The 72,089-nt window shown below is 37.7% G+C and overlaps 1 protein-coding gene across 2 annotated transcripts; it reads left to right on the top strand.

The window, feature by feature from the left end:
• The first annotated feature begins 2,867 nt into the window (after window positions 1-2,867).
• LOC123853257 (desmocollin-3) lies at window positions 2,868-35,955 on the top strand. 2 transcript variants are annotated; one of them, XM_045887953.3, is made up of 13 exons: window positions 2,868-2,948; window positions 5,920-6,075; window positions 7,365-7,509; window positions 11,792-11,958; window positions 15,252-15,386; window positions 15,783-15,968; window positions 22,267-22,526; window positions 22,636-22,778; window positions 23,725-23,949; window positions 26,436-26,660; window positions 29,136-29,257; window positions 33,516-33,770; window positions 35,727-35,955. In XM_045887953.3, exons 1-13 carry the CDS (start codon window positions 2,904-2,906, stop codon window positions 35,922-35,924), a joined length of 2,262 nt encoding a protein of 753 aa, XP_045743909.3. In that variant the 5' UTR covers window positions 2,868-2,903; the 3' UTR covers window positions 35,925-35,955. The 2 variants fall into 2 exon arrangements, with proteins under 2 accessions (XP_045743909.3, XP_054366209.2); XM_054510234.2 differs by lacking the exon at window positions 35,727-35,955 and adding an exon at window positions 35,601-35,627.
• The last annotated feature ends 36,134 nt before the right edge of the window (window positions 35,956-72,089 follow it).

The following is a 72,089-nucleotide window of genomic DNA, read 5'->3' on the forward strand; positions in this document are numbered from 1 at the left end:
GAAGAAAAAAGAGGATGTAAAAGAGGAGGGTGTTCCTTTGGGGGATAGACGAGAGGTTATCATTATGCTAAAAATGTGAAGATGAGAGAAATATGTCATCGTTCCTAAAGATGTTCACTTCTTTTTGATTCAGTGTTTCCATCGGTGACAGATTTGAATCAAAGTGACAAAGCTTTACATGGGTAACTAATCCCTTGAGAGGTTATTACTTAAGTGTGCATTAATATATCAGCATTAATCTATCAGTTCGGTTGTTGTTAAAACAGATAGTTGAAGAATGAGATGAATTCGATACTTTTGATAGAAGTTTCAAACCACTGCTATTGATCTTTATATTTTATTACTTTTTACTCCCAGGAGGAAAACTCCCAGGGAGAGGAGAAGACGCACATGCAGAGTTTCAGTGAGGAGCCCTGGAAAGCTAGGACTAGGAACGCAGAGAGAACTGTGGGCATAAGGGGAGCTGGTGGTTGGCAGGAGGTGGATAACAGGAGTGCCAGTGAAAGATTTCAAAGAGAGCCTTTCCTTACTTGACTGTTGGCGAAATTCATACCCTCTGTTGCTCTTTGGGCTCATGTGTATAACTTCTGGCTGAGTCTTAAAAGACTCAAACTATAGTGTTGGTGGGGGGGACCTTTCTGTTTGTTTTTTCAGCTGTGTGTGGGGGCGTGTAGCTCAGCTTGGTCATGATTGCAGCACATACACCTCTTTAATAGGAAGATCATTTTCATAAGCCTCTAGAAACATATAAAGGTTTAAAAACACCTTACTTAAGAAATGTATACAATCCAGAATTATTTTTTAACTGAAAGACAGTTGTCATTTTTTTATACATGTAAAGAATCTAAGGTATTTGGTAAATGTGAAGTGATTGGTTTATTTTATTCTACTTCATGATTTTGAAGAAGATGTATACATTGTTTTAACACTTCTTTTTGTCTCTTTGCATGTGTTTCTACTTTGCAACTTGGAAACTTTTGCTTGCAGTTAATTTGAAAGAGTGCCTCAGGTCTGCAGACCTCATCCAGTCCGGTGACCCTGACTTCAGAGTTCTCGATGACGGCTCAGTATACACAACCAGCAATGTGGTGTTGTCTGATGAGAACAGATCATTCACCATATGGCTTTCTGACACCAAAACCCAGACACAGAAAAAGATTAAGGTGCTCCTGGAACATCAGAAGAAGGTATTCAAAATATATTGATATTTTCAGGCATGCTTTTTTTTAAATTTAAATACTTTCATTAACAATTGCAAAGAGGGGGTTGCCTGGGTGGCTTAGTCAGTTAAGTGTCTGCCTTCAGCTCAGGTCATGATCCCAGGGTCCTGGGATCGAGCCCTGCATAGGGTTTCCTGCTCAGCAGGGAACCTGCTTCTCTCTCTTCCACTCCCCCTGCTTGTGCTCTCTTTCTTTCTCTATCAAATAAATAAAATCTTAAAAAAATTTTAAAAAGTTAAAAAATTGCAAAGAGGCCAAAAGGATAAATCGGTTTTTATCCTCTTCTTTTCCCTCCCCTTCAGTTTGCTTTCCCTCCCTCCCTCTCTCTCTTCCCCTTCTCACCCACCAACACTGGCTAACCATTGGCTTTGGGTTTTGCTTTGTTAATCCTAAATGGCACCTCCTCCGGGAAGGCTTCTTCCACCTCTAAAGTCCAACTAATTGCTTTTGTGTGTCCGTGTCAGTTTGGTTACCCCTCTTTTGTAAGCATTTGGAATTTTTTTTTTTATTTGTGCAAACAATTTTATCTGTAGTTGCTTGAGGGCACGAATTGATTCCTTTTGTGCTTATAGCCTCGGTAATACCTAACTTGTAGTCAATAGGTTCATGTTAAATTAATGGTAAGAACAGTGGTTTCCAGGGAATAAGAGATCGATTTCAAGTGTCACAGTGATTCTGACGTTAAAATGAGATGGGAATCCTGAAGTGTGTGTAAGTATTTGGATACACGGCATGGTATTGGCTGTCATTCGCTGCAGTTCTAGATTCTACATCGTGAGGAACGCCATTGTGTAGGTCATCACAAAAATGATGAAAGGTTTAGACTGGGTTACAACAAATCGATGTTTAGTGAATTAATGAGAAAGTTAATTTAAATGACTATTTAGAACCTTAATACATGTTCAATAAAATTATTAATTAATTGTTAGGAAATAAAATAGCTTCCTTGCAACACCATGCAATGAGATGGAAATCACTCAGAAGCCCAATGGAACTTTTTGGGATGATGGAAATGTTCTATAATCTGCACTGTCTGATATGGTAGCCGAATATTAATGCTTAGTGAGCACTTGGCATGTGGCTAGTGCAACCGAAGGATGGCACTTTATATTTTATTTAATTACAATCAATTTAAATTTAAATAGTCACATATAGTTAGAGCTACCATATTAGAGAGCGCAGATTGGAGTGTGAAGGCAATGAAGAACGTGCCTTTTCTTGCTCTGGTTCTCTTGAGAATGTGAGGTTTTAGCAGAAAGGACAGGCTGTCTTTAGAGTGTTATAAAGAGGACATGTTCACTATTTCTATGTGGGAAAGAAGAAGAAAAACCAAGAGTGCAGTGATGATTTTCCTAACCTGAAAGTTTGGTCAGTGTTAGAAAAGTATACAAAATGAAATTCTTCAGTTTATGAAACTTTTAAACTGTGGATGCATTCTTTCTTCCCCATCTAACACAAAAAGACCTTATTATCTGGCCTTTAGCTTCAGCTTGGAAACTCCTGAGACTGAGCCTCCAGGGAGGCATGAGGTTGATGGACTGTCCACTCCTTCACAACAAAGTCGGTTGTGATACTTTTATTTATTTAATTTTCTTTCTCTAAATTCAGGTACTGAGGAAAAGAGATACTAAAGAAACCGTTCTCAGGCGTTCCAAGAGGAGATGGGCCCCTATTCCCTGCTCAATGCAAGAGAATTTTCTGGGCCCGTTCCCTTTATTTCTTCAACAGGTAGGTTTTACATTCTTTCTGATTGGGAGTGTTTTAATTCCAGAGTCTGTTTTGTTCAGGTTTCATAACTCTTTAGATACTTAAAAAGAAACAGATTTGATTGAAGATATTCATGAAGTATAATCAAAGTAAGTAAAATGAGAAAATCACTAAAAAACTAATAATAATATGAAAAAGACTACAACCAGTAAATGATCTTTATGAGCTTATTCATTCATTTAGCAGCTGGCTATCGAGGACCTGCTATGTCCCACAGAAGGCACTGCTCTAAGTACGACCCTAGAAATAAATTTAGCCATACCTTGGCTCTCATGTAGGTTATAAGCCTAGTAAGGAAGACAGAGGTAGACACACGGTTACAATACTGAGTGATGGGTGCGTGGCAGAGATGGTTTGGGTGATCTGAGAATTCATGGGATCAGCACTAAGTCCTGGGATGAAATGGACAAATCAAGAAAAGACTTAGATGAGGAGACATCTGAGCTAGGACCTAAAGGATGGGAAAGTGTTGTGCAGGTTAGTAATTATGGAAGAAGAGGGAGGTACAGAGGTGAAGGTGAGCTCCTTAGTAGCTCCTGGGTAGCTCAGCCCTCCTGGTTATGATGGGGCCGGAGCAGGGAGATGAGGCCAAAGAGGCAGGTAGAGGCCAAGCCATAATGGACCATGTGTGTCCTGTTAGGGAATTTAACTTTTTTCTAAAAAAAAAGGAGTTTTTAACCAGGTCAGGTTTAGTTTTCATAAAGAGCTAGATGGAACATAAACAATGAAAGCAGTTGCTGAGGTAGGGCTCTGGCCCAGTGCTTGCCTTTTCCTATTACTGTGCTTGATGTTTCATTCCAACAGTGTGATCTGTCTCCTCCCTTCCAGTGTCTTCCATACTTCAATGCTAGACCTTGTTTCTTCTTTTCAAATTTTGTATTTGAGGCACTCAGGAGGCATATTAAGAATGATTTTGATTACCAGAGTTATACTGATCATAGCTAATTTTAGCCTCTGCTTTGCTAAGCCAGTCGCCACCTCTCAGTCCTCTTTTCCTTGACCTGTGTCCATTTGACATAGCTGACCCTTCCCTCCTCCTCCGGATACTTTCTTCACTTGGCTTCTAGGACACCACTCTCCTAGTTTTCCACTTACCTCACTGGCCACTCTTTCTTAGTATGTTTGGCTGGTTCCTCCTCATTCCCGTATGCCACCCCCTCCAAACTTTGGAGAGCTCTAAGCTCAGCCTGTGAACTTTGTCTCTTGTTTATTTATATTCACTCTCTCGGTAATCTCATCCAGTCTCGTAGCTTTAACTACTACTATCTATCAGAGGCTTAAGACCTCATATTTCTAGGACAGATTGCCAAATTGGTATTTCCACTTGGAAGCTTAATGGACATTTCAAACATAACATATGCAGAAAAAAGAAGTTTGGGTTTTCTCCTAAAATCATCCTCCATCTCAATCAATGGTACCTCCATTCTTTCAGTTGTTGGGGTATTAGAGTCTATTGGGTAAGGTTTTAGTTGTAGAGAACATACTTCTCTCTAAGTAGTTAACAGATAGGGATTTATTACAGCGTATAAGCAGTTAACAGAATTGGGGGACTGAAGACACAAAATTTAGATTGAACTTTCAGGAATGAATCCCCAAGTTACACTGCAGAATCCACAACCAGGGGACATGCTGTTTTCTCCATGATGGAGAAAACATTAGGGCAGCCACTAATTCAGGAACCAAAGTGCCACTGAGTGGCATAAGCATGACAGAAATGTATTTATTTTATGTGAAATTGTGATCTGGTAAAGAGATTCTAATTTGAAAAATCACCTAGACTTCTTTCTTTTTTAGCTTGGCCATCTCTGCAGGTTCAAGATAGCTCATCATTGTGTCCAAATGGGGGAACACATCCCTTCACTTTCCAGAGCACAGTCTAGGGCATGCATATGTTATTTTTGCTCATATCCCATTAACCCGATCTCTTCATGTGACCGTACCTAATTATAAGGGAGACTGAGAAATGTATTTCTTTTGGGCAGTCTTGCACTCAGCTATAAATTCCAACACAAAGGAATATGGGCAGAATAGATGTTAGGGGATATTAGCAGCCTCTGACATAGTGTCATCTTCACAACACACATCCAACCCATCGGCAAATCCTGTTGGCGGTACCTGCAAATTATATCCAGAATCTAAGCATTTCTCACCACCCCTACTACTCTCATGAATTCTTGCAGTAATTAAATGGTCTTCCTCCTTCTTTGCTTACCTACCCACCCACGTGTAGTCTTAACAAAACACCAAGTATTGTCTTTTGAGAATATAAATTACGTATGTTACTCTTGTCTAAATTTTCCAATGGCTTCTTACCTGACTACAAGGAAAAGTCAACACTCTTGGAATCATTTACATGACATGGCGATCATCTCCTACTTCTTGCCTGCTAGCTTTCTCTGCTCCAACCACAGTGGTCTCTTTACTGCTCCTTGAACACTCTGGGCACAACCCTAACCCGGTCCCTTTGTACTTTGTGTTTCCTCTGCCAGGAAGAGTCTTCCCTATTTATGCTCATATGTCATTCTTTTAATTTTTGCCAGTTCCCCTCCCTAAGAAACATTCAAATTAACTTTCCCTTCACCTGTATATGAGAGTCCCTGATGGCCGGGCTCCTGCTAACAATGGGTATTGAAGTTCTTTTCTATCTTTGCCATATCTCTAGATGGGAAATTATGCTTTATTGTTTTTAATTACATTTTCTTTGGTTACTCTTTATGTTGAACATTATTTTCATTAAATCTGAGAGTTTAAAAAAATCTTTTGCCAAATGCTCCTTACTCTTTTGTGTGCTGATGAAGTGATAAATGTGATTATCTTATGAACGTCTCTTTAAAATAAAAAAAAATAGAAATGCATAAGCTACATCTTAAAAAAATAGCAGTTCAACAGATTTTAATTTAAAGTTTTTAAAAATACGGTTTTTCCCTTTTAGGTTCAGTCTGATGCAGCACAGAACTATACCATCTTCTACTCAATAAGTGGGCGTGGAGTTGACCAAGAACCTTTGAATTTGTTTTTCATAGAAAAAGACACAGGAAATCTGTATTGTACCCGGCCTGTGGATCGTGAAGAATATGATATTTTTGATGTAGGCGTTTTATTGATATACATGATTTTAAATGATTAAACTATGTTTCTTCTGATATTCCATGTACTCTTTCCTGTCTTCTTGCATTCTCTTCTTAGAGTCAAAGGAAATAGGTTGTGCAATATTTTGGAATATTTGATCTGCTCTCTATTTTAACTTCTGTTAGGTAAGCTTGAAGTGAAGCAAAAAGGTTTAGTTGTATTTGGATGTAAATTCCGGTGCATTTCCTGGAGTTGGTTTTGTTTATGAGATACTTTCTGTCTCTTCTCATGCTACATTTTCCTGTCTCCAGGATGTGGCCACCATTGATTGGAAGGGACTTCTTCCCTATTCTGCTCTGTTCTCTTTATTTATTTATTTAGAAAATTTTTTTTGGTTCTTCCTTTCACTTATATGATTCTCTGATCATGTCTGAGAACTAGATAAGGAAGCAAAAGTGGGAGACCAAACCCAAACAAGGTCAATAAGTCAGCCTTCTGATATGAATGAGCTTACAGTCAATGAGGAATAACTCAGACAATTTTCAGTGCAATATGGTAAATTCTGTGGGGTCATGTGGTCATCCCTGTAGTGCAGGGGGGGATGTTTCTCCGTAAGAAAGAGGGATTCTCTTCCTAGAAGAAGGAAGAGATGCTGGTAAGCAAATGTAACTGATGTTCACCACATGACATTTCTTTGCTTTTGTTTAGAAAATTTTCAACTTGGTGTTGTAATCACACGCTGAATAGAAATACTATATGTTGGCTGATTGAATTTAAATAAAAAAAAGAAATACATTCTATTTGACATTACGTTACCCTTTGATTAATTGGCAATGCAGAAACTGGTAAATATGTTTTGTTAGAAAATCTCTTACAAATATGTGATCTATGAGGTAAAACAATAAAAGGGCTTGTTAGTTGCAAGATTGAGAATCATGGCTTTATTTAGATGATGTAGTAGGATCTTTCCCATTGCAGTAAATTTAATTGTTCTCCCCAATATAACTTTCTGATTATGGGGAGAATAAGGACTCTAACCTGAGTCTAATGGACAGAGTTGTCTCTGACTTGGCTACACTAGAGTTTTTTGAATTGCAGCCATTTTTACCAAATACTGGATGCCTCTTACTGCACTTAAAGTGTTTTTCCATTTGATGCTTTGATGATGAAAAAAGAATTGAATAGAATTTTTTAAGTGGTTAATTACCAAAAAGATTTGCAGAGAAGGTAGCAGATAAAGCATAGTGTTCTCTCTTGCTAGAATCTTATATTAATGGACTATTGGTCTTGCTTTTTCCTGTTTTCCAGTTAATTGCCTATGCCTCGACTGCAGATGGGTATTCAGCAGACTTACCTCTTCCACTGCCCATCAGAGTGGAGGATGACAATGACAACCGCCCTATTTTCACAGAAGCTATTTATAATTTTGAAATTCCAGAAAGTAGCAGAGTTGGTAAGATAATTTTTTTTAATTGAACTTTTTTGTATGTGCTTTCTTTTGCCATTTGTATTTTTTCTTCTAGGAAATGTATGTTCATTTCCTTTGCTCTTAATTTCCTTGTTTATCTTGCTCTTAACTGTTTTTTTAAATCTAGCTAAAAATGCTCTTTACATATTAAGGGTACTAACGTATTGTCACATTGCAAATATTTTCCCAGTGTATTGTTGCTTTTCAATTTTATTAAAGCTACTTTTTTGAGGTAAAGAAGTTCAGGACTTTCAATTAGTTAAATCTATTCTTACTAGACTCAGAAAGGCCTTTTCCTTTCATACTTTATGGTAAGGGAACTTTTATTTTTTTATTTGTTTTTTTAATCTAAATTCAATTAATGAACATATAATGTATTATTAGTTTCAGAGGTAGAGGTCAGTGATTCATCACGTGCCTTTCTTAATGTCCATCACCTAGTTACCCCATCCCCTCACCCTTAACCCCCTCCCCTCCAGCAACCCTTAGTTTGTTTTCTGTGATAAAGGGTCTCTTATGGTTTGTCTCCCTCTCTGATTTCCTCTTGTTGTATTCTTTCCTCTCTTGCTCTGTGATCCTCTGTTTTGTTTCTTAAATTCCACATGAGTGAGATCCTATGACAATTCTTTCTTGTATTTACTTATTTCGCTTAGGATAATACCCTCTAGTTCCATCCACATCATTGCAAATGGCAAGATTTCATTTTTTTGATGGCTGAGTATTATTCCATTGTGTATCTATCTATCTATCTATCTATCTATCTATCTATCTATACATACCACATCATCTTTATCCATTCATCTGTTGATAGACATCTGGGCTCTTTCCATAGTTTGGCTATTGTGGACATTGCTGCTATAAACATTGGGGTGCAGGTGCCCCTTTGGATCCCTACATTTGTATCTTCAGGGTAAATACCCAGTAGTGCAATTGCTGGGTCGTAGAGCAGCACTATTTTCAACTTTTTGAGGAACCTCCATACTGCACCAGCTTGCATTCCGACTAACAGTATAAGAGGGTTCTCCTTTCTCTGCATCCTCACCAACATCTGTCATTTCCTGACTTGTAAATGTTAGCCATTCGAACCAGTGTGAGGTGATATTTCGTTATGGTTGTGATTTGTATTTCCCTGATGCTGAGTGCTATTGAGCATTTTTTCATGTGTCTGTTGGCCATTTGGATGTCTTCTTTGCAGAAATGTCTGTTCATGTCTTCTGCCCATTTCTTGATTGGATTATTTGTTCTTTGGGTGTTGAATTTGATAGGTTCTTTATAGATTTTGGATACTAGCCCTTTATCTGAAAAGACATTTGCAAATATCTTTTCCCATTCTGTCTGTTGCCTTTTGGTTTTGTCGACTGTTTCCTTTGCTGTGCAAAAACTTATGTTGATGAAGTCCCAATAGTTCACTTTTGCGTTTGTTTCCCTTATGTAAGGAAACTTTTAAAAGTAAAATGTATTATGTTAAATATGTTTATCTACATTTTTTGAGACATTGGGTTTTTTATACCCAAGACCAGATTATCCTGAGATGATACTGAACCAGTATCTATTTACCAGAATGGGTAATCCTATTATATCCAAACAGAGTGTAACCTACAAGATATTATAGGAGTCTGGTGTTGTCAACACGATACCAATTAATTATAAAAGCAGATAACAGTTATTCAAGCTTTGAATTGTATTTAGTTTTTATACTTTATTTCACTTTATCGTTTTGTGGGTTTATCATTATTCTCACCTCCAAGAGAGGACATACAGAATAAGATTACAATAAAATTAAAATTAATATCTATATTTTTATTAGGTTTTACTTAGGGAGGTATTTAATGACATCTACTGAAAACACAATCTTTTAAAGCTCTTATTTATATTATCTCCTTTCTTAAAACTACTACTTTATTACTTCCAATTTAGAATGATACGGGGATAACTTTAGAGACACCTACATCACATGTTCTAAACATTTGTTCAGACACATGGAAAACCAAAGTGTTCAGGTTAGTTGGCCCTTAAAATGTGGCATTATGTGGCTTTCTGAGACTTACAATATGGAGAATAACCATTCACAATAAAGTTGAAAGAATGTGGACTCATTCATAAAGGGTGACTTTGCTAACTTGCCTATTAAAGTTTCAAGTAGTTACTTAGATCTTTACTAGATTTTTATATCTGCTATTCCCCTGTATATATTACTCTGATAATTTGGTGTCATAGATGTTAACCTCTTTATTACTCATATGGTACAATTAAGAAATAAAAAATGTTGGTTTGGAGTTTAAGAAACCTAATTTATGATTTGGGGTTTGTTATTAATTCACTGTGGGAAATGGTGGAAGTCCCTTAGAGTTCCCTGACCTGTAAAAGGAGTTAATTACATTAGATGACCTATAACATTTTTAGCTTCACAGTGACTATGACTCTGGTACTATTTTCTTTTTTTCAAAGAGAGATTATTGGTTGCAATAATCTCTCTTTGAAAGAGAAGTCTTTCTTGAGGATTCTGTTCTCTATGATAGTGACAGACAAGAATCAAGCACAAATACTTTGATGTCCAGATTAACCTAAGGCACTTGAAACATCTCACACAAGAAGGTTCGAACCAGTTTGTACTGTGATACTCTGAACTATTAGGTGTTCCTTGACTTTGCCTTAATTCACATACAGAGGTTTGGACGAAGGGTGCTCAACTAATATTTAAGTATAGCACTCATGAAAAGGACTTTTGAAGTCAATATTTTAGGAAGATTTTCTGTGATAAGTAAAGCAGTTCTTATCCAGAGAATTAAAATAGTGTTTGTGTCCTGTCAGTAAAATCGCAGGAAGAAAATATTCTGCCTTACAAAGATTAGAAACTCTTTTTCTATGCAAATGTAGATGAATAGCATTTGTTTTCTTACCGTAATATGATTACTTCATGTCTTCATATGGATCCACTACAAAAGTCTTGCCATTACTTATAAATATATAATTGGATATTCTCTACAATTTTTATATATATGTGCATATATGTATTTATTTACATACACACATATACAAATTTTAAAGACAGAGTGAAAAAATTATTTAAAACTGATATCTTCTTGCATTAACTGGTTTTTGTTTCTTTCAAATATAGTATTTCAGCAAATCTGTATATGTGTGGGAGTATGTATATATGTGTGACTGTATCTGTCTATGTATTGTTCCTCAGCTTTACATACAGGGCTGTAGGAAAAGTGGATCTATGTATTATATTTTCATGGGCACTGGAACACTGTCCTTAATACTAAACAATACCAACTCTTTGTAAGCTTTGATACCTATAATCCTTTACTAGAGCAATATTCTTAAATTCCATACAGATGACAAGTGTTAACAGCTCCAACTGAAGAAACAGTTGGCTTAAATTCCTCCTGAAGGGTGAATAGTATGAAATCCCTTCCTGAGGATTAAGTGGGGCTGAGGGCAGTGGGGTGTTGATGCAAAATGGATGAAAGAGAATGAGACCCGTCAGAGACTAGTAAAAAACATCAGAGAATGGAGATTAGACTGTTAAAGGTCAACTTGACCATTTATACAATTATACTCCAAGTCAGTGTTGATCTATCTATTAATCAGAAATTAAATTTAAAAATTTGATTTACTTAAGAAACATGGTTTCTGTCTCCAGGTAGGTTTGTTACTGAAGTGTGTGGAAATATGTGTTGAAATTCTTTTTCTTTTTTTTAAAGATTTTATTTATTTATTTGAGAAAGAGTATGAGTGGGGAGGGGGAACAGGAGCAGGGATCAGAGGCAGAGGGAGAAGCAGGCTCTCCGCTGAGCAGGGAGCCCACATGGGGCTCAATCCCAGCACCCTGGGATCATGACCTGAGCTGAAGGCAGACGCTTAACCGACTGAGCCACCCAGGCGCCCCATGTTGAAAATATTCTTGATTGCCATTTAAATAAGTTTTTAGTAATTTACTATCAAACATTTTTAACAGTGAACAGAGTAAAAGTAAAAGTTTAGTAATTTACTATCAAACATTTTTAACAGTGAACAGAGTAAAACAGTGAACAGAGGAATCAACGGAACCGTTGATTCCCGGCATCATAGTGTTTTACATTATAAATTTGAAGTCCTCTTCATTGGTGCTTCCTAAAGATGAAATAGCTCTGAGAAGACATATACTTAAAATTAGATTGCCACTATCCTTGTTAAAATTTGAAAAGTGTAAATACTCCTAAATATGTTTTGCAGTTCTGGAAATGACAGACTCTTTTTTTTTTTTTTTAACCTGTAGGTACTGCCGTGGGAGTGGTTTGTGCCACAGACAGAGATGAACCGGACACGATGCATACACGCCTGAAGTATAGCATTTTGGAGCAGACCCCGAGGTCCCCTGGGGTCTTCGCTGTGCATCCCAGCACAGGTGTTATTACCATCACCTCTCATTATTTGGACAGAGAGGTAGCTTTCCACTCCCGAGGAGCATCATTTTACTGGGGGCTGAGATCCCTACCCCATTTACTGTCGTTGGCTCTCCCGTGGTCTTAGGTGTTTCTATTTTATTTTATTTAGGTGTAAGACAATAAGAATTCCTGGTCTTGTTACCTGTTGTTTTGTTTTGTTTTGTTTTTAATATTACTTCTATTTCCTTCGGTAAGAGAAGCCATAGGATTAATGCAGATCACTTGGTGCTTAGAAGGAGTAGGAACAAAGTATGTCTCTTATGAAAGTTGCTATTGTTAACTGTTACTCTATTCTTGTGTGTGGCTAGTTGGTTCCAGCTCAGTGAAGCCTTCAGTTCTCTCATGTAGGACAATTAATTTTGCTTGTTGCACGAGTTTAGATCATAGACTGATCCCTCTCCAGTTATTGTTGATACTTGATATGTGCTTTTTTTTTTTAAGGTTTGATTTATTTATTTGACAGAAAGAGCGAGCGAGCACAAGTAGGGGGAGGAGCAGAGGAAGAGGGAAGAAGCAGGCTCTCTGCTGAGCAGGGAGTCCGATGCGGGGCTCGATTCCAGGACTCTGAGATCATGACCTGAGCTGAAGGCAGAGGCTTAACCGACTGAGCCACCCAGGCGCCCCTTGATATGTGCTTTTTATGAGGAATGAATTAGTTGATATAAGGTTGATGGATTATTATGAAACCTGTCACACTGTTTGGATGATAATACTCGCATATTGTCGGGCATATAGCACTTTATGTTCAAATTCTTATGCATAATTATTATTTGGTCTTTATAATTTCCTTGTTTAACTAGATGAGTGTTCCATCCAATTTATAGAGGACAAACGTGACAGAAAGAGTGATTCGCCTGAATCAAATTACTGCACTGAATCTTCTGATTTTTGTTATTGTTGCTCTGTCTGTATTGTCAGCCTGTGTTTAACTCAGAGCCCCGAATTATTGACTGAAGCAGATTAATCAATTTCATGTGCACTAAAGAGCTCGATTACAACACTTCAGTGGTTCCCACTGCAACCAGATTAACACAAATAGAGGGGTCAGTATGACATGGAGAGATAATGTACAGAAGAAATCAGTGGAATTTGATGCCAAAGAAAAAGGGAAGGGTTGATGAGAACCCGTGAAAAGGAATCAAAAATAGTACAAAGGTTCTATTTGTCATTATTTTTATTTTTGTGTGTGGTCAGGACAGTTTATGTGAGAAAGCACAGGATGGTAATAACTAATGGGCAGGTTTGAAGGGGCAATATGAATGTGTTTTTCGATAAGTGGGGATAGGTAGAGTCTATGTAGTAATCAAGCAAAAACAAGCATTTTCCCTCATTTCTTACACATGGGGAAATGAGGCTTTAGGAAAATTAAATAATTTGAGGGTACACAGCTTGTAAGGTACAGATCTGTGGTCAAACCCAGGTCTGTTTTCCTTTTTTTTTTTTTTTTTAAGATTTTATTTATTTATTTGAGAGAGAGAATGAGCTAGAGAGAGCATGAGAGGGGGGAGGGTCAGAGGGAGAAGTGAACTCCCCACTGAGCAGGGAGCCCAATGCGGGACTTGATCCCCAGACTCCAGGATCATGACCTGAGCTGAAGGCAGTCGCTTAACCAACTGAGCCACCCAGGCACCCCCCAGGTCTGTTTTCCTGATCAAAAAAAGTCAACAGGATTTTTTGGGGAGCAACCACAAAGTGTGTTGTGGGAACAACAGAGAAAAGAAAGAAATGAACAAGAGAGATAAACAAAAAACCCCAGTGCCTTTAGAGGAAGAAAAAGCAGGGTATCAGACAGTGGGGCCTAAAGGAGGAGCATTTCAGGGTGGGAATGTTGGTTTCCAATGTGGAAGGGGGTGGTTAGCAAAATGAACACTGGAGGAAGAGATGGCAGGAAATTGAAAACGGAGAAAAGTAAAAAAGTGAAAACAAAACGAAAGGAGTGGCTAATGGGTAATGAGAGAGAAGAGAAAGGCAACAGTGGTAATTGTGTCATAAAGTAATGAGTTCATTTCATCATCACCACACCATTTGCAAAAATTGTCTTCACTGAAGTCAATGGTGACCTCCTAATGGCCACATCCACCTGTTGCCTGAAGCCCCTGTCTATTGTTGGCACTTAATAAAACTCTTCTCTTTCCTGGTTCTTTTCCTGTTTCTCTGATCTTTCCTTTTTAGTGTGCGTAGCTTAGTCTTCCTACTTCCCCCATGCTTGAAATGCTACTGTTCCTTCTATCCTTAGCTCTTCTCATCCGTTAACCTCTCCTAGATAATCTGATTGCTGCTATAATTTCAACCAGCGTTTACATACTAATGACCCCCAGATTGGTATTTCTGGCTGTGAACTCTCCCGTAAGTATGGGGCCATACATCCAAGTGCCTTCGGAACCTTTCTCCTTAGATTTCCCATAGGCGCATAAAATCCAGCATATGCCAAACACAGCTCATTCCTTTTGGCCCTCCTTGCCAACCTTGCTAGTGTTCACTGCCGTGGAGAAGTGAACGTGGCTCTCCTTCGGCATTTGCCCCTCTGCCTGCCCGAGGATGATGGCTGAGCATCATTCTCAACTCTCTCTTTTCTCTTAGGTTTTTATTTTTTTCAATTTTTTAAAAAAATTTTATTTTAATTCCAGTAGAGCTAACATACATTCTTATTTTAGTTTCAGGTGTATAATTGAGTGATTCAGTAATTCTGTATATTCCTCAGTGCTCATCAGGAAAAGTGTACTCTTTTTATTTTTTATTCTTTTTTTTTATTATGTTATGTTAATCACCAGACATTACATCATTAGTTTTTTTTATTATGTTATGTTAATCACCTCTCTTAGGTTTTGTATAGAATCTACCATCACATTCTACTAAATGCTAACTCTCAAGGAACTTGCTTGTCACCCTGTCTGTTCTCATGGTCACTTCCTCAGATTTGGATCCCCTGTCTTAGACGATTTCTTTTACTTTCAGCTCAGTTTACCACAAATGATGCTAAATCTTCTTTAAGAAACTTCTTTCTAAAACTCAGATGTTCTTATTTTGTGCTCCCTCTAGGACTCCCACAAAACTTTTCCCAATTACCTGCTACTTAAAGTATAAATCTAAATTCTTAGTATGGCTTTTTGTAATTTAACCTCTATTTACCTTTTCAGCTTCTCCCTGTCTACCAAGTTCTTAAAGTGTATACAAATATGGAATCCAATAAAAGCATGGATATGCACAAATAGAAGAGTGTACAATTGAGGTTTCATTTGTAAGTCAAAGCATATGTTTTCAGAACTGATTAAATATTTGCTTTGTTTTCAGTCTGTAGAAAAGTACTCACTGATAATGAAAGTACAAGACATGGATGGTCAGGTTTTTGGATTGATGAGTACATCAACCTGTATGATCACAGTAAAAGATTCAAATGACAACGCACCTACTTTCAAACAAAATACTGTAAGTATATAGTTTCAGAATCTACCTCCACTTGTCAACTATTATTTGTTATTTAATATGAATTAACAAAGTATCTAGCATACTTTGATGTATGTTTATTTTTTATGAATAAAATTAGAATTTAAGTCGCTGACATATAAATCTCTCTTATTTATTCATTGTAGTATTTATATTATCTCCTAATAAAAGCAAGTAACATTCATCTTCATTTATAATGTAGTTCTTTCATTTCAAAGATAATCCTTAATGAAACAACAGTCTTTGTAATTCATAGCTTTAAAATAAACTAGATAAAAACTATAAGAACCAGTATTCTTGGAGTGGAAGAAATATTTTACTTTGTTTGTAGAAGTTCTCTTTATAAAGTGAGTTTTTAATGAGTTCTTTCTGTTTCAGTACGAAGCATCAGTAGAGGAAAATGTATACAATGTGGAGATCTTACGAATACCTGTAGAAGATAAGGATTTAATTAACACTGCCAATTGGAGAGCCAATTTTACCATTTTGAAGGGCAATGAAAACGGACATTTCAAAATCAGCACAGACAAAGACACTAATGAGGGTGTTTTGTGGGTTGTAAAGGTACAGTAATAATTAATAATTGACAACTTGGCAAGCTAACAAGTTCTATTCAACTAGTGGCTTAATCAACTAAATAGTTTCAGATCAAAGACTCCAGAAGTTAGAATAGAGCTAAGTCTGTTTAGTCCAACTGTTCCCATCTAATACTGTCTTTCTTCTATAATTTTATTGCCAGTCATTTGTCACCAAGCTTATGCTTGAACATTCTCAGTTCTAAGGATCTCCATATCTCTATTGGCAGCAGATTCCATATTTGGAGAGCTTTGATTCTCGGAAGTCCTTCTTCTACTGTGTCCAAATTATTCTCCTTATATCCCATGGTTCTGTCTCTAATGGTCTGGGTTCCATCCCTAATGGAAGAAATAGAATTCTTTTGAAAAGATTGCTATGTTCATTTGAAACTTACCTTCTCTATGGTAAGTGTTCCTGATTCCTTTATTCCTAGCATGATATAATTTAGAAGCCCATAGTCTTCTCATTCTCTTTCTCTCTGGAATATGCCTGGTTGTATCTGATCCTTTATAGGTGGAATTGAGGGTGAAATATAGTGTTATATCAGACAGCACTGCAGGAACTTACTCCTTATTCTATATATTGTATTTTTGGTTGCATTGTTTTATTCTAGGGTCCAGGTTATGAGGATAGAAAAGGCCCTATTTGGGAAGGATTCTTGGTTTTATATTTGTAACTCAGAACAAGGAAGAAAATTGTCCTATGGGCAGGTAAAGGAGTCATCCATTGACTAAAGGAAGCTTTCCTGCCAACGACAACATGGAGGAGACTTTGATACATAAATATTTATTTATAATTGTTTCCTCTGTAAAAATTTCCAGAGATTATGTAATAAGCATCTGCAAGTTCTACCCAGTGTGAATAGTCAAATATATTTGTTCCAAATTACTCTCAACATCAAACCTCTATTTTAGTTTTCTCTAATATGATCTGCTCGAGTTGAATATTGAAACCAACTACTTAAGAAAAATGAAACTTTATAACTGATAGTAGTAGGAAAAGAAATAAGCAGATGGTACTGATTGTTTTTCCTCTTTATTGGTCCAGCTCAATCCAGTCTTTATTTGCACTCTCCAGAAAGCAGAACCCAAGACAAGGAATTCAATGAAGGGAAATATTTAGAAAGTGGGTCCCAGGAAGCCAGAATAAAAATGGGAAAGTAGGACAGGAAAGAATGGAAAGCCAATCAAGTCTGCGTTATTGACTTAGTCACCTCGGGTGTTCAATCCTGCAATGAACCGTGTAGAATGTACTTCAGAATTATCTCCTCAAAAAATAGTACCTGGGGCATTTATCCATCGACTCCCGCTGTTGATACCCATGCCTCATTGATTGAAGGTTGCCTCCAGGGAACCTTAGTGTTCCTGCACTTCTGGGCTTGGCTGTGCTTTGTAGAGGGAGAGTACTCTGGCTTGGGAGCAAACTTTGAATCTGAAGAGCTAAATCTTTGTGTGCTTGAGATGTGAGTCTGTCAGCATAAGCCGGGGAGTGTCCACCACAGCTGCCCCTGAAGTCGGGCAGGCTGAGGGTCTGTGGTGTATAATTTCCAAAGGTAGACACACCTATTAGTACAGGCATTTGCCTCAAAAACTGATGTGATTGGCAACAAATGTTCCGTAAGAGACTTCTCCTGGACACCTCCTCTGCACACCCCTCACCCCCACCTTCACTTCTTTCTAGAAATAAGTCCAAGAAATAGCTTGAGATCTGAGGTGGATAGATTATGCCAACTGCAGTAGCTCAAGTCAGACCCAAACTCAGACCTTTTAGAGTTCTCCGTATCTGTTGCTTGATTAGAAGGCTCCTCCTTGGTTCTCTCTCATTCGAGTCCATTATTAAAGACCCGTTATTATTATTTTTTAAATCTCAGTGATTTTATCTTGCTTCAGAAGGCAAAATTTAAGTAACACTGGGAATTAAATTTTTATTGTGAATTTTTTAACCAGTAGAAAATGAATTTTAGTAAACTTTGTCAGAAGAATATATTCTAAAAAAAATCATAGTATGTCAACACATTCCGTTTTTTTCATATTCAGAGTGGATTTTTTTCCCCTCGAGTGTTGATCACAGAGACATTAAGAAAAATATTTCCAAATATTTTCAGAAATTATAACCTGTATCCTAGAATATTTCTCACTCTGTGTGACTAATAAACATCTGTTTTATTTCTGGTGAACAGCTTCTGGGTACCATCTCAGGATTCCCCAGGAGGGAGAACAAGTAGATGGTGATACTTTAATTTTTTGTCTCTCGTTCAGTTTAAGTTAATTTCACATATGAAGAATAAAGAAAATCCCCCCAATAAAATTTATATGCATTTATTCCTATTATCTTTAAACATAAGATAGTTGCACTTGTATTTTATAGTTACATCCTAGTTCTTATACCTAGGAAATGCTTTTAGAATTTTAAAAGCACTTATCAAGTATTGATCACCTTTCATGTCTGTCACAGGGAATGATGCTAATCATCTTATGCAGGTTATATCTAGCTGTCACATCCCCTTTAGGATAAGATATTATTATTATCCCCATTTTACAATTAAAAAAAGATGCCCCACTTGCCCCAGTTCATGGGAGGTGATAGAGCTAGGATGCGAACTCAGACGTTCTTGATGCAGAACCTTCCTCAGAACCGCTGTGCTACTTCTCCAGCTGGGGACCTTTGGGTCATGTTCCCCTTGTCTCTCCTCTTTCCCATCCTTGGGTTACTTGGTTGGATAAAACCATGACTTTAGTTGCACAAGGGGTCTTTTTTTGGAACTTGAATTAATTTCTACTTCTCTGAGTTTACTTTTTAAATTATCTCCTTCCTCTGTAATTAATAGCTCCTTTGGTAATTTTACCTTCTCTCTTTCTTTGAGCCATTCATAATAGTCTCTAACATTTTGGTCAATAAAATTTGCATTTTCCATGGTATATTTTCCTTTCTGTATTTTACACAAACCCTTAGAAAACTTGAATTCATCACACAGTTCTTTTGGTAACCACACTGGTCTTTAAGGTGTCTTATCTTTTTCCTTGCTAAAGATTTGTGTTTGTGTACTTAAGTTATTTCTTTAAGTGCTTTCTAACCTTGGTGAGTCATCTTCTATTTTAAAATCAAACACTGGGGGCGCCTGGGTGGCGCAGTCGGTTAAGCGGCTGCCTTCGGCTCAGGTCATGATTCCAGGGTCCCGGAATAGGGATTGAGCCCCACATTGGGCTCTCTGCTGGGTGGGGAGTCTGCTTCTCCCTCTCCCTCTGTTCCTGCCCACCTGCTCGTGCTCACTCGGTCTCTCTCAAATAAATAAATGAAGTCTTAAAAAAAAGTTTAAAATCAGGGGCACGTGGGTGGCTCAGTTGTTGGGCGTCTGCCTTCGGCTCAGGTCATGATCCCAGGGTCCTGGGATCGAGCCCCACGTCGGGCCCTGCTCTGCGGGAGGCCTGCTTCTCCCTCTCCCACTCCCCCTGCTTGTGTTCCCTCTCTCGCTGTGTCTCTGTCAAATAAAAAAAAAAAAAGATTAAAAAAAAGATAAAAAGTTTAAAATCAAACACTGTATAATCAAGGCATTTTGAAATCCATCATTCTTTCACTACTTACATAATGATGGCTAGGAATGAACTTTATTCATTCCTTTATACCAAAATGAATTAAATAATCAGTAAGTTAAGTTAAGCCAAAGATTGCTCAAATATACTTCTTTAATCTAAACAAAGCTTCCAAACGTTGCCTTGTTAGTTGGTGTCTCCTCTTGGTGCATTATTTTGGCTATTAACCAAAAACACATCACTTTTTCTTTCAATTGCCTGGGTGACAGATCCTTATAATCTATAGTAGAAAGCACTCACGGTGGGCTTACAATGTTAAATGTTATTCTTACACAGTAGTGCAGAAGACAAAACTTAGTCTCAGAGAGGTTAAGGACCTTAGTCGAAGTGGCACAGCTAGGATGCAGTAGGACAGTATTTGAACCTAGGTCTCTCTAATTGCAAAGTACATGCTCTTAAGTGCCATGTTAAATTCCTTTGTATAGCTATGTGATCTTGGAAAGTTAGCCTCTCTATTATCTATAAAACATAAAAAAATACTTCTCTCTGCCTCCCTAATAGCTATTGCATTATAACAATGAAAGTGAAAACACTTGGTATACTATAGGATATTATTATTATATTTTTAGAAGCCTTACATGTTCGTGGGGCTAGTGTTACAATTTTCCATATTGGATAACTTTTCTGGAACCTTCGAGCATGAGCTGATGCAATCTTTAGCTCAGGCCTGGATGATCTTTCCATCCCAGCATTTCCTTTCTATTTGAGGAGCAGCCATAATGCACATGGGCTTGAGTGACAAAAATACTGTTCTAGGCTGTTCTCAACAGAGAGGGCCCACTACAAAACAGCACTTTATATTCTGGGAACCATTAATATCTCAGTGCAGATATAGGCTATTTTTTTTTTTTTTTTTTTTTTTAAGATTTTATTTATTTATTTGAGAGAGAGAGAATGAGAGACAGAGAGCACGAGAGGGAAGAGGGTCAGAGGGAGAAGCAGACCCCCGCTGAGCAGGGAGCCCGATGCAGGACTCGATCTCGGGACTCCAGGATCATGACCTGAGCCGAAGGCAGTCGCTTAACCAACTGAGCCACCCAGGCGCCCTAGGCTATTTTTTTTTTAAAGATTTTATTTATTTATTTGACAGAGAGAGACACAGCGAGAGAGGGAACACAAGCAGGGGGAGCGGGAGAGGGAGAAGCAGGCTTCCCGCTGAGCAGGGAGCCCAGTGTGGGGCTCGATGCTGGGACCCTGGGATCATGACCTGAGCCGAAGGCAGACGCTTAACGACCGAGCCACCCAGGCGCCCCTAGGATATTTTTGAGCCTTTTTTTTTTTTTTAATTGATTAAAACATAAAGCTACCTTGTGGTGGAAGAGAATTCCTGTTTTTTTTTCATTAATCACTGATTTCATCCCACCAGATTTCCAATCTGTAGAGTTTTAAGCTTCTAAAGCAATATCCAATGTAAGCCTTGAAAAATTACATAAAGAAATTCTAAGGCTTCAGCAAGGGGCCCTGGCTGGAATAACAGCACCTCCTCCAGAACAGCAGCTGTTCGTGAATTTCCATCCATGTGTCATTGCCAGGAGATGCTCTCATTCTCTTTGTGATCATACCGACACATGTAATTTGTGACATAGTGTTCATTAGCAACAGATAAACAGATATTAATTCTTTTCCTCTTTTGACTCTCCATTTTCTGGAGTGTTCATAAAAAATAAAAAAGCGTTTCACATACGTTTTGTGGAATCTAAGATTCAGAAATTTCCTTGACTTCTTAGTGGACTCATGATATTAGGTATCTCAGCTTGATAATAGCTAGGTATGGGGAAAGGTTTAAAATAAAAATTTGACTCCTCCATTTTGATTTTGTTCAATGGCCAGCCAATGATGGTTTTGATAAGCAGAAAGAGAAAGAAAAAAATGCTTCGAGTTTGCAATACAATGTAAAATAATGTTTTTATAGGTTTTGCTTGATTTGCTGTCTAAAAATCAGTTTGTTTTTTTTTAAGATTTTATTTATTTATTTATTTGACAGAGAGAGAGAGAGAGACAGATAGTGAGAGCAGGAACACAAGCGGGGGAGTGGGAGAGGGAGAAGCAAGCTTCCTGCTGAGCATGAAGCCCAATGCGGGGCTCGATCCCACCACCCTGGGATCATGACCTGAGCTGAAGGCAAACGCTTAACAACTGAGCCACCCAGGCGCCCCTAGAAATCAGTTTTAATCAAAGGACTCACTTAAATGTTTTTAGAGGCTGATGAACCCAATTAAGCAGCATCATATAGCAGAGGGATTATAGTGTGGTGGTTAAGGAAATGGACATAGTCCATAGGAAGTAGTAAGTCAAACAAAATTGCATTCTCCTGGAGTTAGATGCCCCTTACACTGGTCCTTTAGTGCTCTAAAGCAGGACTGTAAAAACACTGTTTGGTGTTTTTTTGTTTTTTGTTTTTTTGCATTATCTCCAGGTTCAGAATCATTTTCCTTAGTAAGAATGAACTATAAAAGTATTTCAGGAATTATTTTTCCACAGCTCCATAAGACCACCTGCAGAAACGTTCAGACCACTCTTGCTAAAGGCTTCGTGAAGAATCACCTCTCTCTTTAGCCAAGGGTAAAAGTCAATATTGATTGAATGGGAACATAGAATTCATGCAACACTATTCATATTTACAGTTGTTCACTTGTTATTTGAAATACCGTATGTATTTTACACTGATGCTGATTCCCATATGCTTTTTTAAAAAGCCGCTGAATTATGAAGAAAACCACCAAGTGATCCTGGAAATTGGAGCAAACAATGAAGTTCCGTTTGCTAGAGATGTTGCACTCAGAATGGCAACCATGAACCGAGCCTTGGTCACAGTTCATGTGAGGGATCAGGATGAAGGGCCTGAATGCAGCCCTGCAACTCAATATGTGCGGATTAAAGAAAATTTAGCAGTGGGGTCAAAGGTCAATGGCTATAAGGCATATGACCCTGAAACTAGAAGTAGCAATGGCTTAAGGTACAAAGAAGTCTGTAACCACATACGAATAATGTATTTGTAATAATTGAGATAGTAACTTATTTTAATACATTTTATATTGCTAAAGACTTTTATTTTACATTAATAGGTACAAAAAATTGCATGATCCTAAAGGATGGATCACCATTGATGAGATTTTGGGGTCAATCACAATCTCCAAAATCCTGGACCGGGAGACCATGACTCCCAGAAATGACTTATATAATATTACAGTCCTGGCAATAGACCAAGGTAAAAAAAAAAAGTTTTAATATGGTATTTTAGAAAGGAATTAGAGAATAAACTGCTATTATTATTGTGCAGAATTTTTGTGATAAGTATTTGGAATTGTTAGAAATTACTTTGAAGACTGTTCCTGTTTCTTTTAATCATCTAACAAGGTGAACCTTGTAAGGTAAGCCATGTCTTATTTATCTTTATATCCCCAGCATAGCGAGACCTCAAATGCTTATGGATCCATGTGTTGGAGGGCTAAGACAAAACTTAAGTCTCAGATCAGATGAAATGGCCTCACTAGACTCTTGTATATCTCTTTATGCCACTTTAAATAGAATCTTTGAGAAACTCAGTTGATTATTAGGTCAAAGTGATCCTTTCCTTGAATTCTGTTCCTTAAAACAATCCAGAGGTTCTCAACCTCAGCTTCATACTAGAATATTAGAATAATTCATAATTAGAATAATATTCTAATTCAATTAGAATAATAGTAATTCACTTGGGGCACTTAAAAAAATCATTTTGTAGACATGACTTTGACACGCTGAATCAGAATCCTGGGTTGGGGAACCTGAACATCGTATCTTAAAAATCTCCCTAAGTGGCTTAAATGTGTATCAGGATTAGAATAACTTTTTGTACCCTTTTTACTGTTCAGTAACATCTGTACTAAAGAAACCCGCCCTGAAACACAGAGTTTGCAATTCACACATTGATTTTTATTGTTTGGTAATAATCCTGACATAAGGTTTATTGGCAGTTCTGGCTGATATTATCAATGGTGGTACTGATTTTAGATGATCTGTAGGTTTCATGTATCCTTCTACATTCTTATGTCCCATTTTCTGTAATAATCAGCTTATTTAAGACAACATATATGTAGAATGTAGTTAATTTGTTTTATTAGGAAACTATAAAAGAAGGCAAGAAACTACACTAAACCTTTTCTCTTTCTTCCTAGATGGTAGATCGTGTACTGGAACACTCGCAGTTAACATTGAAGATACGAATGATAACCCACCAGAAATACTTCAAAGTAATATAATAGTTTGCAAACCAAAGATGAAGTATACTGACATCTCAGCTGTCGATCCTGATGAACCTGTCCATGGTGCTCCATTTTATTTCAGCTTGGCAAACACTTCTCCAGAAACGAACAGAATATGGATCCTCACCAAAGTTAATGGTATTTATTGATTTATTTTTAAAGAGTTGTTTATTTATTTGAGAGAGAGGGAGGAGAGTGTGAGAGAGCATGTGAGCAAGTGGGTGGAGGGGCAGAGGGAGAGAATCTTCAAGCAGACCCATGAGATCATGACCTGAGCCGAACCCAGGTGTCTTTTGGACACTTAACTGACTGAGCCACCCAGGCACCCCAAAAATATTTAATAAAAAATAATGATTTATATGTTCTAAAATAACTGAGAATGGATTTTCTTGTTTACTATAATATTCTCATTAATATATTTGAGAAGACTAACTCAGACTTTTACAAATATTATAGGAGGTCTGTGTTATATATTGCCTATAAAATGCAAGAAATCATAATTTTTATGAAGGCAAAATTTGTATTTCCAACAAAGACAAAAAAGCTTTATTAAAATATTGGGCAGCTTATCATTAAGAAAAATTGTTTTTGGTGTATTTTTTTTGAGAGAGAGGGAGGGTGGGGGAAGGATAGAGGGAGAGAGAATCTTAAAGCAGGCTCCACGCTGCGCATGGAGCCCAATGCAGGCCTCAATGTCATGACCCTGGGATCGTGACCTGAGCCAAAATCAAGAGTCGGACGCTCAACCGGCTGAGCCACCGAGGCACCTCTGGTGTATTTTTAAAGTGACTCCAGTGAGGTGAGGACAGAGCAGAGATGGGCAGTTTAAATTTTAGTGTAAGTAAACTCTGAAATGAGGAATCTGGGTGTGTGAGACAAGCACTCTATAGTATTCTGGAGAGCAACATGGTGGGATTGGACAGAGGCATGGCGCTGGAGCCCTCAAAACAGCTTCCTATGATAGTGGTTTCTGGGGGAGTGTAGTATTCTATATTTCAGGCACCCTTCCCATTTCATAGTTCGATATTAATTCATGATACCTGTGGAGCGCCTGCCGTCTACCGTGCACTGTTCTGACCCTGCAGATACGTGTAGAGTTAACAAGACAGACATGACTCCAGTTCAGATGCTCACATCTGTGAAATCTTTCTCGAAGTCGAAGGAGTAGCATCATGACCTTTTCTACCTGTATTACAGCTCCTTTCATGTTGTATTATTATCTGTTTACCTTTCTCCTCCAATACATGAGTTTCTCAGGATATTTGTGATTAATCTGTGTATTTCCAGCACGTAACCCAGTGCTTAGTAGATATTAACAGCTTAATAAGTGTTTGTTTAATCAATAATTGGTTAATAAATATGCACAAAGAAGGAAAATGCTGGGGGGAATAAGTAAACCAGTGTTGTTAGAGTTTAGGTTTTAGCAGGAATGCTGAGAGATTGGGTGGGAGGATGGATGGACTCTGGTCGTGAAGAGCCTATGTACCAGGCTGGGGAGACTGACTTTTTGTACAGCAGGTGTGCTCTGGGAGTGGGCTGGGAAGGAATGCTGTGCCCAGATTTATGTCTTAACAAGGTGACATTGGTGACAGGACAGTTTGAAGAGGGCAGAGTGGAATGGCAAGGACGTCACAAGCTGTTGCACTAGTATGAATAAACGAGATGTGACTACAGCTGAGCTTGTGGTCTTGAGGGAGGAGAGGAATTTGAAGGATTTTATCTTAGCCACAGTATGATCTGGGAGGGTTCCACCTAACCCTTCGTAGTAATTCACATTCCTCTGGGGAGCTTTACATTTGAGGTGCAGCCAAAAATCTTTGAAGTTCTCATCAGCTGTCACAGTGCATTTAAGAAAGGCTTACAAGTTACAGATGACCTCGAGGATGTGCATGGTGCTACTGTATCATTTCGCTTATTGCAAAACTCCGACTGTTGTAATTGGCTTTGAAAGTGTGTAGAGTTTTTGGTCACTTGATAATGAAGTCATTAAAGTAGGTATCGAGGCTATTGGGGAAATATAGTTGATAAAAATGTATTGTTATGTTACAGATACATCTGTTTTTATGTAAGCCTTATACCTAGCCTGGGTGACATTAATTAGCTTTCTGGTATTGAGATCACTTCTAGAGGGAAGGCATAATAACGAAGGGTCTGTTGTACTTTGGAGAATTACCTTATGTGTAAAGATAATGGACAGGTACCAGAAAGTAAATGGACAAGAGAATGTCAACTTAAGACGTACTTTGTGCATAGCAATAGTTGTTAATTCTTTATGAGTACCATAAACTGGTACTATAGAAAAATGCTTGAGGTGCATATCAGGGGCCCATCTACCATCATTGGTTTGTAGATAAGGGAAAGATAAGGGAATATTCAGTATTGCTGAATTGCTACTGGATCACTCCAGTGTCAAATTAGGTCTTTCAGCCATTCGTAAAAAGTTACAATGGGCACACATAGTAATATTAGTGCTGAGAAATGTGGAAGGTAGTTCTCCATTTTAACACATTTTCACGTGGCAGGTGGTTCCTTGAGAATAATATGTTTAGAAACAAAGGTGGCAAAACAAAGCTAAGGGAGAAATAAATGTCCATTAAAGATATAATTCTTTCATTTTCTTTCAGATACAGCTGCCCGTCTTTCATATCAGAAAAATGCTGAATTTCAGGAATATAGTGTTCCTATTACTGTAAAAGATAGAGAAGGTCAATCTTCAACAAAAACCCTGAGAGTTAATCTGTGTGATTGTACTCATCCAAGTCAATGTGTGGCAGCTCGAAGGAGTGCAGGAGTAATACTTGGAAAATGGGCGATCCTGGCCATCCTACTGGGTATAGCACTACTATTTTGTAAGTCCTTTTACTTACTTAAAGTTAAAATGTATCATAAATACCTGAGTGCAGGAAAAGGTCTTTTTTTTTTTTTTTTAAAGACTTATTTATTTGAGACAGCGAGAATGAGAGAGAGAGAGAGAGAGAGTACATGACGGGGGGAGGGTTAGAGGGAGAAGCAAACTCCCCGCTGAGCAGGGGGCCCGATGCGGGACTCGATCCCGGGACTCCAGGATCATGACCAGAGCCGAAGGCAGTCGCTTAACCAACTGAGCCACCCAGGCGCCCCAGGAAAAGGTCTTTAAAAAGTAATCTTGTCCAACTATCCATCAGGGGTGGGCAGTTTACAAATTGCTTTTGTGTTATATCTGAGTTCTGATGGACTATTTTCAGGGAGAGGGAGCAAGATCCTTTTTGAAATACGATTTCCTATTTGGACAGAGCTGTTTAAAATTCCTTAGACGGTACCAAATCTGTCAACATACAGTTTTCATTTCTTGGTCCTAGTACTACCCCGTGTCGGGCTAAATAAAACAATCTAAACTTTCTGCCATAGGAAGGTCCACGACAAGCCACTGTGGTCTCATCTCATCATTTTGCCACGGCCTTATGGGAATGACTCGGATCACAGCAGTATCTCTTCTTGGGTGTATCTTGCTAGTTTTGATTTTTTTAACCTCTTCCTTGCCAGTTGTATAGTTCCCAATGGCATCATATTTTTCCCTCTTTTTATTTCCATCCGCTCCTCCAGCCTGGATTAGCCCCTGTTTCTTTGTTCTGTGATAGGACTAGCTGTTAAGAGCAAGACTCTGGAACCAAACTCTCTGGGTTTGTAACCCAGCTCTATCATTTGCAAGCCATGTGACCAGCAGGGCTGGGGTGGGGGGGGGGGGGCGCGAGTTCCTTAACTGTGCTTCAGTTTCCTCATCTGTGAAAGGGGATAATTGGGGTGGCCTGCTTTATGGGGCAGCACTGAGCATTAATTGAACTAATGCACGTGAAGAGCTTAGAATAGTACAGTGTTCAATATTTTTCAGCAACTCCACAAAATAAAAAATCTATTAAAGACCTACGATATGCCAGAAACTGTCTAGGTGCTTGGGAGTCATCAGTGGACAAAAGAGACCAAACCAAACACAAACACTGTGCCTTGTGACAGTAAACTAATAAATAAATGAAATGCTGTGGAGGAAAAAATAGAGCAAAATAATTAGGAGCTGTAGTCCTGTGGAGCGTGTGTGGGTGATCGTGGGGGCTTGGGGTGAGTGACTACAGATTTGGTGGATGGTTTGGTCGGGGCTAACTTGACAAGGTTATCTTTTTTTTTTTGTCTGAAAATGTCCCTTTTCTACTTTTTTAAAAAAAGTTTTTATTTATTTTTTTATTATGTTCAGTTAGCCAACATACGAGGTTATCTTTGATGATTTTTGGGAAAGTTGAAAGAGTCAGCCAAGTATAGTACCTGGGGGAGAGGTTTTCAGTCTAGGGGAAAGTCAGCTCAAAGACCCTTAGGTGAGAGGGTGCCTGGAGAAGTCAAGGCATGGCAGGGACACTGGTGTGGCTGGAGTGGAGTGCATCAGGAGAGCGGGGTTGGACATGGAACCAGAAAGGTAACAAGGGGGCCACATAGAGTGGGCGGGCATTGGCACCCTTTTCCTATAAAGGGCTAGATAGAATATATTTTACATTTTGCAGGCCATGTGGTTTCACTTAGAACCAACGAAATCTACCCTTCTAATAGGAAAGCAGCCATAGAAAATATTTCAGTGATGGGCATGGCTAGGTTCCTATAGAACTTTATGGACGTTAACATTTGAATTTCATATAATTTTCACGTGTAGTGAACTTCTATTCTTTTAATCTCTAAAAACCATTTAAAGACCACAGCTCATAGGCCATACAAAAACATGTGGTGGGCTGGATTTGGGGCTGCAGTTGGGCCACCCTTTATTAGAGGGGTTTGTAGAGCATTGTAAGAACTGTCGTTTTTATTACAGCTGATTTTATTATCACATATTTCAACCTCCCACAGGTGTGACGTAGAATGAAAATTCTGAACAGACCAAATACAGAATAGTTTTAATTAAGATACTTGGAGATAAATCTGTTCTGGGGAGAAAAATCTGTCGTGTTTTCCTATAGGCAAACCATTCTTTTAGCAATCAGTAAATCTCTTTAAGGTCTCTGTCTTAAATAAATGTCACTGAAATTTTTGAAAATTTATTATTTAACTCACAATTGTAAATACTTGAACATTATGGATAGAATTCAAACTCTTAAACAGACTTATAATCAAAATATACATATAATTAATTCAGATTTTAAAGTCTAAGCTAAATTATGGCCTATTAATTTAGAAAAGCCAAGGTAATTCACAGGACCATGCCTTAGTGGCTTTGTTTTCCTCCTGTGTACCCGAGGTAATAAAAAATAAAAGAGGAGTATTTTATTCTATGTATGTTAAACCTTTTTTTTTTTTTTTTTTTAATGCAGCTGTATTGCTAGCTTTGGTATGTGGAGTTGTTGGTGCCAAAAAAAAAAAAGGTTTTCCTGAAGATTTAGCACAGCAAAACTTGATTATATCAAACACAGAAGCACCTGGAGATGATAAGGTGGTAAGTAATTTTTTAAAATGAGTATTTATCTCTGAGTATCTCCCATAATTTCTTTTACTGATTCTCATGAAGTTGTTTTGTAACTAAGAGTTAATATTTACATTTTTAGCTTGGTCAACTTTTGTAGGTGTAAGTATTTTATCTGTCAATATTCAAGTATTTATGTAGGTGGCATTTATTGAACTTCTTAAATCAGATGTGTTGTTTTAATTATCATTCTTCCACTCTCTAGTGTTATGATTTGAAATTTGCTCTTTGATGTTGTGAAATCATTATAATAACAATCTTTTAGCTGCTTTCTACAATGTAGAAATATTTCCAGATAGTATTTTTTTATCTAACTCTTTGACCATTTATAAGAGGAAAAAAAAACTTACTGAAAGTTTTCAAGATAAACTAAGAAGATATCAAAGAGATATATATATATTTTTTTTTAAAAAGTGTGTGGGGGAGGGTAGATTACTTGGAAGGCTATTGTCACTGTCTTTCCTTATGTATTTCTTGAGACCGCTGAGGTGCTTGCTTAGTACTAGGTGTCTTGTTTGGGCAGATGTCTATTTAAAAAGTTCTTACAGGGCATGTTCTTCCCTCAAAAAGATTTCAAAGTATTTATGGGAAATTGAATCTCCTTTTATGGGAAAAATAAGTAGGAACATGCAAGTAAACCATTAGCACCAATATGAGAGAGCACTGTTATCATTTAAAGATACTTGTGATACATAAGTCCGTTTGTGCTGTCTGGATCAACTGGCAAGGCTTAGTGAAAGAGGCGCGGATTCCTCTGTAACTTAAAGAATAGGAAGAGTTTGAAAGTTGAGAGATGGAATAGCAAAAGAGGTGGAAAACCGCCTCAAGAATAAAAATGGAGATGATAGGGGCGCCTGAGTGGCTCAGTCGGTTGAGCGTCTGCCTTTGCCTCAGGTCATGATCTCAGGGTCCTGGAATAGAGTCCCGCGTCGGGCTCCCTGCTCATTGGGGACCCTGCTTCTCCCTCTCCCTCTACCTGTGCTCTGCCTCTTTGTGCTCGCTCTCTTTCTCTCTGTCAAATGAATAAATAACATATTTTTTAAAAAAGGAGATGACAAAGTTTAGGGATTATTCAACAAATAGTAAAGAAATTGATTTGAAGTGGAAGAAATGATGTTTTACAATAGAAGCTTGACACTTAATTAGGCTCTTGGGGGGAGAGGATGTAAGAGAGGAGTAGGACATGGGGCTGTTGTATGCCACACTAAGGATTTGGGATTATTCTCTTGGTAAGGAAGAGCAGGTGAAGGTTTTTCTGCACAGAAGTGGCATATTGGGAGCAGCGTGATGCTGAGTCAGTAGGGTGATCGGTGAGAATAGGAAGACGTTAGGGATAGGGAAGATAAAGGATTAAAATCTTTCAAAAGTTGAAGCAGTGGATAACTCTGCTAGGATGAATAATGGTCATTGGAAATAGGGATAATAAATATTTTAAATGTGTAAATGATAAGATTGTTAGCTTTTGAGTAACAAAATAAAAATTGAAATCAAACGAAAGAGGCTGTAACCAAGGACAATGACTTTATATCAAGACTTTTCTGTATCTCAGTGTGAAGGCATCTTTCTTACTGACTTTCTCTCTTTACCTCCCATCATCATGGAAAATCATAGCCCACCTGTGCTTGACAGGCCTACACGTGGAACCCTGTAATTATTTCTCCATTCAGAAAATACATTTAATCCCTTAATCGTCCTTGACTCATAGTAAGTTCTTATTTTATATCTGAGAAGGGAATAGTTGAGATGTTCATAATACTTGTTCTTTGCCATTTGATGCTAGAGCTGGTAGCATTAATTGGCTGTTTCACCAAATGTACTCATCCCTATCTTTATCTGTTCTCTGTTAGGAGCACTTCTCAAAAGGACTCAGAATTATCAATTTATACCAAAACATAATTTTAGGTATATTTTTACAAAATATAACGAGATTTCTTAGTGAATGTGTAAGCTCATTTTAGTATAATGTACGGGTGATGACTTTAGTTCCGGAGCTAAGTTTAAGTCAAAGGCATTCAGGGTGGAGTTAGGAGCTGGTTGAAGAGTCAGGTTGAAGAGTAGGAGAAGTTAAATCTGGGAATCATTGACATGGAAAAGGAGTCGTTGATACCCCATGAGAATAAACTTTGGGCAACGCACGTAGAGATGGTCAGGAAGGAATAGAGAATAGAGAGAATGTGAAACGGCACTGTGGGCTTCGCCTTGGTTTTAGTTTAGCTTTAATTCTGGGATTAGCTTGCATGATCTCTGAACATGTATTTATAATGACAGAAATTATACCATCAAAGAGATTTGATAATGAGGGTTTTTTTTTTTTTTTTTTTTAAATGGAATTTCACTGTAGCAGCAACCTAAGCAAAAAATATAGGGTAGCAGTGCCACCAAATGGCTACTTCTCTCTTCTCTTTTCTGGTATAATTTTCTAAGGCGATGAGATACCGTGTATGACATTTACAGATACATTTCAGATTCTGAAATAGCCGAAACTCTAAATCATCTGAACCTGAAAATCTTCCAGTTTAGTTAGAGACTTTGCATATTAAATAGAAGAAAAACAAATGGGTAGGAAGATGGCACAATGGAGCCTGATTTTACTGGAGGTCTTGTCTGAGAGTCACAGTTCATAATTAGATCTGCCATGCTTGAGGTTACTGCTCGAACTGAACTTCTCCCGGGCGGCCCAGAGTTCCGTGTGAGGTGCCCACATTAAGTCGATGCTTAGGTCTTTTTTATCTTCAGACATTCCCTCGACTCTGCTTTCCTCTAGTTCCCTTCTGATCTCTTTTTCTTTGAAACTGAGCTTTTTGAGAGATTTATACTCGATTTCTCCATGATATTACTTCCTGTTCATTCAGCATTTCTTGGAAATTCTTTTGACAAAGACGACCAGTGGCCACTTTTTTTGCTTGAATCTAATAGGTGGATTACTTTATTTGAACCAGTTCTTAGACTACTTGGATGCTTTTCTCCTTACCATAATCCTCTCTGCGTGGCTTCAGATTTGTGTCTCTGGGATTCCTCTCTTCTCCAATAGCTATTTCAGATCAGTTCTGTCCTCTAATTCCCTTAGTCACCCCTTAAAACGTGTTTTTCTTGTGGTTCTATTCTTAGCCTTCTTTTCGTTTAGTCTACCATTTTCTCTGGGTGTTACAATTTATTCCCGTGGCTTCTACTACCTCCTATATGGTGGTGACCTCTGGAATCATAGCTCCAGCTCGGCTCCCCCACCTGAACTCCAGACCCACCTATTCATGTACTCACTTTGGACATCCATAGGTTTCTCAAATTTACCATGCCCAAAACTGAACTGTTCACTCCCCTCTCACCCACGAGTGTGTCCTTCATCCCTACTTCAGTGAATTATACCATTTATCTAGTTGCGCAAGCAGAGCACCTAGGAATAATTCCTGACTCTTCCCTTTGCTGTTTCATCCATCTGACTACCAGTAAAACTTTGTATGGAGTCCAACCACTTTGAATCATCCTTGCTTCTACTTTGGCTGAGGTCTTCATCATGTCTCACCTAGAATGATTCAGTGACCTCTCCGAGATCCACGACACTCAACTTGTCTCCTTATTTATCTTTTACATTATTGCCTTGAATGATTTTAAAAAATATGTCTCTTCCCTGTTATTAAAACCCTTCTTTGAGTCCCCATCATCTTCTTGATAGTCTAAATTTTTTAGCATGGCATATGGATCTTTATGTTCTCTGGTCTTTTATAACCTCTCCACTTCCTGTCTCACTTTGAACTCTAAGTGGTAGCCATTCTCAGCAAGTTGAAAGTTGAGGGCCCCCAAAGTACCCCGTTGCCTTTGTGTGTAGGCCTTCCTGCAGATACTGCTTTCTTCTTCCCATTTCTCAAGTAGGAGTCCTTCAGTGCAGTGTTTTCTACTCTATTCCACTTACTCTGTCTGTGCTTGGATTTTAATGCTCTTCCTCTGCGTTCCTATAGCATTCTGTGCTCACCTACATATACATTCTTAAAGTAATTCTTAAAGTAATTCTCTATTTTTCTGCCTCACTGGAATAAGAGCTTCTTAGAGCTTAGAGAGATCGTGTCCCTCTTTGTATCCCTACACTGGGCACAGAATCCGAAAATATAAATGTCTGCTAATGAATGGATGAATCAATAAAAGGTTAAATAAATGTTCTCTCTCCCTTGTCTTCTTATGACTTAACTTGGAATCTGTTTCCTCTCAGTACAGATGATCTTATTTTATTTTATTTCAGTGTTCTGGCAATGGGTTTATGACCCAGACAGTCAACTCTGGCCAAGGCTTTTGCGGTACCATGGGATCAGGAGTGAAAAATGGAGGGCAGGAGACCATTGAGATGGTGAAAGGCGGACACCAGACCCTGGAATCATGCCAGGGGACCATGCACCATCACACCCTGGATTCCTGCAGGGGAGGACCCATGGAAGTGGACAACTGCAGATACACCTGCTCCGAGTGGCATAATTTCACTCAGCCCCGTCTTGGTGAAGTGAGTTTCCATGAGTGTTTTGCCTCTGCAATTTAAATGTCCAAGTGTAGAACAATAGGAAATTGAAATTAATGTAGAGTTTCAGAAGCTGCTTTTCCATATTTTTCAATGTACCCTTTCTCTTTCACTCTCTAGTCATTCCCTGCACTCCCCCCAGCCCCCACCCCATGCCCTCTGATCTTGTTACATTATTTAACATAAGAGAGATTTTATTCCATCTGTCATATTTCTTTTAGTTTCTAAAATCTCGTGAGAATTGGAGGTTTTTAATGACCCTGTTAAAGTTACATGCCATTTTTAGATGTTGTTTACCTCATGAGCTATTTTAATAGAGAAGAATGTGGAAAAAAAATCTCATTCCCTTCAATCGCAAAACTGCCCCAGTCAAATCTGCATTTTTCTGAAACAAAGCATCTATACACAATTCTAGGGTGAACATTCAATAATATGAGCTATAAGAACTCTATTTAATGTAAGAAGCACCGTTCAAATACAAAGTGTTTTTATTCAGGGGAAAGCAAGGATATCAAAGAAAAGAGGGATTAAATCATGGATTTTCAGTCCTGGCGGCACATTAGAATGCCCTGGGGAGCTTTTAAATGATAGTAATCCCTGTGCTCCACCTTGAAGGATTTGGGCATAATTGGTTTGGTTTATTATTCTTATTACTACTTTTAAAGCTCCTCAGGGGATTCACATGTGCCACCTGGGTAGAGAGGCACTGGATTAAATATTCTACCTGGTACTAAGTTTTCTGTTTATCAGAGTATACGGTACTGTTGTAACCCCCACAGTGGACCAGAAGCCCTTCATCCTTTAATGGACTGCAAATAGGCACCATTCTGTGACACGGCTGTAGCTGATCACGTGTCCATAGCATATATTTTTTTTTTCCATCAGATTCAAGTGTTCATCTTTGTTCTGTTTTTAGACAGTGTGCATGTAAGATCAGGTTGGGAAGGCGTGGAGCTTAAGAGGCGTTCTTAGGGGTGTTCATTAACGTGTGCATCAGGGAATGGGATCTGAGGCTGACATGGTCATGAAGAAAGGCATTTGGTAACATAAGCCAAAGAAATAAGCTGTGGGTTAGAGAGGGAGGTGAGGTGAGGTGAGGAGGGAGGAGGCACAGGAGTTTGACAGGTCGGCAGCCAGGCTGGTAACAGCGAGGCTGGGTGTGGCTGAATGCTTGGCCGCTCCATTCCAAAGGTCCAGTTTCTGCAGTGTGGGTGATGTTGATTATTTTTAATCTCACTAAAATGCTTTGTGCATTTCTCTACTTTGTCACGTTTGAGCTATCTTGGGCACTTGCTTCTGAAGTCAGTGTGGTAATTCTTGCCTACTTTATAACTGCATGTAATAGTAGTTTTAGTTCACGTTTATTGAATATTTACTATGTGCTGGGCAAAATAAGAGAATTTTTGGTGCGTTATTTTTTCATCATTATCGTGAGATAGTCACTGTATATATTCCCATTTTAGACATAAGGAGAGTTGGAAGTGAGACTTAAAGATGTTTAGTAACCTGCCCAAAGTCATATACGTAGTTGGTAAAGCAAGAGCTTTGACTCAAAATCAGGACTCTTTGAATATCCAATATCAAATTCTTCACCGCCATGCATATTGTCACCATTTTGTGGACTAGCCTGACCTCTAGATATAAAATTAAGCTTTTAAAAATGATAATTTAAATGTACTTAAATATAACATTTGTGAGCATATATATATATATATATATAATTTTTTATTTGTATGGATTACTAGAAATGTAAGATATACTGACTTTGTGGTACGGTTATGATATCGACCAATCATGTGCATTTTTTGTATGTAGGACTCCATTAGAGGACACACTGGTTAAAAATTAAACATAAAAGGTAAATAAAAAATAAATTTTATGTTCATATGTTTAAGAGTGTTTAAAACAATAATAGAATCTTTTTTTTTTTTTATTTTACAGAAATTGCATCTGTGTAACCAGAATGAAGACCATGTGCCATCTCAAGATTATGTCCTTACATACAACTATGAAGGAAGAGGATCTCCAGCTGGTTCTGTAGGTTGCTGCAGTGAAAAACAGGAAGAAGATGGCCTTGACTTTTTAAATAATCTGGGAGCCAAATTTACTACATTAGCAGAGACATGCACAAAGAGATAATGTTAAAGTACTACAGTTAGACATGTATTTGCCAGACATTCTGGAAGTTTCCAAAAGGAAAGGGATATTGTAAAGTTCAATTTCAATTTCTAATACATATATGGATATATATTAGAATTTCAATTTCTAATATATTTAAAGATAGATATATAGATATATTTTTAATATATCTATACATTAGAAAAATATACAATTTTTCTAAATTTTGGGAATTGTACTATTCACCAATTTGTATTTTTATAGCAATTTGTTGTTTATGTTTTCCAAGGAGTTGGAAATGTTAAAATGTGTTTTGTCTTCTTTACTGCCAGGTAAATAGACAGCTAGAAAATCTCATGCTATATCATTGGAATTAAGGTCTGTAAAGGACCTGCTATTCTTTATAGATATTTTACCAGTAAATGTGTTGACTTAATATTAGTCCAGTGATAGCTAAGCTGTATTTGATTGAATATAGAATAGCTATCTGGGCTAGAAATTCTGTTCTTGTTCCAGATTCAGATTTAAGTGGATTAGGATTATATCAAACATTGTGTTAAATTATATTGCATTTTTTAGCTCTTTAAAAAATCAGTACCACTGAGTTAGTAGCTCCAAAGACTACTAGAATTTCATTTTCCTTCTGGTTAGCATTTAGATCATGAAGAGCAGTTCTGTCTACTTGATTGCCCTAATAAGGTTTTAAAAAATACATAGCTATGGTCTTAAACTACACGAGGAAAGTGTAGACCAAAAAATTGTGTTGTTTTTATGCTTTTGAATGTGTGCTTTATGGTTTGCAAAAGGATTATTATGAGGACTAAGTTTCCTTATTCTCAAGAAACGGAACTATATTCACTAAACAGAGAGTTATTGTTGGTATTTTAATGAAAAATACCAAAGATCTATTGAGATTGTAATCACAAGTCCTGACATCTTTTTCCCTGAGATTCAGGACTACTATTGCTAACTTGCAGTAATGAAAATTATGCTGAGAAGAAGTTGCTTTTCTTCTTTTTAATATTGTACTTGCATATTTTTATTTGCAGGCTTAGCACATAAGGCTTTTTATTTTCTCTCGATAGTAATTATTTGCAATTAGAGTATGTTATCGTTAGATGGATTGTGTCGTGCCACATATCCTGAAGAAACCAGACCCTGTCCTAGTTATGGGTAGCAATGAGGGATGAGTGCGCATTTCCATTCACTACCATTTTCATACAAATTACTCCTTATTAAGGCAGATAAATATTTTAATATGCTGTAAAGAATCAAAAGAACCCCTGGGTGCAATTTAATATCTTCCAAAACGTTGCTTAAAATTTAGTGCTTCTCACATTTGTTCATGTGATAGAGCCCCTGGAAGGACTTGCAAAATACCCCAAAGCAATGGTGTTTAAACTTAAAATAATTAACACCTAATCTTATGATAAATCTAATATCACATTATTGTATACTCACTTCAAGTGTTAGTTTAAAAAATAGACAAGAAATTTTAGGTATCACCAGTTGAAGAAAATTTTGGAAGAGGAGACGAAATTAACTTACAAATGTCTGCCAGCATCTGTGCTTTATCTCCATTTATCTTGTGCATCCCTTAGCAAGACGTGTCCTAAGGTACCAGAAAAGCCGAGGAGAGGTTAATTTTGGGGTCTGGAAACACTCAGAAATTTTCCATATAAATGAATGGTAATTGCTTCTTTGCTTTATGCCATTTCGACTTACGGAAGTTTTCATAGGAATGCTATAAGGATAAACACACACACACACACAACACACACATATATATATAAATATATGCTTATATACAACTATTAGCCAATGCCATGTTTAAAATAAAATGAAAATCAAAGGGGAAGATGATAATATAAGGCTGGGGCTGTCCTACAATAGGAATCCAGGGTTTTTAAAAAGAGAGAGCCTCTTATACTTAGGTCTTCTGTGCTGCAGAGCTGAGCATATCAGGAAATAGTTCATGTACATTTGTGTAATTTCTTTAAAATTGTATGCAGCTAATTAAACGTCTCTGGTTTCAGGGGAAAGGAGAGCGGAAACTAGGTGGAACAATAGCTTTGCTTTGCAGTTTCACTCTGCACGCCCAAATGAGGAGCAAAGTGGCAAAGGCTGTTACAGCTAGGGCTGCTTGACTCCCAGTGGTGAGGTTCCAGGGATGAAATGCTTTTCTTGGAGCTAATACTGAAAGCTTTTTTAAACTCAATTCTGGTAAAAGGATTCTATCACCGTTTTCTTTTTCTCTCCTATCTACCGACATTTTTAAAGTTTAGAGCCAATCTAAAACTAATGATGTAATGTATGGGGATTAACATAAGAATAAAAAAAATAAAAAATAAAAAAAATATTCACAAACAATGAATCATGGAACACTTCATCTAAAACTAATGATGTAATGTATGGGGATTAACATAAGAATAAAAAAAATAAAGTTTAGAGCCAAATAACCATATTCTGTTGGTCAGATTTCAGGGGCTAAAGGGAGCTGGGGTGGGAGCACAAATCTTACTGAAGGGACTGAGTGCTGCATGACTGTCTTAAGGCTCATCGCCATTTGCTGTGTTCTAATTTAAGCCTGGAAATGATAAAATACCACTTCCCTACTCACTGCCCTGGTTTCAACCGGCATTGGTGTGATTCAAAGAAATCCAGCCCTCCCATCGGTCCCCTTTCTTTAATCTCTCTCCCAATATTGTCAGTAACACTTAGGTGGCAAATGCTCCAGGCTGTCAATCACCTTTTAGTATGAATTAATTTTTATGCGATTGCATTCTTACAAGAATTTTTCAAGTAACAGAAGAAATAGGGATTTTGAATACAGGGAAGAAAAAGACCGAGTAGTCATTTGGAAACACGGGACTTAGGGAGAGTGCAGGCCCAAGTACGGTATTTGGACAGACAGCAACATGAAAATCCAGGCCTTCAAGGGCAAGGAGAGAAGCCAACAAAGGAACAGGAATGGTAGTAAAGACAATATTGTTTGCTACTTAAATTTTCCTAGGCCAGGCCCTCCTTTTCCTTCTTTTCTCGGGCCAATGGCAGCTCCCATTTGATTTTTGTGAAATATCACCAACCCTTTCTCCATGCCTCACCTTATTTGGAGAGTGGAATCAAGGGAAGAGCTGACTGCATCATGCGTCTGCAGGCACTTGCAGGATGGGCCCGAACTGGCTGTGCAGAACAAACAAGGCATTCATGGGGAATACTTTGTTCCTTATGTAGCCGTCTGGGCACTGAGATAGAAGGTCTTCAGTTAAGTGTGTGTCTACATTGTTTACTTGATTCCACATTTCCCGTTTTCTAATTTTCCCCTGAAATCTAGATTTTCAGACTTAGAGTTTTCAAAGGGTTCTTTTCCTTTTAAAGACTTCTTACGTTTAATGTAAACATTTATAACGTGGTATTCTTCTTTCCTTATATGTGTAAGGGGAAAATTATGCTATTTCAGTGTGAAAATAGCTTTCATTTTTTTTCTAGTGAATATTCTTGAATTTTTAATGTAAATGTAGAGATTGTTTTTTCATATTTTTATAAGGAAGCAGTGAACTGTCTAAAATGCAGTGAAGTTTGGTTTGCAGCATTTGTAACAGAACTTTAAATCTCCTATTAAAAGAAGTTACTTCACTTTTAAAGAAACATGGCAGGTTAAAATAAGCAAAAATTGTTTGTGTAAAGTATTAGTTGCAGATGTAGGATGTAATAAAACTCTTAACTCGATATCTTGTCTTTGCTATATTTAGGGATTAAATGATTCCAAGATGGTCATGTTGTAAAATTGTGCTTAAGACTGGCATGGAAATAGATCCTCAAAAATGTCTTCATTGTATTCCTGGGGAATATTTTAGAGAATGGATCATTACCAGATTGTCAACATCATTTATATATTAAATTATTTGGGGGGAGATCACTATTTGGGGCACAGCTTTACAAATGGTGTCTATGTATATCTCCATCTGATTGTTATTGGGTAAAGAAGTATTGGAAGGTACTTGTAATTGTAGAGTGTTCCAGAAATAAAATGCTGACATAGCATTCTTACCTGGAGCAGTGTAGTCAAGGGGAAACATTATGAGTTAAAAAAAAAAAAAGAGCAAGAGATAGTCCAATCTTTGTTCTGTCACTTACAGAATATATGACCTTCAAGCTTTGTTCACAACCAAATTATGGTGCTGTGTATTTCACAGCGAATCTTTTCCCTGGGGGGTGTTGGTGTGTGTGTGCTTTCCCACAAAGGTAAGGCTGACCATTTCAAAAATGTACTCATTGGGGGCGCCTGGGTGGCTCAGATGGTTAAGCGTCTGCCTTCGGCTCAGGTCATGATCTCAGGATCCTGGGATCGAGTCCCGCATTGGGCTCCCTGCTCCTTGGGAGCCTGCTCCTCCCTCTGCCTCTCTCTCTCTCTCATGAATAAATAAATAAAATCTTTAAAAAAAATAAAATAAAAAAATAAAAAAAAAACTTAAAAAATGTACTCATTGTCTCAAAAGCTTTCAATTGTAGTGGAACTTGAACAATAATTTCAATTTCAGGAACTTTTATTGTGATTATTATGTTTATGTCTAAATATTTGTCTTTAAAAATGTTCATTGAATTTTTTTTTTTTTTTAAGATTTTATTTATTTATTTGACAGAAAGAGACAGCGAGAGAGGGAACACAAGCAGGGGGAGTGGGAGAGGGAGAAGCAGGCTTCCCGCCGAGCAGGGAGCCCGATGTGGGACTCGATCCCAGGAACCTGGGATCATGACTTGAGCCGAAGGCAGACGCTTAACGACTGAGCCACCCAGGTGCCCCTGTTCATTGAATTTTTGTTTCTGATGTCAAAACATTCGGTAAATTCTAGGCATCCGGCAGAACTGACTTGGTAAAATATTGGCTCGTAGCGGTTGAGAAGGTACATGTCTAGTGTAGAGTCAGACTGTTTGCAGGTAAATCCTGGCACTTACACTCTGTGTGGCTTTAGAAAGGTTACTTACTCCCTCTCTTAGCCTGAGTTTTCTTGTCTTTCAAAGCAAAATAACAATACCAACCTCAAGGGGTTGTTGGCATGACTAAATGAGTTACTATATTCATAGCATGTAGAACGCTGCCTGTATTAGTGAAAGATATATATGGGTCACGTATATAGGCAATAAAACCAAGTAGTTGAATATACTACAATATCTAAGCTCTTTTTAGGGAAGAGTTTATGCTTATTTATATAAAAAAGATCTGAACAGATTCTTTCCAGACAGTGAAATTATGGTGGATTTGTATTTTGTGTCATTTTCTACAATGAGCATTGATAACATTTTTAACTTTATTTTTAAAGGGTTAATCCCAGCTCTAGACAGTTTCTTTATGGTGCCTGTATTAGTCAGGATTAGGATTAGCTGCGTGGACAGAAAACAAGATGGCAGTGATTTAAACAAATAGGATCCAGATTGAGTTTGCAGGTCTCGCTATTCTGATGGCTTGATTCCATCGATTTGAGCCTCAGAACTTTTGTTTTCCCCTTATTTTTTTTTTCCCTTTAATTATGGTAAAATTCACATTACATAAAGTTCACCTATTTAAGCCATTTTAACCATTTGATTTTTAAATGGTCTCTACACCCCATGTGGGGCTCAAATATACAACCCTGAGATCAAGAGTCAGGTGCCGCACCCAGCCAGCCAGCCAGGTGTCTCTCCTTGAGCCATTTTGAAGTGTACAGTTCAGTGACGTTCATTCAGAATGTTATGCAACCAGAACATTTTCATCCTTGAGTTTCCAAAAAGAAAACCCTTTAAGCTGCCATTCCCATTTCCCCATTCCCTCAGCTCCTGGCAACCACTAATCAGCAAGCAGAAGACTGGTGGTTGCCAGTGGCCGAGTGGGGGTGGGGAGGAACCAGGGGGTTGCTGTTCAGTGTGGATAGAGATTGTCGTGCAAGGTGAAACCACAACATTGTGCTTTCAGTTAACAATACTATACTGTGCACGTAAACCTTTGTTGAGGGTAGGCCTCAGGTTAAGTGTGTTTCCCCATATTGGGAAACAACCACAACGATAAAAGGAAAAATACTTGCCTTCAAGATGAACTGGTTTTGCAGTGTTCTTTGGGCGAGGTAAGTTCCATGAGTCCTCGAGGTAGGAGAGGCTTGGTGTTCTGCCCGTGCCTCCCAGCTCCCAGTGTCTGTGGTTCCTTTTCAACTATCCATAACAGAGTGGATGACACACTGTTCAGTCACACCTGCCTCCCCTGTGCTTGAGCACAGACAGGAAAAGACACCTGGGGCAGCACGAACACGTGGGCTATGCCTGAGCAGCCTGCTGTTCCATGAGACTTCAAGAGCAGAAGGATCTCTGGAAGCCAATTTGAAAAGAGCCAAACATCGGCAGAAATACCTGCAACCTAAACTTCTCTCTTCTGTGATTGTTCTCTGTCTCCTGTGTACCAAGCAACCACAGAGGGAGGTGAATCTGCACTGTGGGTATTATGAGCCCGTAGTTTACATCCGGGGAAGCTAATAGATAGAATACGATGCCACAAGAAACCTGAATATTTGTTACTAAGTTCCCACAAAATTTGTATTGATTTCATTATTTTCTTTCCAAAGTACATGAAGGGAAATACATGCTGTGTGACATTAGTGTATTTACATTTCGTTTATTAAGAGATTTACATTCTAACTTTAATAGATCTACTTCCTGATAGAAATAATCTGAGCCTGTGGAGTTAAGTTACATTACTGGTTACAGGGTTCTGCTGAGATGCATTCTGGCTCATCGACTGTTCAAGTTGCTCTGACATGATGTGACAGGTTCCAAGCGAAAGGGCAAGTTCACAGAAATCCCTAACTTCAATTTCTTCCTTTTTTTTTTTTTTTTTAAAGATTTTATTTATTTATTTGACAGAGGGAACACAAGCAGGGAGAGTGGGAGAGGGAGAAGCAGGCTTCCCGCGGAGCAGGGAGCCCGATGTGGGGCTCGATCCCAGGACCCTGGGATCATGACCTGAGCTGAAGCCAGACGCTTAACGACTAAGCCACCCAGGTGCCCCCCTAGTTTCAATTTCTAATTGAAAATTTTTTTTCTTAATATGGATCATCACAGACAAGTTCAAGCAAATATATAATTATATGAGGTTACTTGGGGAGAGGCAAGAAAATGGCTCAAGCATATGAGGCATAGGAAGAGAAAAAAAGAAGAAAAGTGATGTGATTTTATTGGAATCAAACCAGATTAGTCACATTTCTGTTCTGTGATTCTAACTTGGTGAAGCTGGACACATCTGATTCACAAGGGCAATGTGTCCTGAGTAAAACAAGAATACTCTTCCCAGTCCAATTCTCAAAATGCTGTGTTCTTTACAGGGGGCCCCTCACTCCCCCACACCCTCTTGATTCAGAAAGATCATATATCATTTCAAAGGAATTCTGTATATATGTGTTTACTTAGGCTACAAATAATACCCATGATCACAAATGCACAGAAAATGTCAGTTTTTTTCATAATTTGTCTTTATCTTGTCACCCCCATACACCCCCCATTCAGTGGGGTGGCAGAAATGAAATAAAAATGTAAATTTTACCAGTCAGATTAAAATTAGGGTTCTCCCTCACTCTTCTATTATGTCTGAGCTTCAGAGAGTTTATGCTACTTACAGCAATTAGGGATCAGAGTACAGGGTCTCTGTTCCTGAGATCTTGAGAACCAGCGGGCCCCCCGCCTTCTTTTCACTGTATTTACTAACTCTTGAAAAACTTGTATGCTCCTCTAGCCCATCTTTCTGACCAGATTTGCTAAGTAATCTAAGAATTTGAATCAGTTCAAATTAATTGAATCAAATTATCGCAGACAGCTAATTAGTCTAATTTCCTATTTCTAATCTACACACATACCAAATATGTAACAATAGAGTAAGATTATTATCTTGATAGATGAGGCTAAGACAACATAAGAAAATGCTCTAAAGAGAAGAACAACAAAGCAAGCCAAAACAAAAAAACACACGGGTATACACACAAGAGAACTTTCAAATTTGAATGGAATTTCTGTTGTCCTAAATAGGTCCAAAAATTGTTGGGCCTGGCATGGGAAAAATATTTAATCTGCCAAGTCACCTGGATAAGCTTCTTAATCTCCCTGTGCTTCAGTTTATTATCTAAAGCAAGGCTCTTCAGTGAGTGAGTCAGTCAGTCATTGACAATTATTTCTTGGTCATCTACCACATGCTAAGTGTAATTCTAGGTGCTAAAGATACAGCAGTGGGGGCACCTGAGTGGCTCATTCGGTTAAACATCTGAGTCTTGATTTCAGTTCAGGTCATGATCTCAGGGTTGTAAGATCAAGCCCCGCTTGGGCTCCGCACAGGGCATGGAGACTGCCTAAGATTCTCTCTCCCTCTGCCCCTCCCATCCCTCTCTCTTAAAACATAAATAAATAGATAAAAAATCAAGACACAGCAATGAATAAAATAGCCAAAGTCTGTGTTCTCGCAACAATTGCATTCCAAGAAGGGAGGGAAGACAGTCCTTTTTTTTCCCCGCCTCTTTTTGTCTTGTATTTACTGCCACCCAGAATTAGAACTGAATTTGGATCCTAGCTTTGCTACTTGGCAGATCCCTTTATTTGCGCATCAAAGGGGAGGTGCCCATGACTCTGGAATGTTGCAGAGAAGACATAAATAAGCATGAACTAGCAAGTCTTTCTGAGAACCTAAACTGCTAATATCATCATTTGGCCTCTTGTTCTTCTTCTAACAATGGGAATCTGACTTGTTTTCTGACATGTCTTCACAGCTATGAGACTGGTCTGGTTTCAGATCTGGTGTTTGCCGCCTGGCTAATTTACATTTCCCTTGAGGTTTTGTCTCCACCCCATGTCAGTCCATTCTGGCTATAGTGCTTGAAAAAAAATTCCCTTTTAAACAGAGCCTGCTTGTCCTTCCTAATCTTACATCATGACTTGGGCCCTCTATATTCCACTGTCTAGGTTTCTATTTATCTCTGCATAGCAGCTCTGTAATTTTATGTGCTGGTAAGAAAAGTAAAAGATGTAAATAGTCATGCTCCAAGGAGCCTACCAAATAAATATCCAGAATGATCTTGATTAAGCAGATTTTAACATGCAAAGATCCCAAGGAGATAAAATTTGGCAATATATCTAAATTTTATTATAAATTAAAAATCAACTCCATTGTGTGTACTGACATTCACTTTATATAAAAAGAGATGACACTTGTCAAATTGTTTCACTAGAGAGCTAATTTTCCTTTTGGGATTATTTATGTGTCCAAATAATATGTTTTAGATATTTTAGGAAGGCATCAATGTGACTAGTGTATGATAGAATGATTATTAATGCATTTTATCTATTATTAATTATGTCAGCTGTACCCAAACTCACAGTTAATTCGGTTTTCTTTTTTTTTTTTCTTTCCTTTTCCCTTCTCTATTTAAAACCAAATGCTTTATTTCACACACCATAAAAGCTCAGTGCAATTCATGTGTGGTGGATTTATAAGTGCTTTCTTCCTGCTTCTGCTGCTTATTCCAAACATGAAACAAATAAATGTACTTGAGATGGCTTCTATAAGAAAGTTAATTTATTTTTCATACCTTGCCAACATTAGGTGAAAATCCCAGTTTTGGGCTATGGGCTATTTTTTAAAATTATATTCTAAAATTAATGAGGTTAAGAATTGAGGATAGAGACCAATATAAGTGGCATTTTTTTCCTGTTCTTTTATTTTCCACCTAAAATAATACTAAACATGCAGATATTGTCCACACTCATACCTCTGTTGGTGAGATGACTTTTTTTTTTTTTTTTTTCCCTAAAATCAGGGCAGGTTCGGAATCCCTGTATTTTGAGGAGTCAATAGGAATTTTTTTTCTCAAGGGGAGTTGTATATTTTACTAATTTCACTATGACCCTTGAGACAGAGATAATGGGCAATGGTACCAAATATAGTACTTTATTCTTTATTCGAGGCAGTTTTAACTGGCAGGTTTCTTTCTGTTCTTTAATAACAACACGACACAGCAAGCTGGCATAATTTCTGGACTTTGAAATTTCTCAGAAGAATTTTGTAAAGTAGTTTTTTGGAAGTGACATACAATTCCACATTTCTTGTCAGAGCTGTCACTCTGGATAAAGTAAAAGTCCACCGGTGGCGGGGCGCCTGGGTGGCTCAGTCGTTAAGCGTCTGCCTTCGGCTCAGGTCATGATCCCAGGGTCCTGGGATCGAGCCCCGCATCGGGCTCGCTGCTCCGCAGCCCTGCATCGGGCTCCCTGCTCCGCGGGAAGCCTGCTTCTCCCTCTCCCATTCCCTCTGCTTGTGTTCCCTCTCTCGCTGTGTCTCTCTTTGTCAAATAAATAAATAAAATCTTTAAAAAAAAAAAAAAAAGTCCACCGGTGGCTTTCAATCAGAGAAGAGAAATGCGTTCTGATACCAGTACCCATCTCACTGGATTGCTCTGAAGATCAAGCCGGCCAGTACACGCACTAGATTTAGCACGGTGCCAGGCCTGGAGTGAGCGTTCAGTAAGTGTGAGCATGTGTTGGGTTATTCGGTATTAGCTGACCTAAAGTCAGAACTGGGTTTGGATTCCCAGCTTCATCACTTACTAGACCCCCTCATCTGTGATACTGTGGAGGCCCCTCACAGTGAGTTGAGTGATGTTAATATCTGGACTCTATGAAAATACATTGAGAGTCATAAACTAGCAAGTTACACTTAGAAGCTTGACCTACATTGCTATTTGGCATCTTTTCCCTAGGGGTCCAAGAACCTAAATAAACAAAAAACCTATTTGATGATTAATCACCTGAATGGCTTGGCACAAGGGTTATGATGCTATGTGTCAAATAATAATGTTATGCTCTACATCACATAGTTTATGCCCTACAGTGATCCTTGATCAAATTCCTTCTATTAACTTAAAATATCCCTGCCCCTTTCAATGCAATTCATGATGTTTTTCCTCTTGGGAAGAGTAAATTACATTAGCATTAAGTAAAACGTAACTTATTAAATCAGATAGTTGAGGAGGTTCCTGGGAGGGAGAGGGCACAATCGCATCCTCAACTGAAGATCCTCTGCCTCTCTCCAGCTTCTTGCAATTACAGCTCATCTGTGCCATGCCTTCTATAATCCTGCATTCTTTGCATCTATCTATAAACTAACCTAGGTCCTCGATGGTAACTACTTACCCCCAGATCCCATACAATATTTGAGAACAAGTTCTAAAGCTTTTGTAGGTTAGCATGAGTTCTCACTTTTCTTTTTCCTATTCTTTTTTTTTTTTTTTTAAGCTCTCACTTTCAAAGAATGTGTTTTTATTGGCACTTTCTGAGGTTTTCCCCCACTCACTTTTCAACTTCCTGCTTCTTTATTCCTCAGGTTTCTATTTGATTTTACTGGTCCCGATTCACTGATTTTACTAGTCCTTGTATGTATTTTGTTGTCTGAGAATTATTTTTGTATATTCATTTTCTATCGTCATGTAAGAAATTGCCACAAATTTAGTGGCTTACAACCACACATTCGTTATCTTGATCCCATGGTGCAGGAGCATGAGCCCAGCTTAGCCAGGTCCTGTGCTCAGGGTCTCATGAGGTTGTAATCAAGACGTTAGCTGGGCTATGGGCTCATCTGGAGGCTTGCTATGGAAGAATCGCTTCCAAGCTCTTTCAGGGTATTGGCAGAATTCATTTCCTTGCAGCTATAGAATTGCAAACCTCCACTTTTGGCAAACTGTGGTCTTTATAGGTCGCCCTCAGGTCTTTCAGGCACGCAAGTGCTCAAAGCCACTCCACGTCTTCGCCCTGCCCTTCCTCAACACAGCTGCTTGCTTGTCTCCCTCCGGCCTAAGCTAGAGACCTACATAAAGCAACCTAATCATGGCAGTGACATCCAATGGTCTTTGCCATATTCTGTTGGCTAGATGCAAATCACAAGTCTGATCTGCATGCGGGGGCGGAGGGGGAGTCACACAAAGCCATGGACACCAGCAAATCACAGGGGGTCACTTAGGTCTGTTACCACATCCCGTCTCCTGGTCTCACTGAAAATGGAGCTCCAAGATTTTATGTCTATGCCTTGTTTTTAATGTTTCTTACTGCTGTCTTATGAATTCCGAAAGGAAAGATCTCTATGTTTAGGGAGGTGGGTGGGGGATGGGCTAGATGGATGATGGGCATTAAGGAGGGCACTTGTTATGATGAGCGCTGGGTGTTATATGTAAGTAATGAATAACTGAATTCTGCTTCTGAAACCAATATTGCCCTGTATGTTAACTATATAGAATTTAAATAAAAATATGAAAAAAAGAAAATAAAAATAAAGTCAAAATAAAGATGCATTGACACAATTTAAAAAGAAAGATCTCTATGTTTATACTGAAAGCCTATTGGTAGAAATTTTAATGATTTAATGAGGGACACCATTTCTTTTTTTAAAACATTTTTTATTGTTATGTTAATCCCCATACATTACATCATTAGTTTTAGATGAAGTGTTCCATGATTCATTGTTTGTGCATAACACCCAGTGCTCCATGCAGAACGTGCCCTCTTTAATACCCATCACCAGGCTAATCCATCCTCCCACCCCCCTCCCCTCTAGAACCCTCAGTTTGTTTTTCAGAGTCCATCGTTTCTCATGGCTCGAGGGACACCATTTCTTTAGGCCATATTAGAGTTTTGGATACGTAACATCTTATATCTGTGTTGTAAACATGTGGCATTTTCTGTTGTAGCTGTTCTATCTATATGACTGATTATAATTTGCATCTGTAATGTTTAGGATGATTGGGAAGAGGAAAGGAAGTCAGAAAACTAACACTGAGTACATGTTGGATAGTTTAGAATTTAATTCTGACATGTTGCCATATTTATTTTATAGATCAAGAAACTGAGGTCAGAGATTAAGGAACTGGTCCCGAGCCATAGAAATAGTTGTGGGAGAGCATGGGGCTGAAGTAGCTCAAGTTCATATCTCAATCTGTCTCCCTAGGATGCTTCTTCAGTTTCTTTGTTTTTTTTGTTCCTAAGTGATTATGATGTTGAAAGTCCTACAGAAAACTTCTCAAATCAGTGCAGTCAACATTTTATTATTTGAAATTGTTCAAAAATGGGATATTCTACTGCTTCTCAGAATGAAAAGAATATACATTCTGAGGCTGCCACAGCTAGCGTTTTGTGTATGTCATTTAGGTCCATATGGCTAATCAGGTTGTTCAAATATCGTATTTTCTGATTTTGTCCACCCATTCTATCACACTTTTGTCCTGAGGGAGGTAGTTATGTTAAAACCTCCTACTGTCATTATGGATTTGTCTTTTTCATGTCTCTGACAATTTCATACAAATTTGGAATTTTTATATCTTCCTCTTGAATTGATCATTTGGTCATTATGAAATGTTTCTTTTTATCTCTTGTAATATTTTTTGCCTTAAATTCTAATTTGTTTAGCTGTAATGTAGCTATACCAGCTTCCTTTTGCTAAGTGTATGGCATTTCTCTTTCTCTTTCCTTTATTTTCATCACATCTGTGTCTTCATTTATTTATTTTAATTTTTTAAAATATTTTATTTATTTGTCAGAGAGAGAGAGAAAGAGAGAGAGCACAAGCAGGGGAAGCGGCAGGCAGAGAGAGAAGCAGGCTCCCTGCTAAGCAAGGAACCCCATGTGGGACTCAATTCCAGGACTCTGGGATCATGACCTGAGCGGAAGGCAGAAGCTTACCCGACTGAGACACCCAGGCTTCCCTATTTATTTATTTCTTAAAGTTTTTTTTTAATTTATTCATTTGAGAGAGAGAGAGCAAGAGAAAACACAAGCATGGGGAGGATCAGAGCAAGAGGCAGAAGCAGACTCCTTGCTGAGCAGGGAACCCGACATGGGGCTCGATCCCAGAACCCTGGTATCATGACCTGAGCCATAGGCAGATGCTTAACTGACTGAGTCATCCAAGCGCCCTAAGATTTTATTTTATTTTTAGAGAGAGAGAGAGAGAAAGAGATGGGAGGGGCAGGGGGAGAGGGAGAGAGACAGAATTCCAAGTAGGCTTCACACTGAGGATCCAACATGGGCTGGATCTCACAACCCTGAGATCATGACCTCAGCTGAAATCAAGAGTCAGACACTTAAACGATTGAGCCAATCAGGCACCCCTAATTCAGTTGTTAAAAAATTATTTCATTATATCTCTACTACTAGAGTTCTATATATATGTCTGTAAGTATGTATGTTTATTTATACAGCTCTTTGAGACGAAGTTCACTATCATACAGTTCATGCATTTGTAATGTGCAATTAATTGAATAGTTTTCACTATAGTCAAAGTTGTGCAACCACCATCACAATCAATTTAAATATATTTTCATCACCCCCAAAAGAAGCCCCATATCCATTAATCATAATTCTCCAGTGTCTCCGGCCTTATGCATTAGCCAACTAGCCTACAGATTTGCATATTCTGCACATTTTATTTCAATGGAACCATATAATATGTGATCCTTTGTGACTGTCTTCTTCAGCTTAGTATAATATTTTTAAGGTTTATCAAGATTGTAGCATGTATCATTACTTTAGTCTTTTTATGGCTGACAACACTCCACTGTCTGGATATACGCATTTTGTTCTTTTATTCATCAGCTGGTGGACATTATGATTGTTTCCATTTTTTTAGCTATTATGGATAATGCTTTCATGAATATGCATGTACAAATTTCTGTGTGGATATGTTTTCATTTCTCTTGGGTATATAGCTAGGAGTGAAATTACTGAATCACATGGTAATTCTATGTTTAAGTTTTCAAGAAACAGTTAAAATGTTTTCGAAAGCAGCTGTACCATTTTACATTCCCACAAACGGTGGGTGAGAGTTTTGATTTCTCCACATCCTTAGCAATGCCATTTTAGAGGATGTGAAGTCATATCTCACTGTGGTTTTTATTTCTCTAATAATGTTAAGCTTCTATTAATGTGTATATTGGCCATTTGTCTATCTTCTTCGGAGACCTACCTATTCACATCCTTTGTCCGTTTTTATTTTTATTTTTCTTAAGATTTTATTTATTTATTTGAGAGAGAGAATGAGAGAGAGAGAGAGAGCATGAGAGGGGGGAGGATCAGAGGGAGAAGCAGACTCCCTGCTGAGCAGGGAGTCCGATGCGGGACTCGATCCCAGGACTCCAGGATCATGACCCGAGCCGAAGGCAGTTGCTTAACCAATTGAGCCACCCAGGCGCCCCCCTTTGTCCGTTTTTAAAGTAGGTTATTTTTCTTTTTATTATTGAGTTCAAAGTGTTCTTCACATATTCTGGATATACAACTTTTATCAGAAATGTAGGGCCGTGGGTGGCTCAGTAGGTTAAGTGTCTGCCTTAGGCTTAGGTCATGATCCCAGCTTCTCCCTCTTCCTGCCACTCCCCCTGCTTGTGCTCTCTCTGTCTCTCTCTCTCTCTCTCTCTGTCAAATAAATGAATAAACTCTTTAAAAAATGTAATTTGGAAGTATTTTCTTTCATTTTGCAGATAGACTTTTAACTTTCTTGACACAGTTCTTTGCTTTTTTTAATAAAGATTTTTTTTTTTTTTAAGGTAATTTCTGCACCCAAGGTGGGGCTTGAACTCACAACCCCAAGATCAAGACTCAAATGCTCCACTGACTGAGCCAGCTGGGCGCCCCTGATAGTATTCTTTGAAGTACAAATATTTTTAGTTTTGAGAAGTCCAATTTATCTATTTTTTCTGTTGTAGCTTATAGTTTTGGTGTTATATCTAAGCAATCATTGCCACATCTGAAATCACAAAGATTTTTTTTCTATTTTTTTTTTCTAAATATTTTACAGTTTTAACTCTACATTTAGGTGTTTGATCCCTAAGAGTTGATTTTTGTATATGGCATAAGGTACAGATCCAACTTCTCTCTTTTAGATGTGTCTGTCCACTTGTCTCATCACCATTTGCTGGAAAGATCATTCTTTCCCCTATTGAATGGTCTTGGCATTTTTATCTTAAATTTCAGGTGACTCTAGATATGGGTTTATATCTGGGCTCTTCATCCTATTTCATTGATCTTTATATTGTTACACCACTACCACACTTCTTCATTATTGTTGCTTTGTAGTAAGTTTTGAAATCACAAAGTGTGATCCTTCAAGTTTGTTCTTTTTAAGATTGATTTTGCTAATCTGGGTCTCTTCAGTTTCCATATAAATTTCAGTATCAGTTTATGAAGTTCCACAAAAAAAATCCTGAGCTGGGATTCTGATAAGAATTGTATTGAATCTGCAGATCTAGGATTTATTATCATTTTAACAATATTATGTTTTCTGATCCACAAAGGTGAATTTTTACTTATTTATTATGATCTTTAATTGCTTTCAACAATATTTTTCAGTTTTCAGAGTACAAGTTTTGCACTTGTTTTGTTAAATTTATTCCTAGTATTCTTTTTCTTTTTATGTTACTGTGAATGTAATTTTCTTCTTAAAGTCATTTTGGAGTGAAGACATCATTACTATTTTTTCAGATCTTTTATTTGAAAGGCATCAAGTCAGAGAATATTTGAGGGCTCATTGAAAGGTAAGTGGAAGGTGGTAATCCCAACATTTTGGTATCACTTCTTCCCATGAGGTGCTTATCAATTTGCGAACAATGCATACTTAAGACGTCTTAAATTCTTTGTTTTTGCTAAATTTGATGTCTGGGCTTCCCCAGGGACAGTTCCTGTTGATTTATTTTGTTTCTCTGAATGAACAACATTTTCCTGTTTCTTTGTCTGCCTTATGATTTTTTGTTGAAAATTGGGCATTTGATTTTTATGATGTGGCAACTCTGGAAATCAGGTATTTCCCTTCTGCAGGGTTTGCTGGATTTTAAAAAAGCTGTAGTAATATTTGTTTTGAGACTTTGCCAAACTATGCAACAAGTATTCCTTGTCATGTATGCTCATGGAAGTCTCTGTTCCAATATCTGTTCGGAAAATGCTTTGACAGAGATTTCCTTGAATGCTGGGAACCGAAACTGATAAACAAAAATACACAATCAATTGAAAGGAAGAAAGAAAGAAAGAAAGAAGAAAGAAAGAAAGAAAGAAAGAAAGAAAGAAAGAAAGAAAGAAAGAAAGAAAGAAGAAAGAAAGAAAAATTATCTCTCCAGTCTTTGCAGAGTAGTGTGTGTGTGTGTGTGTGTTGGGGGGCGTCTTTCATGGATTAGCTAGGTTTGCTCCAAGCCTAGGGATCACCCAAAGTGAAGGTTTAACCTTTTCTCAGGACTTTTTTGAGCATGCATCTTTCCTAGACATGCATGTGACTTTCTAAAATCCTCTGTCTGGGGCGCCTGAGTGGCTCAAGTTGTTAAGCGTCTGCCTGCGGCTCAGGTCATGGTCCCAGGGTCCTGGGATCGAGCCCCGCATCGGGCTCCCTGCTCCGTGGGAAGCCTGCTTCTCCCACTCCCATTCCCCTGCGTGTGTTCCCTCTCTCACTGTGTCTCTCTCTGTCAAATAAATAAAATCTTAAAAAAAAAATCCTTTGTCTAAGCAGTTGTTTGCGTTTTTTTTTTTTTTTTAAGATTTTATTTATTTATTTTAGCGAGAGAGCGTAGCAGAGGAAGAGGGAGAAGCAGGCTCCCTGCTGAGCAGGGAGCCCAACATGTGGCTCGATCCCAGGACCCTGGGATCATGACCTGAGCTGAAGGCAGAGCTTAGCGACTGAGCCACCCAGGCACCCCTAAACAGTTGGTTTTGGATGTCCTGATTTCCCACTCTCACCCCTAAATTTGTTTCCTGACCTTAGATGGTCTATTATATGTCTCTATTCATAATCTTTTACTCCAAGTACTGTGGGTCGGTAGTCCCCTTGTGACTTTTATGAGGAGTGTTTGCCACTTCTTTCATGCCTACATTCCAACTTATGGGAGACAGAGGCTAACAAGTCAGTTGTCCAGATATCCTGCAGCCTTATTAGACAGACTACAGAATCATGTCCAAGGATTAGGACAACTGGGAACTGGGTTGTTGCTGCCCAAGACCAGGGAAGAGGTGGGGTGAGGGCAAATAAAAATACAAAACTTCCCTGCTATTTTGGAGTTGGTTTTCTCTTGACTGGGGCTTTGCTAGGTAGCAATCCTTTGTTTCCACAGCTCTTAGAAAGTTGGTTTAGATAGCTTCTGGTTGTTTTGTCAATGTTTTATGTGGGAAGGAGAGTTAGGACCATCCTAATCTGCCATTTTGCTGATGTTGGATTCCGTAAGGGTTTTTAGTTACCCAAATAATTCCAATTTTTTTCATGTTTCTCCCTACTTTCTGGCATTTCATATGTGGAAAGATGAGCTAGGGAATAAAAATAAAATCAAAGGATGCATTGTTTACTGTGCAAAAGAATAGCTTTATTCCCCATTGTGCCACAAGTAAGATACTAAGTCCTAATGATTCAGGTTCAATGTTAGCATTTGCCCATAGAAGTTATTTATAAAATGTTTTCTGTTTTGGGTTATATTTATGTAAAACATCTTATGATACTCATAGTTGATTTTCCTGAACAGTTGGTAAATATCTTTATATTTCAAATGCTTTAATATGAACCTCAAATATTGCTTATATTTTATTTCAAGTCATAAAATTATTTGCTTTCAGTTTAAAAGCAGGAATAAATATTGCTCACTCTTTTAAAAAAAGATTTATTTATTTATTTTAGAGAGAGAGAGAGCACGTGAGTGGGGAAGAGGGGCAGAAGGCAAGGGAGAGAGAATCCTCAAGCAGACTCCCTGCTGAGTGTGGAGCCCAACGTCAGGGCTCAATACCAGGACCCTGAAGATCAGGACCTGAGCTGAAATCAAGAGTCAGGTGTTTCATGAACTGAGCCACCCGGGTGCCCCTGTTTCTCTTTGTTAAAATACAATTTAAAATAGCTAGTGGTATTGACTTCATATTTAAAATCCCTTTTTTCTGTTTTTGAGATTTCTTATATTTCTCTTTTTAAAGAGCACTTTTTCTTTGAAAGTGAAACTATAATATGTGAACATAGGAATTATCTTTGTGAAGGTAATTTTCAGAACTGTGTTGATTTTATCAACCCAATTAATATTATAATTATAAGATGTCTTCACAAGTAAGCTTCAAAGTTGGTTTTGTTTTCAATTACCTCTTCAATTAACTAACAAATGCTTCATGGATAAAAACTTGTCCAAATAGGGCCTTTGAGAATAAAGGGGTCATTCTGAGAGAAGGATCAACCAAACACTTTTAAAGGATTAAATGACGAAACAAGGATAAACATTGAAGAGAGTTGAGTTTCAGCTTTATGATTTTGATGGCCTATAGGAGTGTGCCAAATGTTGATGCCCCAATGAGTCCATTACCACTTAATATCATGATAAACCTTCTTGTGCATATAGCTTGTAAATATCTTTGATGATCTCATTATACTTCTCTGTGTTTCTGTTTTTTTAAAAAAATAGTTATAATAAAATTAATATGTGTTCATTATTAAGATATAAACACAGAAAGAAATGTATCAATAATAGAATACATACTATCCCCAAATGTTTTGAGTCTAAACTATCCCAGTAGGGGTCTTTTCCATTGTCATGACAGCGAAGTTTCATCCTCCACTTGGCCTAGTGCCTGATAGATGAAAAGCTGTGTGTGACCTTCCTGCTCAAGCTAAGGTCTCAAGGTGAACACAAACGTCCACTCTGGCAGTTTTCTGCTTTCTATGGTTTTTCCTTTGTAATTTTTTTCTTTTATTTTTTAAGGTTTTATTTATTTATTTGAGAGTAAGAGAGAGAGAGCGAGAGAGAGACAGAGCACAAGCAGAGGGAGCAGCAGCGGGGGAGGGAGAAGCAGGCTCCCCACTGAGCAGGGAGCACGATGTGGGGCTCTACGTGGGGTTCAACGTCGGGCTGGATCCTAGGTCCTGGGATCATGACCTGAGCTGAAGGCAGATGCTTAACCGACTGAGCCACCCAGGTGCCCTAGAGACCATATTTTAAGCTATCCCATGTAATGTGGGAGTTTTCCTTTCCACGAAGGTATGGATTTTTAATTTCTGTGTGAGAGTAGTGAAAATGGTAAGAATGTTCAAACTGAGAAGAGTAGGCAAACTACCAGGACACAGATATTTTTCTGATGCTTGGTAGTAAGTAGAATGCCTGATATGGCACAGTTGAAGGGTGTTTGATGAAGACAATAAATATATACAAGGTGATAAAGACAGCATTTGAGTATGTGGCTAAGAGCTTCAGAAGAAACTAATAGGCTGATATAAAGAGAAATAGTAGACAAACTCCTAAATTGTTGCTCTGAACACCAAAACCAGAGTCAGAAATTTATTAAACAAGCTAGTATAGACCAAAGTAAAAACAAAATAGCCAAGATCCTTATCTAGAAGAATAGACTCAATGCCAGAGTTTAGAGAAAGTAAAGGAAAACTAGAACTCTGGAAGCAAAGGCATTCAAGGGGACAGCATTCACACTGAGGGTTTAGGTTATTTTATATCACAGTGGAATCTAGTAGAATTAAGGAGAGTTTTACTGAGGCCCAATGGAAAAGAAATTTTCATTAAGAGAGGCAAAAAGAAAAAATAGGGGAGGGAGATGGAAATTCCCAGCTATAATTAAAAAATGATATCAGGCGGGCCAACCAAATAACTTAAAACCATGAGTTTGGACTCATGTGTTGATGTGGTTACATACTCAAAATAACAATGCATGTAGAACCACAGTAAAAAAAAAAAAAAAAAAAAAAAGTGGGAAAAAGGTGCAGCTGTCATAAAATCAAAGTATGGAAAAAATCTAGAATCCAGTGACAAGATATTAGGTAATGCTGGTTAACAAAAGGAAACTGAAATTAATCTAGTCAACAAATCAGGTCAGGGTGTATATTCTGGACTCTTATTGTGTAATACTGATTGGTTGTGAATTCTTCTTCAATTTGTGTCTCAGCTGCTAAAGGATAAGATCTGTATCTTTCTATGTGACCGTGAACTCTTCTCCACATCATATGAGTTTTCTCTTGCTTCTTGTAAGTTTGCTAAAAGCAAATGTAACAATATCCAATGTATCATCCAAACGCTGAGACACTTCTTTACTCCTCCTTTGCAATGAGACTTAACTGCAACCACCTTTAACTTAAACAAAATGTGATGGTTTAAAAACTCTTAACCTAAAGCACTTTTGTTACAGCCAAAATATTGTGTACAGTAAGGGGACATGGATCTCAGTTCATCGCATATTATTCTCCTCTTTCTAACTATTTACTATGTAGACACTGATGATCTAGCATCTGTTCCTGGAACCCAAGCAGGAAAGGGAGGCCAGAAGCTGATACCATGATAGTGAAGAGACATGTGGCTATCGTCTTTCATCTGATGGTGCCAAGAATTCCTTTGAGTCAGATTCAAAGGCCTGACAAGCTGTCACTCAGATTGCCCCAGAACCACTCAAAACAGCCTTTCCCTCTGCCTTCTGTCCTACCATCCTGTAGTGTACAAGCTGGAAAAAGAAAAGCTACATTTCCCAGACTCAGTTGCATTTCGGGCTTTGGCTGCAATTTAGGTTCCTGTCCATCAGATGTTTTTGCACAGATGCTGGAAGGTAGAAGGCTGGCAGAGGCCTGGATTCTGTTTCTTCCATGAAAATAAGTCTTTTAGAGGCATCTTCTTCCTCTGACAACCTCCTGATAATTGACACTTCTGGACTGTGGTTTTGTCCCGATAGTGGTAATGTCATGAATGTGGCAGTGGTGACTAATGCCCAGAGCCAGCCACGGTAGAAGCAGCTCCCTTGGTACCTTTTTTCCTCAGTGTGGCTCTGTATTATTTCCTACACAGTTGACCTGTTTGGTTCAGTTCAATTCAACTCAGTCTGTTTCTTCAGGCTTCACAAATCCGTAAGCACCTCATTCCTTTCTATCTTTTGCTAAAGCTAGCTTAAATGTATTGTTTTCCCTAAACGCTGACCCATACAGCACCCTCTTCAATGATGAGTCCAAAAATCTAATATTATCTATGACTGAAGCAGTGTGATTAACTATTGTTAAAGTTAGATACTGGCCGGACATCAGGTGGCTCTGGAAATTCTGAGGCCGGCTGCTGACATGCGCACATTGGCAGATAACACTAGTGTGCTTGGATTGCATGTTATCCAATGTATTATCCAAACGCTGAGACACTTCCTTACTCTTCCTTTGCAATGAGACTTAAGACATTTTTTCAGGTCTCAAAACATGGTGGACATGCCATTCCAGTTAGAAGGGCAGATTCCAGCCTCTCGTGTGTACGAATGTGTGTAAGAAGAAGTAAAACAGGTCTTCAGGATCACCACAAACCTCATCAAGAACCTCCCTCCCATCTGTGGTAGGAAGAATTCTAGAATGAGTCCCCAATAACATCCATATCCTAGTCTTCACACCGTTGGATATGACCTGGACAGAGTGACTTGTTTCTAACCAACAGAGTACAACAAAGTTGACGAGATGTTACTTCTGTAATTTGGTTACAAAATTCTGTAGCTTCCATCTTGCTTGAAGATTCTATTGCCTTCTTGTACTTTTGTTACTTTTTGATGAAGCAAGCCTCCATTTTGGGGATGCCCATACCCAGAAAGGCACCAAAGCCCTCATTATAATAGCCCATGAGGAACTGAATCCTGCCTGCAACCATGTGAGCTTGGGGCATATCTTGCCCACCTGAGCCTGTGATGATTATTATAGCCAACCTGGCACCACGACTGCAACATGTGGGAGACTTGAAAGCGTAACAGCCAGCTGGGCTGGGCTGGATTTCCTAAACAAAGAAACTGAGATAATACAGATGGGTCCTTTTAAGCCACTGAGTTTTGGAATAATTTGTTACTCAGCAATAGATATTTTTTTACTTTCTTTTATTCAGTTGTACTGAGTTTTTAGTTTGCACATTGAAAAAGCACCTAACTTTTTGGCTGGCAGGCTGGGATTCTGATAGCTTCCGAACATCTTAGTTTAGAATTCCAGAGATCCACAGCAGGGGGAGAAAAATTAAGGAAATGAAAAGGTAACCTACAGAATGGGAGAAAATATTTGCAAACTATATATCTGGTAAGGGGTTAATCCCCTAAATAGAAAAGGAATTCCTGCAACCCAATAACAACAACAACAACAACAACAAAAAAAAACCCCCTAATAACCTGATATAAAAATGGGCAAAGGACTTGAATAGATACTTCTCTAAAAGAAGCCATACAAATAGCTAAGACGTATATGGAAAAAATGCTGTCATTAATCATCAGGGAAATGTGAACCAAAATCAAAGTGAATATTACTTCACACTTCCCAGGATGACTATTATCACATAAACAGATAACAATAAGCTGGGATGTGGAAGAATTAGAACCCCTTACACCATTACTAAGAATTCAAAATGGTGCAGCCACTATGGAAAACAGTGTGGAGGTTCCTCAGTAAATTAAAAATAGAACTGCCCTATGCTCTAGCAATCCCACTTATGGGTATTTATTAAAAAATGAAATTAGGATCTCAAAGAGATATTAACAGTCCCATGTTTATTGCAGCACTATTCACAATAGCTAAGGGTAGGAGATGGGTGGAAGAAGAAACGATTTTACTTTCTTTTACCTAAACAAAAGACCAGAGCATGCCTTGATCATGAACGTGATCTGGCATACAAAGGGGGAAAAAGCTCCCAATAAATTTAGTTTCAAAATGTCTTCTGTGTCTATATGTAGCTAAAAGATAGTCATCAAAGGGTATATGGTCCCATAAAGGACTCAATTTATTACTTGCTTGTCTTACACAATAGGAGGCCCTGGACATAGTTGAAGAAAGAAAGAAAGAAAGAAAGAAGAAAGAAAGAAGGAAAGAAAGAAAGAAAGAAAGAAAGAAAGAAAGAAAGAAAGAAAGGAAGGAAGGAAGGAAGGAAGGAAGGAAGGAAGGAAGGAAGGAAGGAAGAAAAAGAAAAACCAAAAGGGAACTGCCACTGTTCTTTGCCACACAGAAAATATTGCCTGAACTGAGAACAACGAGGGATTGCTTTAGGAAAATATGTCTTTTCCGTATTGTGAATTCAGGCTCTCCTGCTCCGAGAGTTAGTATGTGTGTATGCTTGTGTACTAGAAGTCTTTGTTGGGTTCATCACCAGCTGGCTGGATGCCCAGAAGAACAGAGTACCTCTGAACGCCTCATTGGTGGATCATCTCAAAAAGGAACAGGCTCTAGGGGCCGACGTCCACTCTGAACAGTTTGGGGAGTCTTGCTGGAGAGTGACAGTTTTTGGTTGTGTGTCTAAGGGGTCTTAGAGGTGACCGATCCCTGAAGGTAGAGTGTGGGATTTTCCTAAAGACAATATAGGCTTATACAAGGGTTTGCAAATTCAGGAGTTATCCGCGAAGAACATGAACCTGGAGAGAGAACGGCACTTCTAGGAATTTGGGTCCAACCCCAGAGACGTCTGTTCTGATACATCTACCTCTTGATACTTATCGTTTTTGACTATGGTAATGATTATGGTTAATGTACAGTTTTCCTTCTATGTTGGAATTCTTTCTATTTATCCCTAAACATTTAGTTCTGTCTTATGAATGCTTACAGTGTTTTGTCTTGGTATTTTGAGACACCAAGGAGGAAACCGTGAAGGACAGTGGGCTATCCCACACTGACTGAGTCCTGTGGTTGACTGCAACACTGTATTGGGTGGTGGTGGATGATACACGTTGTGACCAGCAGGGAAGAGAGGCAGAGAAGTAGCTACTGGTACACAAATGGGTGGATGTGTGAAAACCCTTTCTTCCCCAATACACCCAGGACGGGGGCTAGTGAATGGATGGAACGGATTCTTTTATTTTTTATTTTTTTATTATTTTTTTAAATTCTTATGTTAATCCCCATACATTACATCATTAGTGGGGCGGCCCCGCCCCCCCGCCCACGGGGCGGCCCCGGGGGGGCCCCGCTCCATGCAGAATGTGCCCTCCTCAATACCCACCACCAGGCTAACCCATCCTCCCACCCCCCTCCCCTCTAGAACCCTCAGTTTGTTTTTCAGAGTCCATCGTCTCTCACGGTTCTTCTCCCCCTCCGATTTCCCCCCCTTCATTCTTCCCCTCCCGCTACCTTCTTCTTCTTCTTTTTTTTTTCTTAACATATATTGCATTATTTGTTTCAGAGGTACAGATCTGAGATTCAACAGTCTTGCACAATTCACAGCGCTTACCAGAGCACACACCCTCCCCAGTGTCTATCACACCCAGTCACCCCATCCCTCCCACCCCACCCCCCACTCCAACAACCCTCAGTTTGATTCCTGCGATTAAGAATGATGGAACTGATTCTTAAATTAAATTCTAATTAAGTACTTTCTATGCCTTATCATCACCCAAAGCTTGTTTCCTCTTGTAGAGGCTCATGAGGCAGAGATTGGGTATATCCTGTTTATTATTTATTTCTGCTAACTAGCATATAACAAGGCACGAAGTAGGTATTTAAAAAGTATTTGTTAAGCGAATGAAATTGTAACTATTTTTAAGGCTTAAATTAGGCACATTCCATCACTTGGGGAACTGAACACAAGTTTAATTTTCATTATTTGCCATCAGCTGATGTATTATGTATCACTTCTTCTGAAAGGCAATGTGACAATCACTAACTTGACGTGATTGGTATATTTGTAAATTAAATGCATATAGGTAGAAATATGTATGAGCAGGCAGATCAAAATCAGCTTAACATCCAACCCCCTCGAAATATAAAACATCTTTACACTTAGAAGCACTCAATACATTTAGAAAATTAGCCAATGAGATAACTAAATAGAAGATTTCTGAAATAAAATTCTTATAGCAGTTAAATAGAATTATAAGTTAACCTGAGTTCAATGATGATCTACTCTAAAATTCTATTTCTGGATGTAATCACTGTGAGACACCTTTGAGCCAAATGTCCGGTTTAGTCCAAACTGTGATTTAAGAAATGGCCAATAGATGGCAACATATATTGCTAAATTATTTTTCAAGGTTAGGTCCAAGTTATTACATGGTGCACAATTTCACATAAAAATTTTATTTTTAAAATTTTATTTAGATAAACTGAATTATACTTTATTTAAGATATATGAGAAAATTTCAAAAAAGGGTTAAAATTGTTGTCTCAGGAATTTTGGAATTTGATGAGATTTTCAAGGTTAAATATTTTGGGTTGACAACTGAGTGGATTGGATAGTCAGCATTTGTGATGTCAAATGCCAGTTTTGAGTGTGAGAGATATTATGGGTCTTGAAGTATAACCTTAATGTTTTGACTTAAATCAGCATTTATTACTGCATGATAATAGCTCTGATTAAAAGCCGGATTTATAAAAGATAAACTAGTTCTTCTTTGTAGGACTTTTCAGAGATTTAATATGTGAATGTGTATTCCTTTTCTCAAAAGGAAAAGTATGTAGAATTCTTCAAGTGGAACATCTTTTTTGAAACATTTCCTTACAGAATAGTATTCTCCAACATCTGCGGGAAAATGGGGTCTTAAATGAGGATTTCTAAACATGACACTTAATATCATTAGAAGTGATTGTAGGCATGTGAAGAAATAGGAAATATATATAAAGTAACAAAATATAGAATGTGGCGGTACTAAATCTAAACTAATTTTTGAAAATATTGCAATTTTTAAACTTTAAAAAGTACCTAAAATTCATTGGCTAGATCATCCGACTTGAAGATAATTATATCCTGTTCTGCGAGAAGATAATGGGAATATTAAAAATCCTGCATTAATAAGCCAAAAGAGCTTGATAGAATCAGAATGGATTTTTGTACATTTGAGTTTCTTTTTTATGAGAGAGGGAAATGGCACCAGAGACAGGAAACTGGGTTTTGATTTCTAAAAAGCAAACCGTAAGACTGTCATGGACGGGTATTTTACATTTCTTTTTTTTTTTTAAGATTTTTTATTTATTTATTTGAGAGAGAGAGAATGAGAGAGAGCACATGAGAGGGGGGAGGGTCAGAGGCAGAAGCAGGCTCTCTGCTGAGCAGGGAGCCTGATGCAGGACTGGATCCAGGGACTCCAGGATCATGACCTGAGCCGAAGGCAGTCGCTTAACCGACTGAGCCACCCAGGCGCCCTATTTTACATTTCTTGAAGCTCTAATACTTGTGACTGCCAATTCGTGTTCACACTGATAGCGCCATAACCCTACAAGACACCACAGAATGAAAGATAGATGTTTTCTACTGGACTAAATTGAGAAATGACTTGGTGAGGCGTCATTGCAACCACACACGGGTGGACTAAATATCACACACATTTTCCCCACGAGTGAATTTGTTACCAGTTTCATGTGTTAGGCACCCAAAGGATTCACGTCTGATTAATAATCTCTGGTGGATGATTTTGAATTAAGCGATCGATTTTGATTTATCGTCCTATGCTGCCATCCGGTGGTTACTTGGGAAATGACTAAAGTGGGGAGATCTCATGTTTAAAAAAAGCTCTGAGCTATTTGCTTCTGTGGCATAATAGAAATAAGGGACTCAAGCAAGCAGACCTGTGCCCGTCTCCCCGGAAAGAATGATATTCAGTGGCATTCCTTCATTTATTTTCTCTAGCTTTCACCCCTCTGAGATAGGATGAGTTTAAAATAGTTGCTGCATAATGTATGAAGGAGAAAAATCCTGAGAGGACTTAACAGTTTGGAGAAATAATTGTCTCTTATTCTTAAATATTTCCACGGTGGGGGGGAGGGAGGAAGAACATCTTTTTTCACCTTAATTTTCGTTTGATCGGGAGAGCTCATTCCTTTCTGAACAGTTTGTCTAAACTAGGTTTTGAAAAATATCCATCATATCCATATAGTAATGAGAAAGCTAAAGCCCATCAGCAGAGAGCCGGGCTGATTTATTTTGGAATGCGACTACTTCAGGTTTTATCTTTTTTTTATCTTAATGAAACATGGTGCCATTATGCAAGTGATCTTTCTATTACCTGCAAAATAATCTACCCTGTGATGGAATGGAAGTCTCTGTGAGGCAATTCAATGTAGAAACGCTTTCATTTATTCACAACAGATAATGAATTATCTTCTAAAAAAAAAAAAGGTAGCTTTTGATCACCTGTTTCCAATTTAAAACAAATTACTTGCTCTTTCTTAGTTGCATCTAATGAAAAAATAACTTAATGAACATTATATTAAGGATTAATCTTAATATTAATTCTTATGATTGTATTAATTGTCAAACCAATTAAAGCCATTAGTCTATGCTTACTGAGAAATTTTCTGTTACTGTTTCTATTTTACATAAATCGATATGATGAGTTTTAGTGTGTAGATCCAAGGCCTAGAAGAAAACAGAAGTGAAAGAAAATCAGAAATCTAAACTATTGATTCAGCTTTATGTTTAATTATTCATTCATATGGTCCTTGATATTGCATTTCAGAAAACATTAAAAATTGCAATTTTCTTATTAAATATTTAGTTCTGGCACTTTTATGTTACAATATTAACAAACCATGGCTTTGCCTAATCAAAAAAAGAGCCATGATGCTAACTTGCTAAGGTTTATTTTTTTCCATTTCTGCCTTCTAGTCGTCTACTAAATAAGGACATTATTTGTCAGATATTATTGTTGAAAATCTATTTGGTAGAGCATTACCATCTTTGTAATGCATGTAGAGTTTGGTAAACATTTTAAAATGCAGTCACCTTATCAATGATAAGAACATAGTTACATCATCACTGTAAATTGACTTTATTTCCTCCTGTAGGGGAAAAAAAACTATATGCACAACAAATGAATATAAAATGAAAAAGGTAAACAACAGCTTGCTAAATAAATAACATAAAGCAATTCTCCATCAAAGCCTCTGTAATTACTTTGTGGAACAGGCTGCCCTTAATACAACAATTAATTAATTTTTCCAAATGAATTAGGCAAGCCAATATTTTTTCTTCATTAATGTTTTGTTGAAGTCATTAAGTTTCATTAATGAATAACAAAGAAGTAATTGGGTCTTTATTCTAACTGATATATATTAATGTGCTTAACTTGAACTAAATGTGTTTCTAGTATGTAATCAGATTTGAATCAATCAAGTCAATTTACCAGTCAAATGTCCTTTTGGAGCTCCAGCAGCTTCGTGTGGATGGCACTTCACAAAGAACATGCCGAAAGCGACCCAGAAGGGTCCATGGTTCTGCCAAAAATCTCATCAAGTCCTAACTACAATCCATTTGATTTTCTAAAGGAGGCCACTAGTCCCTCACATAAAATTCTGATTCTAATTATGATGAATGTGAATAAAAGCCTGAAATTAATCATTGTAAAATTATGACTATTATCCAAGATGCCAATTCCTTTTTCCAAAAAAGAGAACAGATAAATTCATCCTAGTCTTAGTTCTGTGAGAGTATAACCGTAGACAGGTTTACTCTTCCCTTTTCACAAGGTGTATGTCTGAAGAGCAGTAAAGCTCATCTTGTTTTTATATCATGGCTGTCTATATGAAAATCAAAAAAATATAGGTTATTGAACTACGTGATGTATGACATTGTGACCTATTATCTTCCTACTTGAACAAAGCCTGACCATACCCTTATATAATCTGTGGGACATCTGAACAAGAGCACATTCATCAAGATACCTGCATCTGTCTATGAGCCTGTCTTTTTTTAAAAACCAGTTTTTAGTAATAACTGAAGTAGCTCTTGGTATTTTAAAAATAAAATCAAGCAAACTATGTCAAGATTTTTAAAATTTATTTAATTTAATTTATTTATTTTATTTTTTTGTTGGGGCAGGCATACTCGTTCTAAATTTTTTTTTTTGGCAAGATTGTTGTAAAACAATCTTTACAAAGAAAAATAAAGAGGGAAGAATTACTCTACTTGGTATTAAATCTTATCATACAGCTATAGTAATGAAGACAATGTGGTATTGGTGGAAGAATAGGCAGGTAGATCAATGGATCAGAAAAGAACACCAGAGATACATCCACTCAAATTCAGCCAGTTGATTTTTGACAAAGGTATAAAACCAGTTCAATGAAGGAAAAATAGCCTTTCGACAAATGCCTGAACAATTGAATATGCATAGGGAAAACATTAACAAAACCAAAAACCAAACAAAAAGACCCTTGACCTAAAATGCAAAACTTATACAAGATTAACTGAAAATAAATCATAGAGTTAAATGTAAAAGGTAAAAATATAAACTTTCATTAAAAAATAGGAGAAAATCTTTGGGATCTAGCGCTAGACAAAGAATTCTAACAGCACAACCGAAATTGATAAATTGGTACTCATTAAAACGTAAACTTTTTCCTCTGTTAAAGCCCCTGGGGATTGGATGAAAGGATAAACTATGACTGGGAGAAAACATTTCCAAATCTCATCTCCAACAAAGGACTAGTATTTAGAGTATATAAAGTGCACCCACAATTCAACAGTATAAGTAACATAATTAGAAAATGAGCAAAAGATATTAATAGATATTTTAACAAAGAAGATAATACAGATGATAAATGAGCAAACAAAAGATGTTCAATATCATTATACCTCAAGGTAATGCAAATTAAAACCACAAGATATCACTACACACCTGTCAGAATGGTTAAAATAAGGAGTGAAAATAGTTTGGTGGTTTCTTATAAAACCAAACAAGCAACCACCATATGACTCAGGAATTATACTCCTGAGCATTTATTCCAGAGAAAATGAAAAACTGTACAAGTGTTCTCTCTGTATCATTTCTTACAACTACCTGTGAATCTACAATATCTCATTAAAAATCTCAATAGTAAAAAAAGAAGAACTAATTGGGAATAAATGGAACCATATAGTTGAATTTCATGTATTTTATTAGGTAGCCAAGTCAAAGGTTAACATCAATGTACACAACAAATTATAATTAGGATACACATTTCTCACAATTCCAGACTTCAAATTATATTATAAAGCTGTAGGAATCTAACAAGTATGGTACTGGCACAAAAATAGGCAGATTCCTACAATGGAACAGAATAGAACAGAATAGAAAATTCAGAAATAAGCCCACAGTTATATGATCAATTAATTTTTGACAGAGCAGGAAAGAATATCCAATGGGAAAAAGACAGTCTCTTCAACAATTGGGTTGGAAAAACTGGTCAGCTACATGCAAAAGAACGAAACTGGACTATTTTGTTATACCATACATAAAAATAAACTAAAAATGGGTTAGAGACCTAAATGTGAGATCTGAAACCATAAAAATCCTAGAAGAGAATACAAGCAGTGAGGTCTGTGACCCAGGCTGTGGCAACATTTTTCTCAGTATGTCTCCTGAAGCAAGGGCAGTAAAAGCAAAAATAAACTATTGGAACTACATCAAAATAAAAAGTTTCTGCACAGCGAAGGAAACAATAAAACTAAAAGATAACCTACTGAATGGGAGAAGATATTTGCAAATGATATATCTAATAAAGGGTTATTATCTAAAATATATAAAGAACTTTTGAGACTCAACACCCAAAAAACAAATAATCTCATTAAAATATGGGCAGAAGACTTGAACAGACATTTCACCAAAGAAAACATACAGATGACCAACAGACATATGAAAAGATGCTCAACATTGCTCATCATCAGGGAAATGTAAATCAAAACCACAATGAGATGTCACCTCACACCTGTCAGAAGGACTAAAATCAAAACACAAGAAACAACAAGTGTTGGCCAGGATGTGGAGAAAAAGGAACTCTCTTGCACTGTTGGTGGGAATGCAAAGTGGTGCAACCATGGTGGAAAACAGTATGGAAGTTCCTCAAGTTAAAAATAGAACTACTCTACAATCCAGTAGTTGTGCTGTTGGGTATTCACCCCCAAAATACAAAAACACTAATTCAAAGGGATACATGCATCCCTATGTTTATAGCAACATTATTTACAATAACCAAATTATGGAAGCAGTCCATGTCCATAATAGATGAATGGATAAAGAAGAGTGATATATATATAATGGAATATTATTTAGCTATAAAAAAGAATTAAATCTTGCCCTTTCCAACAACATGGATAGAGCTAGAGTATATTGCTAAGTGAAAAGAGTCAGAGAAAGACAAATACCATACGATTTCACTCATATGTGGAATTTAAGAAATAAAACAAGTGAACAAGGGAAAAAAAGACAGGGAGAGAGAAAGAGAGACAAGCCAAAAAACAGACTCTTAACTACTGAAAACAAACTGATGGTTACCAGAGGGGAGGTGGGTCAGGGGGATGGAGGAAACGGGTGATGAGGATTAAAGAGTGCCCTTGTGATGAGCACTGGGTGATGTATGGAAGTGTTGAATCACTATATTGTACACTTGAAACTAATATAAATGTTAACTATACTAGAATTAAAATAAAATAAAAAGATACGTATCTAAGTGAATAGACCATTTAATATTAGTTCCAATATCTATATTCTAAGTAACTGCTGAAAGCTTTCCTTACATGTAACGAAAGAATATCTTTCTATGCTCATCCCCTTTGAAACTTCATCTTTCACCTGATTCTGCACTGCAGAATTCTGAATTCTCATGTGCTTTCCTGATGAACTACTTTTTTTATTTTTTATTTTTGTACACTCTGGTTCAATTTTTTTCTTTTATCAAAGCTAGTAAGTCTATGGTTTGTTGTAATTACTCCAAGTTCAGAATTAAAAAGACCAAGTTCAGAATTAAAAGTCACCATTAACAATATTTCCATAGTTCATTCTAGATAATGAACCTATGTATGCAAATACTGGGGATGGGATTCTACTCTAGGACATATTCTTTGGAAAACTTAACCCCTTTTTGGGAGTTGTTGGGGTTGTATGTGATCATCTCACCTTCTACCCTTCCTCATTTAAGTTTTCTCCTTTCTTCTTTCTCCTTTTTCCCCATTATTAATTTCTGATTTTACAGCAAAGAATGGTGGATTTTACAAATAAAGTAAAATAACTCTAAATATTAAATAAGCAAGTAAATCAAACAGAAAATCCTAATAGTTATATTTTTGATTGGCTACTGCTGGGGTATTATGATGAATCATTTCATTCTTATTTGTGTAGGTCACACCTAATGAACCCTCCAAATAATTGTTGATATGATTTGACTGCATGGAAATGTGTTTGATCAAATTTCTGTGTTCTCTGTTTATGGTCGTCAGTTGGCGAGTAATATCATCAAGTGATTAATTAGTTAAATGGATAGATGCCACAAATCAAGTTAGTGATATGTTTTGAAAAATGATTGGTTTAATAAAACAAGGATATATAAATGTATGAATAATGATAGCTACTAGGCAAATAGTTTGATAAATAACCAAAACCCTTCTTTGGAAGGAAAGACCCTGCAACTATCAAAGTAGTAGAATAGGGTGAATGGGAGGCTCTACACAAAGGAAAAATCTGACTCATTAGGATATTCTTCAAGAAAAAGTTTAATGCTAGCATCTCTATTCTAAGATGTCTTATCCAGGAATAGACACGGTGAAATGACAGGGGGTGCCATTACTGAACCAGGTTGTTCTAGGCTTTATATATACCCAGCACACACCATATTTGGTCTTTTTGAGGAAAAAAACAACAACAACAACAATTTCTTAATCCTGTAGCTTTCCTGTCTTGTTATCTGCCTAGTGGGTAGACTTTGTTGCCATAACTTTTCTTTTGTTATGTTTTGCCTTCAGTACTAGGAGCCTGAACCTCCATTTATCTTATTTAGAGCAGAAGGTATTGGATTAACACCAGTTCCTCAGTCCACAGAGGTGACTGCAACAAGCAGTGATATTTCTCATTTTTCTAGGCTCTTCAGAAAGAAAGAAATGTTACGATTTCTCACCAATACAACTTTCTATTTTCTAGTTTATATCCTCATAATGAAGCATTGTAAGTTTTTAATGAGAGGCTATCACACAGAAGCTGATAGTGCATAAAAATCAACATTATACTTCTAAAAGAGCAATGAGTGCTTTGAGGTCCATTTAGAAAAGCTTGAGCAGTTCAAGTTTGGTTGTGTTTATGTTATGGCATTTATAATGACAAGCAATCTGGATGAAAAGTAAAAGTTGTGTGAATCAACCAGATGTGTCCAAGTATCTAAATTTTCAGCATCAAAAGACTGAGTGAATTTTTATCTTAGGATAATTAGCTTCTTGTTTGACTGTAAGATTGGGAGATTATTTTACTGCCTATGCATGCAGCACTCAGATGACATTTAGCTGTCATCCCTTGATTGTAAAGAATTAGCAGAGGATGGTGTGTAAGAGTGGGGCTTTGGGAGTTAGACGGTACCTGGTTTGAATTTGACCTCTCCCACTTGTTAGCTGGGTACCCTTGAGAAAATTAAGAAACTTTGCTGTCTTCATCTAGAATACGAAGATTTTAATCATGTCTATCTTCTAGAGTTGAAGTGAGGATTATATACATTAACATAAAGTACTGAGTCAGTGTTAAGTATTGTTGCATGCATGTTTTATTTTCCCCACATATTAGTATCTTTAATGTCAGGACCTGGTTTAAGATCTTCCACAGTGCCTAACATACAAGAAGTCCTCAACAAATATTTAGTAAATGACGTTGTAACAAAATTTCATTATGTTACATCATTTCCTCCTTTTAATATAGCTTAGGTTTTTAAGCCCTCCAAGTTCTACTTCTGATAGTGTTCACCAATTGATTCGTGGTGTTTCCTTTGGGTAAGGAAGTCACAACAGATACAGTTCTTAGGCGAAGGTTAGTTGAGAAAACTAGAAATTTCTTACTACTGAAATTCAACACAATGTCAAAATAGTTCATTATACTTTCTGTTATTATGATCAAAGTCTCTTCACTATAGATGAGCACAGTGAGGTTTAGAAATTGCTGAAAGTTATGTACTTCAACATTTTTTAAGAGAGTAGATCTCATGTGAAGTGTTCTTGCCACATACAAAAACACACATATAAACAAAAAAACATATATACAAAAAAAACAAAGGGACACAAGGCTACTCTGAAAGGTGTTGGATATATCTATTACATTGATTGTGTGATGATTGTGTCATGGGTGTTTGCATATGTCCAAACTCATCAAATTGTACAGATTGAATATGTATAGTTCTTTGCATCTCATTTATACCTTAATAAAGCTGTTAAAAAAAGAGCAGACACAGAGGCAAAAACAACCATGGCCCATTTGGTAAACTGCAAATCATTCAGTTTGACCGTGATACAGAAGAACACAGGGGAAGAAAGGTCATGGTGAGAAATGGCTTTGGATGAATAAGCAGGTGACAGATGATAGGGGGCCATGAGTATCCTGCTTTAGTGTATGTGCTTAATATGGAGACAACATTAGCCACTGAAAGGCTCTAAACCCAGATTTTAAGAAATAACGTTCTATTAGGAAGAAGGAAAATTGGAAAGACTGAAGACTGAGACACCAGTTAGGAGACTCTTCTAATAATCTAGTTCAAGTGTGATCATGGCCTCAATGAGTGGTTCTCAGCGATGGCTACATAGTGAAACAACCTGAGGAGTTTTTCAAAATTACTGATTCCTGTAGACTAATGAAGTCAGAACCTCCAGAGTAGAACCTGGCATGGGTATTAAAAAAAAAATCTCCAAGTGATTGTAACATGCAGCTAATTTTCAGAACTCATGGCCTGGATTACACCAGTAGCAGCAGAGGTGGAGAGAAGGAGTTGAATCAGAGGGTTTCCAAGGCATGAATTATAGAGCAGTGCCCCTTAAACTTTACTGTATGGAGAACAGACAGAGAACCTTGCAAAAAAAAAAATGCGGATTCTGATTTAGCAGGTCTGGGGTGAGGGCTGAGATTCTGCATTTGTGACAAACTCTTAGATGATGTCAAAGCTTTTAGTTCCTATACACACACACACACACACACACACACATATGTTCTTGCTCAACAAAGTATGATATATATATCATATATATAGGAGAGAGAGAGATATATAAGTCAAGAAGGGTTTCTTTTCTTTTCTTTTTTTAATTTATCTGAGACACAGAGAGAGAGAGCACATGGGATTCCAACCCAGGACCCTGAGATCATGACCTGAGCCAAAGGCGGACGCTTAACTGACTGAGCCACCCAGGTGCCCCAAGAATGGTTTTTTAATTCTGACTAGGATGACTAGGACAGTCTGGTAAAAAAAATTGAGAGAAAGATCACAAATTCATTTTTAAATATATTGAGTATAAA

The sequence above is a fragment of the Mirounga angustirostris genome, unplaced genomic scaffold (genome assembly GCF_029215605.1).
Source record: "Mirounga angustirostris isolate CCGP_5_RB_7025 unplaced genomic scaffold, mMirAng1.0.hap1 SCAF_14, whole genome shotgun sequence".
NCBI classification, from domain to species: Eukaryota; Metazoa; Chordata; class Mammalia; order Carnivora; family Phocidae; genus Mirounga; species Mirounga angustirostris.

What these genes read in the sequence shown, in the direction of transcription:
- LOC123853257 (XM_045887953.3), top strand. Translation starts at nt 2,904, where the DNA reads ATGCAAGAGAATTTTCTGGGCCCGTTCCCTTTATTTCTTCAACAG. An exon ending in TCCCTTTATTTCTTCAACAG is followed by an intron (nt 2,949 to 5,919) that starts GTAGGTTTTACA and finishes TTTCCCTTTTAG; the next exon opens with GTTCAGTCTGATGCAGCACA. An exon ending in CACCTGGAGATGATAAGGTG is followed by an intron (nt 29,258 to 33,515) that starts GTAAGTAATTTT and finishes ATTTTATTTCAG; the next exon opens with TGTTCTGGCAATGGGTTTAT.